The 71,146-nt window shown below is 47.6% G+C and overlaps 4 protein-coding genes, 2 long non-coding RNA genes and 1 pseudogene across 7 annotated transcripts; 3 read left to right on the forward strand and 4 right to left on the reverse strand.

The window, feature by feature from the left end:
* Positions 1-13,299: 13,299 nt before the first annotated feature.
* LOC100832924 (subtilisin-like protease SBT3.9) lies at positions 13,300-17,065 on the forward strand. Its single transcript, XM_003581069.3, has 10 exons — positions 13,300-13,597; positions 13,700-13,791; positions 13,892-13,989; positions 14,082-14,249; positions 14,366-14,991; positions 15,413-15,480; positions 15,597-15,863; positions 15,949-16,066; positions 16,147-16,318; positions 16,402-17,065. Exons 1-10 carry the CDS (start codon positions 13,517-13,519, stop codon positions 16,938-16,940), a joined length of 2,229 nt encoding a protein of 742 aa, XP_003581117.1. The 5' UTR covers positions 13,300-13,516; the 3' UTR covers positions 16,941-17,065.
* A 4,743-nt stretch (positions 17,066-21,808) lies between these two features.
* On the forward strand, positions 21,809-25,882 carry LOC104585282. 2 transcript variants are annotated; one of them, XR_002960952.1, is made up of 6 exons: positions 21,809-22,292; positions 22,429-22,498; positions 22,913-23,022; positions 24,433-24,510; positions 24,603-24,991; positions 25,325-25,882. It is a non-coding gene; the product is annotated as an uncharacterized LOC104585282 (long non-coding RNA). The 2 variants fall into 2 exon arrangements; XR_001404855.2 differs by having other exon boundaries at positions 21,819-22,498.
* On the reverse strand, positions 25,798-30,641 carry LOC100830795 (annotated as a pseudogene).
* Positions 30,642-36,607: 5,966 nt separating this feature from the next.
* On the reverse strand, positions 36,608-37,327 carry LOC100831101 (glycine-rich protein 5-like). The gene has a single exon (XM_003580987.1). The coding sequence runs from the start codon at positions 37,325-37,327 to the stop codon at positions 36,608-36,610; it is 720 nt and encodes a 239-aa protein (XP_003581035.1).
* A 1,320-nt stretch (positions 37,328-38,647) lies between these two features.
* Positions 38,648-40,577, reverse strand: LOC100835496 (ubiquitin-fold modifier-conjugating enzyme 1). Its single transcript, XM_003581073.4, has 3 exons — positions 40,419-40,577; positions 39,245-39,605; positions 38,648-39,140 (listed from the first exon to the last, which is right to left on the reverse strand). The coding sequence occupies exons 2-3, from the start codon at positions 39,575-39,577 to the stop codon at positions 38,922-38,924; spliced, it is 552 nt and encodes a 183-aa protein (XP_003581121.1). The 5' UTR covers positions 39,578-39,605; positions 40,419-40,577; the 3' UTR covers positions 38,648-38,921.
* Positions 40,578-52,422: 11,845 nt separating this feature from the next.
* LOC100831402 (5-epiaristolochene 1,3-dihydroxylase) lies at positions 52,423-54,278 on the forward strand. The gene is made up of 2 exons (XM_003580988.1): positions 52,423-53,325; positions 53,655-54,278. Exons 1-2 carry the CDS (start codon positions 52,423-52,425, stop codon positions 54,276-54,278), a joined length of 1,527 nt encoding a protein of 508 aa, XP_003581036.1.
* An 11,923-nt stretch (positions 54,279-66,201) lies between these two features.
* LOC112269521 lies at positions 66,202-68,290 on the reverse strand. Its single transcript, XR_002961391.1, has 4 exons — positions 68,180-68,290; positions 67,745-68,093; positions 67,237-67,304; positions 66,202-66,321 (listed from the first exon to the last, which is right to left on the reverse strand). It is a non-coding gene; the product is annotated as an uncharacterized LOC112269521 (long non-coding RNA).
* Positions 68,291-71,146: the final 2,856 nt, after the last annotated feature.

Consider the following 71,146-nt stretch of genomic DNA (forward strand, 5'->3'; position numbering starts at 1 on the left):
AGGGCGAGGCGATTGCTCCGGCGATCGCCGGCATGACGAAAGGCACAAAGTGTCGACGCATGAGTTTACCCAGGTTCAGGCCACCCGGAGGTGTAACACCCTACGTCCTGCTCTGTGTTGTATTCAAGAAAATGTGTGTGTTTACAGGTTGCCCCGAGGCGTTCTCGGGGGAGCTACTTGTTCTCCTAAGAGAGTTTTCTGTGTACAGGAGCAACACTCCTTGCTACTATTGACTATGACTCCAACTGGAACTAGAACCCTTTGACGGTGGCATTGGTCCTCCTTTTATAGACAAGGGGATACCACAGGTGCTGATGCATGCAGCGCGACACGTTTCCTACGAGCGTGTTATCGCCACAGGAATTACATTGCTGTTGATCCACACTGGGCACCATGCAACGCCCAGGCCACTATACACGGTAGAAAAAGGTGTATTATAGGGTAGACGCCCTAGCCTTGCTGAGCAAGACTAGCCCTGTCAACGTGACTCCTGTTGGTGCATTAAATGCACCGCGTCTGCTGTCTCGTGCTGTCTTCACTGTTCTGCGGGCCCCGCCTGCACACCCGAGCGCGGGTTGCTGGGGAGCCCCTTCCCGACTAGCGCACCCGGCCAGTCGCCGGTGCAGCGTTCCTTCCACTTCTTGGGACCAGAGTTCCCGGGTACCCACCGAAGCGGGCACTTCTCCTGTTCCGGCCCTTGGCTTTCTCTTTGCCAACGACCGTCTCCTTGGGGCGGGCTTCCCGGGCCTACCGTCCCCGGGAGGCCAACCTGACGGGGCTTTGTCACTCGCGACCCACGCGTCCCGTATCAGTGGGACCCCGTGGGCCACTGGTACGACAATAGCCCCGGGCGTGGGCCGGCAGCCTTGAGGCCCCGGTGAGTGCTATCCTTGGTCGGTTGCTGGGCTACGCCCTATCCGATGCGTGGGTCCCGAGGGGAGTATCCCAGCACCCGGCCTTGTGGGCCGCATTTACAGTTTCACTCTCCCGAGCGAAACGGTCGGGCGCACGATTTCGTGCCTTATCCCCCATAATCACCAGAGAGTTAAGGCCACGCGCGCCCCCATCTTAATTCCCGATTCTTTAGGGCACTTTTATTGCCGATCATGAGGGTGTCCGTTGCAGCCCGCTAGCCCCGATAAATACCCGAGGCTGGCGGCGGGCACTCCCCACTGCTTCCTGCTTCCGCCATTGCCTCCCAAGCTCTCCGCGCCCCAACTCCAGCCAAATCACTCCCCCACTCCCGCCGATGTCTTCCAAGGGCCAGAACCGATCCAAGGGGAGAACCAGCAAGGGAGAGAAGCGTGAGAAGGCTAGCAAGAAGGAGCTGTCAGACCGAGCTCGGAAGGATGAAGAGATGCAGGCCAAGTTCGCCTTCTTCTCCCCCGGGTACAACGGCGAGGGGGTGGAGAAGCTAGTCTTGGCGCTCACCACCAAGCATAACGAGCTCGGGCCGACGCGGGTTCTCCCCGTCGGCGCAGAGCGTGACCCGTAGTACTTCCGGATTTTCGGGAGGTTCATCCTAGCCGGGTTCGTGTCGCCACATTCTTTTTTCCTTTCTGCCATCATGGAGACCTACGGGCTCATCATGGCTCAAATTCACCCCACGTCGTTCTTCACATTGTCTGTCTTCCAACACCTCTGTGAAGCATTCGTGGGGGTGATGCTGTCGATGGCTCTGTTTCGCCACTACTACTACCCGAGGACGGAGGCGAAGGCTCCCCTATCCTCGGGTGTGGTGTTCTGGTTTCGCAACAGGCTCAAGTCGGAGTTCATCCAGCTGGGGAAGAAGAAGATCGAGCACGAGTGGCGCCGCGACTGGTGCTGGGTGCGCACCGACGAGCTCCAGGAATTCCACGAGGAGCCCCTTGGACCCCCAAAGGGCTCTGACGACTGAACACTCCGCGACCAGAAGGACGAGGAGCTAGCCCCGATCTGTGCCAAGATCAAGGCGCTCCGCGAGGCTAGGCTCACGAACACGGACGTGGTGCGCTGACGCATGGCTCCCCTGCAGCGGCGCTCGCATCCAGCATGGATGTACACTGGGCCGGACGAGGTGCAGTTCTGGGTGAAGGGCATCACCGGCGAGGATGAAGCCTTCCGGTTGCTGCCGCTCGAACCGCACCTGCTCCACGCCGGGATCCCAAACCAGGGAGCCCGGGATCTCCCACTCTATGACGTGTGGGGGATCGTGGAAGACCCCTCGACGCCGCCCTCCCCCCCCCCCCCCCCCCCCGCGCAACCCAAGCCCCGCAAGGGCAAGGAGCTGGCTGCCGATTCGGGGAAGGGGGCCAGGACCAAGGCTCCGCCAGGCCGAAGGACTCGGACTCCGACGACTCCTCACTGGGCGTCGGAGAAGACTCCGACGACGACGACGGCGCTCCCCCGGAAGACAGCAGGGTCGCGTCGGAGGAGGAAGACGATGTCCCCCTGGTGAGACGGCCTGCGGCAGAGCGGGCGAGCAGGCAGGAGGCCAGCCCGCAGCCTCAGGAGCGTCACACTGATGCGGGGACTGTGGCCTCCGCCGGTAGCGGTGCGGTTGTGGTAGCCGCCCCGGCTACCCCGGCGGCTCCGCCAGCTCCCCCCGCATGAAGCGGCCCCCCGGCGAGGAGCATCCTGGCGGACAGGGTGCTCAAGCTCAATCCGTCGGGGTGAGTTTGACTTTGCTCTAAACATTTTGGTTTTCATGAATTTTACATATCTTGTTAGCTTACTTTACATTTCCCAAGTCTTCGAGGAAGAGGGGGCAGGCCAGCACTTCGCTGGCGGCCCCGACCAAGAAGCCCCGCCCGGCGTCGGGCGGCTTCAACAAGGACGCCGCTGATGCGGCTGTTACTGCGGCGGCAGCTGCCGCTGGGGACACAAGGGTCCCCGATTCGAGCTTGCAGGGGACCGGCCCGGCAGCAGGTACGTACAAGCTCAAACACTTCTTTCATTCTTCTGCGCCATCTCCTACATTGACGCAAGTGCTCTTCGTGCAGTTGCCGGGGATGCTCCAGCTGCGCCCGCGCCTGCCAAGTGCGGGTAATCGACCTCTCCGGCGAGGTCGACAAGGATGCTCCAAAGGAGGTTGCCTCCGTCGGAGCCCTTCAACAACCTGCCCCGGCGCCTACCGAGGTCGCGACTGCTGCCGCGGGTGACGCCACGCAGACAGCGCCACCTGCGGCAAGTGACATGGGGCAGCCTCTGCCAGCCGAGGCAAGCAGCGACACCCTGGAGAATCCCCCACGCCCCCAGCCCGCCCCTTTGGATGGGCAAGGAGCGGCGGGGCTCGGCCAAGCCAGAGGCGCGTCAACGAACCCTGACGCGGCTTCAGGGTCGCAGACGGTTGCGGCGGGGTCCTCCTCCGCCGCCGGAGCCGCCTTCAGGTTGAGAGCAGGGGAGCTCGCCGGGCGGTCATGGGGTCGGATCACCTTCGACCCCAGCGTGTTCCAATAGGGGCAACAGCGGATGTTCGTCGATTTCTTTAATGACGCGAAGCAGCACCATGCTCGCGTGGTGGCGGAACTGGGCGCCGCACAACGGGAGACGGAGGAGCAACGCACTGAGCTGCAACGGCTCCGAGGGGAGCTCCAGCAGGTGCAACAAGCTAGGGCGGCGCCCGCCGTGCAAGCAATGTCAGAGGCCGAAGTCCTCCGGCAACCGTGGGACCTTCAGCAAGAGCACCAGCGGGAGCTCAAACTGGTGAAGGCCGCGCACGCCAAGAGCGAGGAAGATCACCAGGCGGCCCTGGACTCATTCCAGGGGCATCTCCAGGAGATCCAGCGCCTCCGCCGCGAGGTCGGAGAGCTGGAGACGGCGACTGCGACGGCAGCTGAAGCCTCGGCGCACCAGGAGAAGGAGTTGCAAAACCAGGCTCGCTCCTGGGAGCGCAAGTTTGTGGGGCAGCTCAAGGCCGCCCAGGATGCCAGCTCGTCCCTTCAGGGTGAGCTTGACATGGCACGGCAGGAGCTCCAGTTCGTCGATGAGGACAACACCAAGACGGCGTCCGAGATCGGCAAGCTGAAGTCCGAATGCCGTGAGCACAAGCTGCAGGTCCAGGAGGCGTGCGCGCGTGCATCGAGCTGCGGGCCCGCAGGACGGGGGAGGTAGCCAGGCTGAAGAAGCTGGCGGACTCGGCGGTGGAGGCGCTGCAGGGGTTCGACATCCCGATGACCTCCTTCAACGGGGCGAACATGGGCAGCTTCACCTCCTTTTTTGCAGACTTCGTTGGCCGGTTGCACGGCCTGCAGAACTGCGTCACGGCTTTCAGGGACCGGCAGGTCGGCCTCGCAGCCGAGCAGGTCGCCGGGCAAATTCTTACCCGGGTCCACTCCGCCCATCCCGACTTCCCATTCGAGTCGGTCTTCGACGCTTGGTTAGACGAGGAAGAGGCCAAGACCCACCGGGAAGCGGTGCAAGGCGTGGTGGACGAGATGGTGGCGCGGATGCAGGGCAAGGTCGATGAAGCTGAAGCTGTCAACGAGGAGGCCGCCAGAGAAGCCCCCGGCGTCGAGGAGGCACCTGACGCCGACGCAGCTGCCCCGGGAGCACCTCCCGCATAGTTATCTGCGTATTCTTTGTTTTTACTTTCCTGCAAGTGGTGCAAGGCGCCTTAGAACTCCTTTGTGTTAGCCTTTTTTGTCATTCTGAATGCTATTTGCGAACTCGTTCGTTTGAATTTTATTATATCCAATGCTATTTTACTTGCTTTTCCGCCTAAGACTAGCTTGCCGAGGAGGGGCTCTGTCTTTCTCATGTTTTAGCCTTGTGTAGCCGGGGACTCGCCAACCTCATGCTTGGCCAGACTAGGGACCCGGGATGGACCCGCGGTGCCGACCTAGGACCAAACAGTAGCGGCTAGTCACTCCGCTTGCGGGATAACTACCCCAGCGCGCACGCCTCCGGGACGGACCCGTGAGCAACGTGTGGGGGGCGTCCTCCCCCCGCAAGCGTCCTTCATACACTCCGGCTACACGGGGACTGAGCTTACCTCGGCAAACCAGTGTTACTAAAGGAAGAACCAAGGACTCAAAACAAAGTACTTAGCCTTCCGTTCTCTTTGCTCTTCGAGCACCTTGTTGAGAGCCGTGGCAAGGACACGGTGGCAGTGCACCCTCCAGCGGCATATACGGAGGCATGCACCCCCACCGCGTCTTCGCGACACCTCTCACTTCTTGCATGGCCATTTCTGGTGTCCTTTCATAAGAGGTGTGGCAGAGCCGCGATGGTGGGAACACCCTCAGCGACAAGCGCAGAGGGATGCACCACCATCGCCTCTCTGCGACATCTCTTGCCTTCTTGCCCATTGTTGGTGTTGCGCTTGCTCCAGTCTTTAAATAGCCGAAGCGCTGCCCTTACCGCCACGCACGCGGTACCACCAGCGGACGCGTGGAGGCACTGGCCCTGTCTCAGTTTCCTACATCAAGCCTCGAAGTAATTGCCATGTATGTACAACTTACTCGCAAGACGACGACACCCATGACCGCCCCACGAGCATCACAGTGTGCCCTCGTCCCCATATTTACCCTGCATGTCAGATTCTTGCAGTGCCAAAGGTGCATAGCAAAAAAAAGTCAAAATGCACAAAAAACAACACAAACTGGATAACCTCCTGCCTCCCAGCCCCCGGGCACAGAAGAGTCAACCTCAGACTTGGGTGTGAGCATTTTCATATTTCCATGGTGCCTTGCTGGCGTGTAGCACATTGCGGATGGGTCCGTCAACTACTAGGCCTCGTTCGGGGGCATCCCGGCAACGAGCTTGGTTTTCGGGGTTCCGACAGCCCCCTGCTCACAACAAAGGATGAGGAGGCAATTATGTGCACCTAGGGCAGGAGACAGAAGCAAACATTAACAGGGCACATTAACAGGAGACAGAAGCAATTCTTCGATTTCCAGCCAGACAGCCCCCGGTCTAGTCACCTACACTACCTGGAAAGGGCCATCCCAGTTTGGAGTCAACTTGTTCCCGGCCTTCGTTCCTTGTATCCGGCGCAGGACAAGGTCTCCAACCTCGAGCCCCCGGGGACTGACTCTCCTGTCGTGATAACGACAGAGTCCCTGCTGGTAGCCTGCAGCTCGCACAGCAGCCCGGCATCGAATCTCCTCGATGAAGGTAAGATCATCAATCCTCTGCGCGTGTTGGCTCTTGTCGCCGTACACGTGTACATGAGGTGACCCATGCTTGAGCTCGATGGGCAGCACGGCTTCTGCCTCATAGACGAGGGCAAACAAAGTTTGACCCGTCGCCCGACTTGGTGTGGTCCGTAGCGACCATAGCACAGGCTGAAGTTCTTCAACCCAGTATTTCCCGTGGCCCTTGAGCTTTTCAAAGGTACTCGTCTTGAGGCCCCGCAGCACTTCCGCGTTGGCTCGTTCCACTTGCACGTTGCTCCTCCAATGAGCGACGGAGGCAAAGTGAATCTTAGTGCCCATGTCCTCGCAGTAAGCTTGGAACACCGCACTAGTGAATTGTGTACCATTATCGGTGATGATGTCGTTAGGCACACCAAACCGGCACACAATGCTCTTGAAAAACTTGATGGCCGCCTGCGCCGTGACGGCTCGGACAGGCTCCACCTCGATCCACTTCGAGAACTTGTCGATGGCCTCGAGCAAGTACTCATAGCCGCCAACTGCTCTCGGCAATTTCCCGACGATGTCCAGCCCCCAGACCGCGAACGGCCACGAGGACGGGGTGACTTGCAGGGCTTGCGCTGGCTAGTTGCTCTTCTTGGCGTGAAACTGGCATGCTTCACAGGTCTTGACTAGTTGTTCGGTATTGGCTAATGCTGTTGGCTAGTAGTAACCGTGCCGGAATGCTTTCCCAGCTAGCGCCCTGGAGGCCACATGGTGCGAGCATGTGCCTCGATGTATATCCTCCAGTAGCGTGCGCCCTTCTTCCTGGGGCACGCAGAGGAGCATAACTCCGTTAGGACGCCTCCGGTAGAGTTCCCCGTCCACCAGAGCCTACAATTTAGCTTGCCGTGCTACTCGCTCCGCGGCAACGTCTTTCTCCGGGAGGGTCCCGTCCCTAAGGTAGCAAATAATATCCATCCCCAAGAGTGGCGGTTCCCTGCTCGTGCATGCCACAAGCTTGGTGGCATGGTGCCCCGCAGCTGCGGGGTCTCCTTGAGTTGCCGGAGAGGCTTCCCCGGCAACCGTCTTGGGATCGACACAGGGCTTTGACTGCCTCTGTACGAACACCCCAGGAGGCACCTTGCTGTGTTCCGCTGCCCACTTGGACAGTTCATCCGCAACAAAGTTGTCCTTGCGCTTCACGTGCTCAAACCGAAGTCTCTTGAACTTGGACTCCAGTTTTCCCACTTCCTCCACGTACGCTACCATTTGGGGGCAGTCGTACTCTTTGTTTACCTGGTTTATCACGAGTTGTGAGTCCCCGCGAACAACCAGGCGCTTGATGTCGAGGGCGATCGCCGCGCGTAGCCCGGCCAGCAGCCCCTCGTATTCTGCTGTGTTGTTGGTGGAGTTGGCGAAGTCGAGCTGTATCACGAACTTGAGTTGATCTCCAGTGGACGACTCGATCACCACTCCGGCACCAGCGCCCTGTAGGCAGAAGGCGCCGTCGAAGTACATGACCCAATACCCTTCATCCAATCTGTCGGGAAGGCTTGCTTCCGGCTCTTCTTCCTCTATTCCTGTCGATGTCCACTCCGCGACAAAGTCGGCGAGAGCAGCGCTCTTGATGCTTTTGGTATTCGCGAAACGCAGCCCGAACTCCGCCAGCTCCATTCTCCACTCGGCCACCCTCCCGGTGGCTTCACGGTCGATGAGGGCCCGCTCTAGGCAGAACCCCGACACTACCGTGATGCTGTGTGCCTGAAAGTAATGGCACAACTTTCGTGAAGCAAGCAGGATCCCAAGCAGAAGCTTCTGGACCTGCGGCTACCGTACCCGGGTATCGCACAACACCGTGCTGAGGAAGTACACTGGATGCTGCACTAGCCGCTTGCGGGGGGCAGCCTGCGTGGGCTGTCCCTCGGGTCCAGGGCAGAGGTGGTAGCCGGGGGTTCCTCCGGTTCGCCGGGAGCCCCCGGCCCTCCTGTCTCAGCCCCCGGGACTTGTTCTTCCCTCTCGGCAAAGAGCACGGAGCTCACTACCTGGTCCATCGCTGCCAAGTATAGCAGCAACGGCTCGCCCGGCTTGGGGGCGACGAGGACTGTCGGTGACTTCAGGTACTGCTTCAAGTCCTGGAACGCCGCTTCTGCCTCGGGGGTCTAATTGATTGGGCCCTTCATCTTCATCATCTTGAAGAAAGGCAGGGCTCGCTCGCCCAGCCTTGAGATGAAACGCCCGAGTGCCGCAACGCACCCGTTGAGGCGTTGGACGTCTCTAATCTTGCGGGGTGCCTCCATCTTCTCGATCGCCTTGATCTTCTGTGGGTTGGCTTCGATTCCCGGTGGGACACCAGGAAGCCTAGCAAGTGCCCCGAGTCCACGCCGAACGTGCACTTCTCAGGGTTAAGCTTGAGCTTGATCCTGCAGAGGTTGTTGAACGTCTCCTGCAGGTCGCCAACGAGCAAGTCCCTACGCCGCGACTTGATGACGATATCGTCCATGTAGGTCTCAATATTCCGGCCTAGCTGGGGTCCCAGACATTCGCGCAAAGCACGCTGAAATGTCGATCCCGTGTTCTTCAACCCGAAGGGCATGCATGTATAATAGTAGCAGCCAACCGGGGTGATAAACGTTGTTTTCTCCTCGTCTTCGACCGCCATCTTAATCTGATGGTAGCCGGAGAAGGTGTAACATACCGGTTTTCGGACTTCCAAAATGGTTCTCCTTTGTCGCCTCTGCTGGCCGTGCCCCGGCCTGCTCCGTTGAGCGGGTTGTTCGGGCAATCTCGGGAGAGGTTCCCAATATCCCCGTAGTTGAAGCAGGCCTCGGCAGCACGGCGCTCCTCGTGGCGCTGCTCGCGCTTCTCCTTGATGGTCTGGAGAGTGCGGCAGTCCTGCGCGTCGTGGGTGGCGTTGGTGTGGATAGGGCAGTGCGTGGCCGCCGCCGGCTTGCTACCCGATGCTCCCGCCGACGCCGCCTTCTTGGTGGGCCTCTGGGAGCCCCCGGTTCCGCGGCAACCACTTGCTTCCCACCGCGCTTCCGGGAGCCCTTCTTCTCGGAGCCCTCAGGTGGGTTTTCTGCCGCCTTGGCGACAACCTCAGGCGCTAGGCGCCCTTCCTCGGCCATCATGCACTTGTGCGCGAGAGCGTAGAGACCCCTCGTGGTCCGGATCCGGTGCATGTTCAACTTCTCACGCATCTTCGGGTCACGGACGTTGATGGCGTAAGTGTGGATGATGGCGGCCACTTCCGCCTCTGGGATGGAGTAGGAGATGTTGGAGAACCTGTTGGTGAAGTCCCGCAACGTCTGCCCCGGCTTCTGCACTACCGTGTGCAGCTCTGCCATGGTTCCCGAGCGCTTGTAGCCACCCAGGAACGCGTTCACAAATTGCTCGTGCAGGTCGGCCCAAGAGGCAATGGACCAGGCGGGCAGGTTGAGCAATCAGGTTCTCGCTGATTCTTTCAGGAACATCGGGAACCAGTTGGCCCTGACCTTGTCATCGGCACCGATAGCGTGCATGCCCAACGTTTAGGTCAGGAGGAAGTCCTTGGGATTCATTGTCCCATCGTACGTTCCGAGCGCTGGTGCTCGGAACTTGTGGTGCCATGTCACCCGGCGCAGCCGTCGTCGGCGCCCATGGGAGCGTCTTATTGCTCCTATGGACCCTGGCGCTCCACCTCACGCCGGCACCGGCGCTGCAAGCGCTGGCGGAGATCTTCTTGCTGGCGAGCGTTCAGGACGCCCCGCGCGTCACCTGGTGTGACGGTCGGCGACGAGTCCGAGTAGTCCTCGGGATCCTCATCACCTTGCCCTCCCGAAGGTGGAGGATGCTCTCCATGCCCCGAGACGCGGGGCGCGTCTCCACGTCCCGGGCCGTCAGGGCCGCCCTCACCTTCCGGTTGTTGGGCAGCGAGCGCGAGGAGCGTGTCCCGCTCCGCCCTCCACACGTCGTGCGCTGGCGTGCCTTGCGGTCGCTCGTAGCGCACCGATGATGGCTTCCGCCGGGGTTTGAGTGGGGGGCTACCGGTTCTCCGACCGGCCGCCAGTTCTCGGATATGAGGGCCAAGACTCCGTTGTCGTCGAACGCGACGTGCTGTGGTCGTGACGCAGCTGTCGCTGCGCATCCTCAGCCCGCGAGTGAGCTGGCTGGCTGGCAAGTGCGATGTTGAGGTCACCCGTGCGGCTGGCTCCGGCGCTAGGCGCCGCAAGCCCCCTCAGACGGTTGTCCATCGACACCCGAGGAGGTGGCGGTGGCAGCTGCGGTTGCCGCTGTTGTTGTCGTTGAGGGGACCCTGGTCCCCATGACCTTGCGACGCACGCGCGGCATCGTGGGATCGAGTGCACATGGCCAGCGTGTCGTGCAAATCGACCCGGGGCTCGTCTGCCTTCTTGGGTGGCATGGCGAGCTAGCGTAGATGATGTCGCTAATGAAGAAGCCGATGACGCCGGCGGTCACCTGAAGTTCTTTTCATGCCCCCTACCTGGCGCGCCAGATGTCAGAGCATGGGTCTTCGGCACCGGGGATGCTGGGCACCCCCTTGTTGTTCGGTGAGGGGCGACGAGCGCTCCGGCGATCGCCGGCGTGACGTAAGACACGAAGTGTCGACACTCGGATTTACCCAGGTTCGGGCCACCCGGAGGTGTAACACCCTACATCCCGCTTAATTAGAGTTGTATTAACGAAATGTGTGTGTTCTTACAGATTTCCCCGGGAGTTCCCGGGTGAGCTACTTGTTCTTCTAAGGGATTCTACTATGAACGGGAGCTCCACTGTTTGCTACTGATTGGGATTCGAACCCCTTGACCGATGGCATTGGTCCTCCTTTTATAGTCAAGGAGATACCACAGGTGCCGATGCATGCAGCGTGACACGTTTTCTACACTCGTGTCATTGCCACAAAACTCACCCTACTGTAGATCCACGCTGGGCTTCATGCAGTGCCCAGGCCACTGTGCAATGTAAACAAAACAGCCCTTAGGGTAGCCGCTCTAGACTTGTTGGGCAAGACTAGCCCTGCCGATGTGACTCCTGTTGGTGCATTTAATGCACTGCGCCCGCTGTGTGGTCTTGTCTCAACTGTTCCGTCGGCCCCACCTGCGACCCCCGAAGCCCCGGTACCGGGAAGCGCCCGGTACCGTTGCCCGGCAAGTTGCGGGGGAGCGAACTGGTAACTTCCCGGGTCCGCCCTTCCCGGGAAGCCGGCCTAGCGGGATCTCATCCGTCGCGACCCACGCATCACGTGGGCCCTGTGGGCCACTGGTACGACAAGAAGGAGTGTGCAAGAACAATCCTCCCAGCCCTGGTGAAATGCGCACCTTTCCAACCCGCAAGGCGCGAGCCAATCTTGTCGATGAGAGGCTGGAAGGCGGCGCCCTTCAGTCTTGTCGGGTTAAGCAGGAGTCCAAGGTAAGAGCAAGGAAAGGAACCCCTTCTTGCCAGGAAAGCGGCGAGCGCAGCCGTGGCAGCCTCTTCATCACACCCGATCGTGAACAGTTCCGATTTCTCCAAATTCATCCGCAGTCCAGAGGCATTGCCGAAGATCTCTAGCAGCTTGCCGATCTTCTCCAAATCGGCCGGGAGGGAACTCGTGAAGATGCCGGTGTCGTCCTCGTAGAGGGAGACCCGCACCCGAATGGCCGAGACCCTAAATTGGTGGAGCACTCCCCTCTCGGCCGCACATCGAAGCAGATGATGAAGTGGGTCGATGGCAATGATGAATAACATGGGGGAGAGCGGGTCTCCCTGCCGAAGCCCCCTTGCATGGGAGATTTTGGGTCCCGGCACGCCATTGAGAAGCACCCTAGAGGACTCCGAGGCCAGGATGGAGCAGATCCATTGCCTCCAACGAGGCCCAAAGCCAAGCACAGACAGGACCTCTAGGAGATATGGCCAAGAGATTGAGTCAAAAGCTTTCGAGATGTCGAGCTTCAGAAAGCAACCCTTCTCCTTCTTCCTATGCATGTCACGGACGATGCCTTGGACCAGAACAAAGTTGTCATGTATGCAGCGCTTCTTGACGAAGGCGGATTGGTTGGTCGAGACGATGTCAGGAAGAACAGGGGCCAACCGCAGCGAGAGAAGCTTGGAGAAGATCTTCGCGAGACTGTGGATGAGGCTAATGGGGCGTGGAGCCTGGGCTTTATGAGATTTTAGGAGGAGTTGGAAAGATCCCTCTAAAGATTTTAGGTACTGGATTTTCATCTTTCTTCTCATTTCTACACCCTGCCCATTTTCAGTTTTTTCTTAAGCTGAATCACATAAATAGAGATACATGATGTTATATTCATTGTCATATACATGTTTGTACATGCAAAGTTGAAATTGAGTGGCATGTAAGAGATGGCTGCAAACTATGCTCCGTTTTTATATCTGGGTAATTTCTATACAGAACTGGCTTCTGATGGGAATCGATTCAAAGTTGAATTGGGTGGGATATGATACAGGAAATTGGCTGCGAGGCTTTCCCTATGTTCCAAAAAATAGCATTACTTTCGGATAGTGTATTTTAATATTAAACGATTAATGTGTTTCTATGTATAAAAGGAGAGCTATAACTCTTGCCCGCTATGCTAGTTTCAGTATAATTTTAAGTTTAGCCAATTATAAATTCACATTTACCCTTTCAATTAGGTGGAGTTAATTTATGCAAGGTGAAGTACAATACGGTCCGAGTGATAAATTCACATTTAGCCTTTCAATTAGGTGGAGTACTGAAAGGTTGTCTCAGCACTACTGATATGTTCTTCTTGGCCAAACAGCCACGTCACACTAAGTTCTGACGGCCATTTGGTCATCCCTTACAACAACTTGAAACGACACGCTTTAATTAATTATTTAATTGAGTGTTACCGTCCTTATAAATGATTAGAGAGGTGACCACACAACACTACGTCGGCTCAAATTAATCGAGCGTTACCGTACGTCCTGAAATTATTTGCAACTGGAGAAAAGGATCGGGCCACCGAAAAGGATCAGCCCAAGCAATAGTTGCCAGTGGAATGTTTCAATGTGCGAAAAGTCCACCAAATTCCTATGAAAAATCCCCTTCTCGTTTTCAACTTTGTTAATCAGTACGTACGTACAGTACCACCTACCGGACCCGTTTATACCCATTTCGCAGCAGATCGATCGAGGCCTCTTTTGAAGCCGACCAGGCACACATCAGAAACCCGAATACTTATATCCGGTTTGGTATGGGGTGAGCTAGTTGTTTAATCGTGGCGGACCTGATCAACTCATCGAAGGCTGCTGCTGCTGTTTTCTGCTTTCTGCTTTGCATACAGACATGATCTAGTCTTTCTTTCGCACGTGTGTTACCAAAAAAACAAAACAAAACACGCAGACAAGTTCTTCTAAACTGCTCTTGCATGCACCCTCCCCAGCTGGCTGCTATATAAACATACACGCCAGAGAGCACAGGGACACAGCAAACATAACACTCTTCCCAGAAATCAGACATGGTTTTGAGAACAGCCTTCTCTTGTGCTCTGCTACTGGCGACAGTACTGTTTCCTCTTTCAGCTCACGCGTCCAGCAAAGTAAGAACGATGCTAGCTTCTTGTAATTCGGAAGACCTCTCTTTACTTTGTTTTTGCCAAACTCGGCTTTGTTCTGATACTGCCTCTTGGCAACTTCATCAGCTCTACATTGTGTATATGGGGGACAAGAAACACGATGATCCAACCGTGGTTACCGCCTCCCACCATGACGTGCTAACCTCTGTTCTTGGGAGGTAATTACTATAGCTAGTATAGTTCATGTTGCATATGATTACCAACACGTATAGAAACACCAATTAATTGTTAGTAGCATTTTGTTTTTATTTGCAACAGCAAGGATGAAGCCTTGCAGTCGATAGTGTGCAGCTACAAGCACGGATTCTCTGGGTTTGCGGCGATGCTCACCAAATCACAAGCTGAAACCATTGCAAGTTCGTGCTGATTAATCATCCTGTATTTTCATATTTCTACTTGCATGATGATGGACGTCAGAAACTAACAAGCTTATGTTCTGAGTGTGTAGAATTCCCTGAAGTTATCAGCGTGAAGCCTAACACCTATCATGAAGCACACACAACCCGGAGCTGGGACTTCCTCAATCTTGACTACAACCAAGAACCACAGCAACCGGTCGCCCTCCTCCAGAAAGCAAACTACGGTGAAAATATCATCATCGGGGTCATCGATTCAGGTTCGCGGTTGCATTACTAGCTCTAGCCAGGAACATGCATGACAAGATCAAGATGGGGGCATAACTTCCCAAAAAAAAGATGGGGGCATAACCAATTTGATGCAATTTTGCTGCAGGCATTTGGCCTGAATCGCGGAGCTTTGACGACGCCGGGTACAGCCCCGTACCGGCACGGTGGAGAGGCACATGCCAGATCGGCCAAGAATTCAACGCCACGGGTTGCAACAGAAAGATCATCGGCGCTCGGTGGTTCACCGGCGGCTTGAGTGACGAGGCGCTAAAGGGCGACTACATGTCGCCAAGAGACTTCGGTGGCCACGGCACGCACGTCGCCTCGACGATCGCCGGCAGCCCGGTGCGTGGCGCCAGCTACGGCGGAGTCCTGGCCGCCGGCATGGCGCGTGGTGGGGCACCCTCCGCAAGGCTTGCCATCTACAAGGTGTTGTGGGGCCAGAATGGACGAGGCAGCGACGCCGCGATCCTTGCCGCCATCGACCATGCCATCAACGACGGCGTGGACGTCCTGTCCTTGTCGTTGGGGGAAGCCGGTAGCGAGAACGTCGGGTTCGGGTCGCTGCATGCTGTTCAGAGAGGCATCTCCGTCGTGTTCGCCGGCGGGAACGATGGCCCCGTGCCGCAGACGGTGATGAATGCCGTGCCGTGGGTCACCACGGTGGCCGCCAGCACCGTTGACCGGGCTTTCCCGACCTTGATGACACTGGGGAACAATGAAAAGCTGGTGGTATGTATAATTAAACTTTATCGTAATTATTTATGTTATGATGTGTGACATTTTACTTGCATGCAGTATTCTCGATTTATAGGGGTTTGTCTATTTGTCATCTGGGATGTTTTCAAAACTTTGGCACATTACGAGTTCTTGGGATAAACACTCAACCATTATATTCTGTAAAACAATCTACATATAACCTACAAAGTAGAAATTGAACCAAAGTTTTTACTCAAGTTGCACAATTTGCAAAAATGCAGTTTTAAGCTTAGTGGTGCTTGATACCCTCTAAAGCTTTCCATAGTTCTTTGAGCTCTATATATGAGGCATACTTCTGTAACGATGCATATATTAGACTATCTTTTATCTTTCTCTAATTTGTTCCCCACGGGAGAAAGAGCTTTCTTTAATTTGTGATTGATTCCAAACACAGGGGCAATCTCTTCACCATACTGCATCTTCGATTAGCAACGACTTTAAGGCCTTTGCTTATGCAGGGAGGTAATGAAATAAAACACTCACTTAACACATTTGATATGTAGTGCTACACTTCGTCGGATCATGAATTCATGGCATGTTGATTCTGAAGGATATTGATTTTTAATAATTATATGCAGCTGCGATGCGCTGTCACTGTCATCAAGCAACGTCACCGGTAAAATCGTCCTGTGCTATGCACCAGCGGAGGCGGCCATAGTACCACCTCGGCTAGCACTTTCTCGAGCCATTAACCGTACTGTAGAGGCTGGCGCGAAGGGCCTTATCATCGCACGGTATGCTGCGGATGACCTCGACACCCTGGCTGAGTGCAATGGCATTATGCCCTGCGTGCTGGTGGATTTCGAAATCGCACAGAGAATTCTCTCCTATGGGGACATCACAGAGTAAGAACATGTTGCATTATTTGAAACAAGGTGAAAGTTGCATCTTTTATCCTCCGAGAATTCATCTCTTTTATGTTTCGTGCAGTAATCCGGTGGTCAAGGTGTCGCGTACCGTGAGTGTTGTTGGAAACGGGGTGTTGTCGCCGAGGGTCGCCTCGTTTTCTTCAAGAGGACCAAGCCCCACATTCCCTGACATACTCAAGGTATGTATCATCAGTTTTACACGAAACAACCATAGCATGCATGTATATTCAAAAAACTAAACGTCTCTATATTTGAACAGCCTGATATAGCTGCCCCAGGGGTCAGCATCTTGGCAGCTGAGCGCAGCTCGTACGTGTTCAAATCCGGGACATCAATGGCGTGCCCACATGTCTCGGCGGTGACCGCACTTCTCAAGTCAGTTCATCGTGATTGGTCACCTGCCATGATCAAATCTGCCATCATAACCACAGGTACACACAAAGGGTACACCCAAAACACTTCTAAATGAATCACAATTTTATATCACTAACTCATTTATTGGTATTGGTTGTAGCATCAGTGACGGATCGGTTTGGTATGCCAATCCAAGCAGAGGGGGTCCCGAGGAAATTAGCCGACCCTTTTGACTTTGGAGGTGGTCACATGGACCCAGTTAGGGCAGTCGATCCTGGATTGGTTTACGATGTTGATGCAAAGGAGTACAACAAGTTCTTGAACTGCACCCTAGGATTGTTGGAAGGTTGTCAGTCTTACACCCGCAATCTCAACCTCCCCTCAATCGCCATACCGAACCTCAAGGAGAAGGTCATGGTTCGGCGCACTGTCACAAATGTCGGGCCGTCGGAAGCAACGTACCAAGCCACACTTGAGGCTCCAGCAGGGGTTGTTGTGTTGGTGGAGCCATCTGTTATCAGATTCACAAGAGGTGGAAGCAGGAGTGCGACATTTACGGTGACATTCACGGCGAAGCATAGAGTGCAAGGTGGGTACACCTTTGGAGGCTTGACATGGTCCGACGGAAATACCCACTCCGTAAGAATTCCGGTCGCAGTACGTACTGTGATACAAGACTTTGTGGCAGATACATCTTAAAAACATCGTTGGGATGGTGTATACCTCTTCATGCACTTATGTATTTCTCTTTTATTCTTTTATTTTTTTGCAAGATTATCTTAGGAAATGTTGGTGAATTCAGAAATTCTATTTTGTACAATGTATTACTGAAAATAAAAAAAGGTGACACTGCAACAACACAATGTCAAGAAAGAAGAGAGACATTGAAGATGCATACAACCAAAAAAGAAAGAAACGAAAGAAGGAAAAGTCTAAAGCAAACGACAACACACAACAGGAACCCTTAACCATAACCACCACCGAGGCAGTCCCTAGACTACAAAAGAGATTCTTCAAAGAGGACACCTCAAGAAGGAAAATGACGTCCGATCATCATTCGTCGTTGGATCCAACCACTAGGGTCCGATCAAGGGTTTTTCACCCAAAAGAGAAAGTCCGAGCAATACCTTCAACAAGGGAAGGTGCGTAAACACCACCATTGTCAGGTGCAACCAGAAGGTCCGACCATGTGTAGCTATTCGCCTTGGAGCTGGTGACTGCTACTCGGAGAGTACACCAAATCAAAGTCCATTTGTGTAGCTACCAACCACTTGCCAATCCCGTGCCGCCATACTACCAACCTTTGATAGCGTCGAACATGAACCGAACAACCACACTCATTTAAGCATTTTCTTCCGGAAACAACTCGGCAACAGTCCGTGCATGAAGTTCATGGGACACATGGGATTACTTGGGATATCCGAAGTTCGAAGATCTGTCCTTCAAGCCAAGTTATCGCCAAATCGTCAAAGCCATACAAGCATCCAAATAGTTACTTCTACAAAAACCAAGCGCCAGAACAGGCACACAAATGCCATGAACACATGATCCAGAAAATCCGACACCATCTATAGCATAAATCCCATCGCATGCAGCTCGTGGAGGCCGCCAGAACCACCTAAAGAACGTAGTTACATATCCTAAAACATTTTCTGTTGGCCCAAAGGATATATACTCATTTGGGTGCTTGTATGGCCTTCTGATTCATGCACACTGCTCCAGAAAACCCCACCAGTGGTGGTCAAAAAATGGGGTTGGTGGCCGTGATCATGCCCGCCACTGGTGGTTTTAGCACCGGTGGCGGATAAAATACCCGCCACTGCTGCCCCGAGGTCACCAATGGCGGGTACCGAAGACCTCTAGACCGCCATTGTAAATTCCTTCGGCACCTTCCGAAAAGGGTGTGGAGTAAACCAGTGGCGGGCACAATATCCGCCACTAGTGATTTCTAGTGGCGGTCACTGGCCACCGCCACTGGACCCTTTCCAGTGGCGGTGGTTTATGTTGGGGAACGCGGTAGGCTACGCTAGCACAAAATAAAAATTCTACCGATTCCGCACGAATCAATGCTGTAGATAATGGATTACGAGATTACCACCAGACGCGCAGACCCGTAGTGGAAGTAGAGTCGATGATGCGTGTCGATGCCGAGTAGTCGTTCGGCCTGCTCCTCCTCGCCGATCCCACGAGCAGTTCATCCAAGCACCGCAGGTGCAGCACCTCCGAGGTATCCACACGTACAGGAAGGAACTCCGTGCGGCGGACTGCTAGATCCGATCACAAGGTTTTGGGCGTGGAGGTGTGACGGCCGAGTATAACTCGCGTCTGGACTGGTGTAACCCTAGCCGGATTGGTCTCCTCCACTTATATAGACGTCCCTAGTGGGCTCAACACTTGAGGCCCGTTAGGAGTCTAAGCCCGATACGAGTTGGATCCGATCCAACTCGGTCCCCACCCCTTAAGCGTGTGACCCTTCAGGTTCGCGGTCAGTCGGACACGACTACGAGCTCGGACTGCGGGCCTGAGTAACACCTTACTCGTCCACTGGCACCGATTCAAGTCGATAGTTGTAGCGGCGCCTAGCAGCACGTGCCAACTCCCGAGTGACTGCAAGGTATATTGACGAACCATACAATGTGTCATATGCAACATTCCTTTTGCCTCACGATATGTGTGTCGAGCTCAAGGCGAGTGCTTGTCATCCTTGTGCATAGCTCGACTCTCTTCTCGTTCCTGTGATACAGATTCCCGAACGGGTTAACACTTAACCCAAGTCGCATGGCCATGCTTTCCGAATTTGATCACTCGAGAGGGCCCAGAGATATCTCTCCGAATAGGAGGGGCAAATCCCATCTTGATCAACCATGACTCGTAGCATGCTTCTCAGCAAACCCAAAAGCTACATTTATAACCACCCAGTTACGGAGTAGCGTTTGGCAACCCCTAAGTAGGCCGATTCACATCCCAAGCTCATGCGATGACCTCAGGTCTAGGACTGGCATATACATCGTACTTGAGACTAACAAATGACAATCATCCCGTTGTGTCTTAGTGCGGGTCTGTCCGACTCAACAATCTCATTGTCGATTCCATGCTGTCAGTCGGCAACACCTTGCCCTATGACTTGTGAAACATAGTCATCATACTGATTCACACTGCTAGTCTAGGTTATGTGTCCGCATAACCTCAATGACCAGGGACCATTAGAACAACATCATAGAATACATAGTTTTACAAACAAATCACGTATTTATTGATACATATCAGTGATGATGTTCAAGGACAATAACAATAACTCATGAATACATAGGAAATAACATCATCACATGATTGCCTCTAGGGCATATCTCCAACAGTTTATAACCGCCACTGGTATTGTTTTCTCCTGAAAAGAATAAATGAATTATGTAATTATTTAAATATTCCTGTAGCACAGAGTAGCAGCAATACAACACAGAAATAGCAGCAATACAGCATAACAGTATACAGCACCAAAGAAACATAATAGCAGCAATATATTACAAAGTTCCACATGAGGTAAACATTTAAGTCACATGCATATATACAAAGTGTTTGGAAGAATTAGCCACAATTAAAAGTGTTCCACACAAATTAACCACTTTTTGCGACAATCCAGCCGCCGTAGTAATCCCCGCTTGTTTTGAGGACCTCTTTGTTGAGGATTTCACTGGTGTCCTTCTGGATCTCGTACACTAGAATTTCTGAGTTTTGTCCTAATTTGGCGTTGGCTACAAAGAAATTTCTCACTTCTTCGAAGGTCTTCTTCCCCTTCGGCTTGAAGTCGTTGATGAACTGTTGAATAGTGTGCGCGCAGTAGTAACCACAGTAGACGGATCCAACAGCCTGTTGCTCTTGCGGTATGCAATTTTGATGTTTAATCCTACATCCGTTCTTTACGTACGATCTTCCCAGCATAAAAAGGCTTCAGCCGCACCTCTTATCGATCGTTGCTACCGAGTCGTCAGTGTCTTCCCATTCCGTTAGAGCTGCAGCAGTTGACGGAATATACTGACGACTAGGTATTGCAATCACCTATGGTGCAATGCCTGTGGTGGTTCTTTTGGACGCCCGCCATTGGTAGCTGTTAGGGTTTCCATCGGCAGCGCCATCACTGCCACTGATGATGGACCACCAGTGGCGGTGACTTTTTTCGGGACAAGATTCACCGCCACTGGTGGTGCTCGTGGATGCCCTAAGAGGCCTCCAGTGGCGGTGTGTTTTTGGTCCGTTTTAACCGCCACTGGAGGGGGGTCACGGAAGGGGTTTTCTGTAGTATTGGCAGGTCTGTAAAATCTATTATATATTAAAAGTACATGATAGAGCAACCACAAAAAAGACATGAATCTATTGGGATAGGCTGCGGGTCAGTCGACTGAGAAAACCGTTTCTCAGTTGACGAGCCTGTACAACGTCTCCTCGATCTATCGATTAAGCCATCCATCCTCTCGATTCCTTGCTCGATCCATCTATCTTCCCGATCCCATTGTCGTCTAGATGGCCCATGGGCTTCTTTTTGAATGAGCCGGCCTAATTGTAGCTAGTATTTGGGTCTTGGCCCCATATAAAAGACAGAAAAACATATAAAAGACAAAAAATAACTTTAGTTTCACATTAGTAATATTTAACCTGAATGTGCAACTTTCAAAAAATAACATCTCATTTGATGTGCAATTTCAATTTTAAGAACTGCAAGTGAAACTTAATATGCAATTTTAAAATTGCATGCGCCTAAAACTTTACGTGCAATTAGTTGCGCCTGAAATTTTATGTGCATTTTTAGAAAATGCACCTGAAATTATATGCACTTTATTAGGCTGAAACTTTTCATCACACATTTAAAAAAAACAGAGTCGTCCCTTGACATCCTTCTAAAACTGGCCTCTCATTAGTGGCAGCAGGTTTCAAATCACCGCACAATGGTCCTTGGACTCAAATCTTTCTTATATGGTTGCAAGACTAATACATAACAAACAAAAAGAAATTCTACACAAATCTTTTCGGATATTATCAAATTAAAAAGATTAACGTTGAAAAAATTATAGTTGCACCCATTTTGCAGCTGAAATTTTTTTAAAGTTAGTTGCAACCTTGTGCATGGGGAAATTACAGTTGAAACCCCATACAACAGCAAAAATTATGGATGTGACTTAAAAAATTTCAGTTGCAACCTCCGTACAACTGAAAAATTACAATTGCAATGATTAGCCAACTAGAAAAATAATAGTCACAACCATTGTGCAACCAAAAAATTAAAGATGCAACGTCCACCCCACTCGAAAAATTACAGTTGCAAGCCGGATGCAATTAGTCTTCGGAATACAAAACCGAAGGCACAATGAAAACAAAGGAACCTCAAAGGGAAACAAAAAAAAAGCAAAGGAAAAAAAGGAAAAAAAAATATTTTTAAATGTAGAGTTGTATATAAAAACAAGGGATAATGAAAACAAGAAAATCAAGAGATAAAAAAAACAAATTACAAATAAGAAAACGGAAATAATAAAGAAGAAGCAAACCAAAGAAAGAAAAAACTAAAACATGGCTGTGGAATCCGAACTTGCAGCCTCTCCTACCAACCCAGCGCATAAAGCCACTGCCCCACTCTTCCCACCCAGACACCCAAAAATCGAACCCCGCAATAGCGCGTGCGTGCGGTTCGGGTGGCATTGCGGCCGGCGGCGAGCTGCTGCTGTCAAACTGCGGCGCGCGGCGCCGTCGCCGGCGTCTTGAGGAACAGTCGTCAGCGGCGGGCTGCGCGGCGGGCCGGCTCGAGACTAGGCGGCACCGGCGGCTAGGGCGGCTGCCGCGACGACGACGACTTGGGCCTGAGGAGGAGTAGCTCGACAAGCTCGAGTGGGACGCCTACCGCGAGCTCGTCGAGCGCCAGGCTCCCTCCTCCACCGCCTCCACCTCTCCCGCGACCTCGCCGCTGCGCAATCCCACCTTCTATACGGCAAGACCAGGGTCTGAGCGGCGGCAGCGACTGCTTTGAGGACGACGACCGAGGCCTGAGCAAGGAGCAGCCCGACAATGGTGCCTTGCATAATTCTTCTTCTCCTTGGTCTATTTCAATACTCGTGCAGTGTGTTCTCTACTCACCTCTGTGGTTGATGGTGGCGGCCATTGGACTTGTTGCTGGCCGGCGGTTTTGTACCTTGTAACCTGCAAGGTGGTGGTGACGGATATTCTTCCTCATGTGTTTCTTGTCTTGCTTGATCCGAGGCTGGTAATCCTGCGAGGTAAATTCCTTGCTCTCAGACCTTACTCTTCGCTTGCCATGTGTTTGTGTTAATGCCCTGGAGAATATGCAGTTATGCTGTCCTTGATGTTGCTAGGATTAAAACTAAGAGTTGCTTACATATGGGTAAGGTTGGAGGCGTGAATATAATTGCTTACTAATGAATCAATCGAGTCTGTATCTTTAGCAATTGCACATATTGTGAACATTCAGCCATTTGCTTCGATAATTTGCTGCTCCCCTCTCTACCTGATCCTGTGTTTGACGAGACGCCAAAGCAACATAGACATGGCACTGTAAACCTGGCATATCAGCAGGAGAGCCTCCAATTGATGTTTAACCCAGCCGAGGTAGTTTTATCTTCTGCTGAATCAATTTTCAGTTATTTATCTTCTGCAATTTTACACACTCGCAGACCTGAGGGCGTTGACTGGACGCAGAGGAAAGTCGCTTCCTGCTGCTACTACGAGCCAACTCCTAGTGCAGAGGAAGCCACAAGGAAACTTCCGCTGAATCAATTTTCTGGTACATTCTGTTCTGAAGATAGATGGCATCCAGTAGTGTTTTAACTGATTTACTGATCTTGTGAGAGATTGCAAGTTAGATGGTTCAAATTTCAGTCTGGAAAGCAAGATAATGTTTTTCACACTGCTGAAATGATTAAGATGCTTGATTCTATCTTTTGGAAAGAACCATCTAAGTATCTAACCTTTGAACTATCACTAAATCTTGGAACTTTTGGTTGTGTGGTTAAAGAGGACTGGGTTTTGTTATCTCAAACATAAATTTGAGATGCTGTAGTTGACATTTCCTTTTTGAGCCATCAGCAAGCATTTTAGTTTTCTTGCTTACTTTGTTACATTGTGAATCAGAATTCTATGCCATGGAAGCATTGTTAAGGACAACTTGTTGTTCTTGTTATCTTCTTTTTTTCCGTTTCCTCCATATTTCTGCAAGATGGTAAATTTGGGAATAAGCTAATGTTTCTGACCCAAGGAAGCAAGGACGCATACATCTTTAAATACGAGATAAATCTTGATGCTGGTATAGCTAATAATTTGTTTGAACTCTACACAACAACTTCAATGGCTTTTTGGGCAATACTGGTGAATGTAGCATACTATACACAAAGTTCTTTTATACCACAAACTCTGATTTGGCACCTGTTCAGACTTTTATATATTGTAGTTTTGGTATTGTAGAGATGATTTGGGGCTCTAGAACTTCTGCTTGGCATTGTACTCTGCTCAGGCTTTTCATAAAGGGATATCGTATTCCTTATACATATAGCATGGCGGAACGTGTATTTAAAAATTGTTATTTGTTAAATTGCATTGAAAGTGCTTATTTATAGCCAACATAACCTTTCGGTGGTGAGGTCTCATGTGTAAATTGGGTACATTTCATGATAGTTCACTTTTGACTGTTATGATTTGTTTATTCATAGGACAAAAACATACACTGTTTGCAAATTTTGATTGAAATTCAAGTACAAGCTAGTTTCTTCCTACGTCTAATAAGCAATGTCTTATAGGAGTCTTCATTTTTGGTCTTAACCTGCACAAGCTAGGTTCTAAGCATTTGATTTTCGTAGGATAGGATGGATCCATAAATCTGTCCTGAATTATTCTCACACTCGGTATACTTTTGATTTAACTGTAGGATCATATGAATCCGGTACTTCTGATGATTATTTTGCTTACTAGTTACACTGTAAGATTGATCATAATCATCTCATCTAGAATCCTGAAAACGCAATGCAGCTGTACATTTCAGATGTAGCACTGGCATCTGAGCATGGGTTTGTTCAGTTATTGTTCTTATTTAGTTTCTTGGCTCTCACAAATAGCTATTGATAATATTTCTGTATTACTAATGCATGAATTAGTATGACTGACTGAGTGAGCGATTGATAAAATTGTAACAATAATGCAGAGCATCATGGATGGGGCGATGCTGCACCACCACCATCAGCTCCCAGCAATTCTGCAGCATCACCTGGTTGAGAAATAGGTAAATAACAGAACCGGACCTTTTGTCCCATGCACTGCATGATCGGCACAAGCAAGACTTTATTGTTACAATTTTACCTATTTCTCAACCAGGTGATGTATATATAGCTAAGCGGAGAAGGACCACGTCCGACCACGTCTAATCACCAAGCTAGCCGCATGATGTTCCCTCGTTTCCTCCTAAGCGCCGTCGTAGCAGCCGGCCGCTGGCGCCACAAGGATTTTCGTCGCCACCCTTGCATGCGCCTGAGTTATTCCTGCTTTTTCCAGCAACGCACATCAAAGCTTGCAGGCCTAGGCCCTATCGTCGCCTCCTTCCCAGCCACTGCCGTTCTGGGTATAGATTCCATGCCAAACGCTCTCTCTCCATCACGAAGCTCCTGCCATTGCCATGATCCCTCCTTCTCCATGGCTCTTTCTTGGTTAGGTCCATCACTGCACAGATGCATGTGGCTTGCTCTGTTGAACATGGTGGTATACAGGTACCGATACATGACTACGTGAGTTATGTTCTTGGTTGGGTGGTTGGGTTTACACATATGCAGTCCATTAGTTGGTAGAAGTACACCATGCTAATTGTTGCAACTATTACTATATACATATGTTACGATGTGTTACCTTCATGCATGTTAGCTATGGAAAATCATTATTAGCAATTTAGCATAAGAAATTTTATGTTGTTAAGATCATTGAGGATTCCCATCGTCATCTGATCCATATACATTGATCACATTTTAGTAACTTAATTTGACCAACACTTGCCTATTTTTTTTTCCTTCCAAAACTGAGATATGAAAATTAACTTTATATGCCAGATCTTACACATCGACATATATTTTGACCATAGAACTATAGCTCAGGTAACATACATGCCTCTCTACCCAGTCAGCTCATTTTTAATCATTCAAAATAATTGAAACATATCTATTTGGCTAGATTCTTAAGGAAAACTATAAGAGAAGCCTCGACAGTATCAACAAGAATCCAAATTTGTGCCCATGAGTACTCAAATATAGCCATATAGGTGGCAGGACTATATATCCACTCTCCCAACCAAATGAGTTAGGCTTAAAAAATTTTTAGTCGCATTTGGGCTTTAGAACATTTGTTTTGTTCATAATCAATTAATCTGAAATACACGAGACAACTAATATCTTGCCCACACAAGTGTGCGGACCATGTGGCTAGTTGTTTATAACTTGACAATAAAAATATATTTGAAACAATCAATGTATTTCTCAAGCACTCATAGTACATGCCCTCACATTTGCGAGGGCCACCATGCTAGTTCATTATAAAACTATTATACCATTGAAAAGTCTTAACGGATACAAATTCAGGAACTGTTTATGGTAAAAGTCCCTGGGTCAAAATCGGAAGGTACAAATCCCACGCATGGTTAGTGGGGAGCTGAGGACTCTGAAAAATAAAATAAAAGCCACTAGTCATGCCTAGCGTAGCGAGGATGGGGCAGCCGAATGGATCAGGGCGCAGCCACGGGGTGAGAGGCCGTGGTCGCCGCCGCCGGCTTCCGTATTGACATCTTGCTCTCAGATCCATCCGGCACCACAATTTCAGCCATAGGGGGATGCAGCGTCGATCGGCCGGAGCCGGAGCCGGAAGACCGGCGGTGCAGAGGCTGTGTGCAGCATTGAAGCGACTACATAGCAACCGCAGCACCAGCTGTGGCAGGAGCAACGTCCATCGGCATTAGAGCATGCTGGTGTTGAAGATACGAAGACCATCCGTTTTGTCACGATGGAGCTCCTCGAGGGCGTCGGGCAGCTCTGTGACAGTAAAACCAAAAAGGGCTTCTTCAAGTTAATCACGCCGTTGTGCGGCAAGAAGCGACAATTAGGGAACTGCAAGGCGAAATTAACAGAAAGACAATTGATATAGCCAGATCAAAGGAAGAGATCAACAGGACGACGGTTCAATTAGCAGAGGGCGTGACTCAAACCTGGTGCCAATGGATTGTGCTTGCAGACGATTGTTGTGCTCTTGCACACTCAAACGATCCTGTCAACTTGCAGCCGACGAGATCGTTTCAGTATCAGAATGCGCTCTGCAACATCAGTCATCGACGGTCTTTGATCAACATCAAGTTTAAGACATTCCACAGCAATCCCTGCCAAATTGTGAAGAACCTCCAGATCATCTGTTACAGAAATTTCTTTGTCAAACAACTCAGTTGCTTTCTCCCCTTTGTTGTGCACGCGAAGAAATCTCTTCACTAAGCTGTTATCGTCAGAATGAGAGGCCCTCTTCCTGCTAATGAGTTCTAAGATCACAATTTCAAAACTGTAGACATCACTCTTTTCAGTCACTAAGCCTGTTTCGAGGTATACTGGATCTATAAATGTAATATCTCCACTAATTCTAAGGGTGTATTGCTCTTCACTCGTGATCAACCTCGATAAGCCAAAGTCTGAGATCTTTGGCACGAAGTTACCATCCAAGAGTATATTTGCCGGTTTAACATCACCATGCAAGATTTTGGTATGGGTTTGTGAATGCATATAAGCTAGACCCAGTGCTGATTCTACAGCAGTTCTCAGGCGCACATCCAAGTTGAGAGGCACCTTGTTGTCTTTGTGAAGAATGTCGTCGAGGCTTCCGTTGGAGAGGTACTCATAAACTATCATGGGGGTATCCATTTCTACGCAGCGACCTGTGAGCCTAACGATGTTCTTGTGGATGATTTCGGATTGGATGACGACTTCATCTTCTGATTGTCGATGCTCCATCCAACTGCCAATAATTGGCTTCTTAACGACAACTGGTTTTTTAATCAAGAATACCCTTGTAAACTTCATTGAAAGCACCTTTGCCAATAAGATTTCTGCTCTGTAGTATTGGCCTGAGCTCTGCCTTCTTGAAGGTCTTTATAGCATGTGACTTCAGCAATGCGCGCATGGCATTCATATGGAAATTCCTGTTGAAAATTGCCCAATTGTTCAGCTTGTGCAACATAGTAGAGATGGAGCTAGAAATGCTTGCGCCACCACGGTTGACCTTTTGCTCTGTGTTTTCTTGCCAATAAACATCTCTTTCCAGACTTTCTGACATATCTTGCTTTCCACTTGTTTCTCCCGACTGTTGTTCAACTGATGAACTAGTGCGGTTGGCCATTTGCTCTGTGTTTTCTTCCATGATATGGTCAATCGCGACGCTCTCAGCTGTGGCTTTTCCAATTGTTTCTTCAGACTGTTGTTCAACTACTAGTGATGAACTTACCTCCAGTTCAACTGATGAAATAGTGCTGCTGCTGGCGTGGGCGATGTCGTCATCTGAACCGTGAGTACTTGCCATTTGTTCAAGCCTATCGATAATGCTCCGTGCCGTCGGTCTCTTCTTTGGGTCAGCCTCCAAACACTGTATCACTAACTCAATGCATACTTTTACTTGTTCCAACTGCGTGTCTCCCTCTGACGCCTCCAATCGATTCATCCAACTTTGAACTACCTATACAGAGTTGCAATCATGAGTTAATTACTACCTCCAATCCAAAATAAGTGTCACAGTTTTGAACTAACTAGGCTTAGTTCAAAACTAGGACACTTATTTTATTTTGGATCGGAGAGTGTAGTATTTATCTAATTTGTTCAAATTCTATACTTCAACTTGGAGCAAAAGATTAAGTTGTTCATACATTCTCATATTCCGGATACCGCTTCACTCCTGCCAGTACCTCCATGATTATAACGCCAAGACTATATATATCGGATGCAAATGTGATTTTTCCAGTATAGAGTTCTGGAGCCAAATATCCCCTGTCAAAATATTTATATGCAAATTAAAATGTAAAGTAAGCCATCCCTAACAAAGCGAAAGCAGAGCTTTTAAGAGTGGCTTACGGTGTTCCACGAATGTGTTTAGTGGTAGCCGGGGTTTGTCCTTCATCGAGACACCTCGAGAGACCAAAATCAGAAATTTTTGGAACCAAGTGACGATCTAGCAATATATTAGCAGGCTTAAGATCTAAGTGAAGAATGTAGTTCTCGTGAAGATAATGCAAACCCTTGCAAATTCCTTTGATTATTCGATAGCGCCTTTTCCAATCAAGTCCACTGGAGGCACCTTTATCAAAGGGATGATTACATAATCAGATAGACACAGTCCAAATGTAAACATACAAATGCAACATTTTGAGCTTACCGATAATATAGTTTTCAAGACTCCCGTTGGGTACGTACTCAAGACAGAGCAACCAATTCCGTCGACCTGCCATGACTGGCTTTCCCTGGTAGTTTTCCATTATTCCTTGTGTGTCATCACAATAACTTAGAATACGCACTACATTCTTATGCTTAGCCTTCATCAGGCACTCAATCTCTTTGTGGAATTCACTCTCAGGCATATCATACGTTTTGGTAAGTTTCTTGACAGCTACCAACCCTTTTCCGACAATTCCCTGCGATCACGACATTACAATTTTGGCAGCATCAAACCCTTTTTTTATTTTAAAAAGGAGCATCAAACTTTTGATATGTTGTTTAGCGTATTAGAGCTATTTGCTATTGCTGCATATCAGCATATGGTGTACTAGTACGTACCTTATAGACCACCGCAAAGCCACCGGTACCAATTTTGTGATCAATGGAGAAACCCTTGGTGATGTTTTCCAAGAGTGACAACGGCAGGTGCATGGGCTCCGCGCTTTCATCGCCCAGCACATGCTCTAGCAGCTCCAGGGCGCCGCCATGTCTACTGTTGTCTTCGCCATCCATTTGCAATTTTTTTTTCTAGAATGCAACCAAGCGGTTACATCATCGTTTAAAAAAGGGGCGGCCAAGAAGCCGATACAACACCATCTAACGGTAGCAACGCCAACTGGCTAGATTACAAAGGGGCTCACTACCTCCCAACAAGCAACCCACTCACCCTAAGGGTCGAAAAAAGCTATCCCTAATCAGTCGAGCACGTTCCCAGCAGACCGCCTCCTCAACGATAAAGCGTAGAATGTGGATGTGAGAAGGCGAGGCTCCATTGAAGACCACGTCATTCCGATGCTTTGAGATGGACCAAAACACCAGTGCCGTCGCAGTCCGAAAGTCCCGTCTAGCGCCCTGCGGAACAGCAGCTGTGGTCCACCACTTCCGGATGTCGGAATCACCCTCCGGCCGCCAATCAAGGTGGCCCCAAAGCGCAAGAATGGGCTCCCACACCTGCCGTGCGATGACGCATCCTAGCAACAGGTGAGAGACCGTTTCCGACTCCTGATCACAAAGGGGACACCTTGCCGGGTGTGGCAATCCACGCTGTTGCAACCGGTCACCGGTCCAGCACCGGTTCCGAACCGCCAACCAAGCGAAGAATCGGCACCGCATCGGCGCCCTTGAGCTCCACACCGTCCCGGCCAGGGGTTTGATCAATCTGCCCACAAAAAGGTTGGAGTAGGCCGACTTCGCCGTGTACACCCCCTGGTTGGTCCAGTCTACTGTTGTCTTCGCCATCCATTTGCAATCAGTGGACACATGCAGCATATGCATCGCAATGAGTACAGCCAGTTTATCGGAAAAAAGAAAGTACAGCCGGTGGTATATGCTGAACAAGAGCAGCTATTTCCCCTCTATAATTAGAAGCTTTATTGGCCTCGGCGGCACATCAAACAATACAATTACCGTAACTAGCTAGCTAATGTACCCAATTTCAAAAGTAATCAACTACAGGCCGGATGAAGATCCAACACCAAATTAACAGCGGCATGGAATCAGGTTCGCTGCAGGCAGTATACGTGTGCGTTTCAAAATAAATATGTAATGAATTAAGCAGGTGCATGCTTGTTGGGTTCTCAGTTCTCTGATACTGATAGGTCTATACTGACACATCGAGATGAATATTTGGTGATGAGACCAAGGAAATTAACTATCTAATCATGCATGCCAAGGGAGAACCGATTCCCTTAAAAACAAGTAAAAACATGATAGTGCTAATAATATGGCGTGGTTAATTCACTAAAGCTACAAATACTTACATACCCCCACCGGCCGGCAAGATGCTGGATCGGTTGACGGATCGCCAAAACAGTTTTCAGATCTTAGGGAGGCGACGGACCTTAGCTCAGCGTCAAGGCCTGCCTAATTCTTTCTATCGGGAGGGATACTACGGAAATGGTTTTTGAGGTGCCGAGCTACTCACCTCTCCTTATCCTGGACGCGGGAGTCTCGTCGAGATGGGGAATATTCAGGCCACACACGCTTGTATTCTGCCGGCCCATATAGTATTCCCTGCGTATACTTTCCTCACCAAACGGAAAACATGGCCCATCCCCCCTCATGTTTGGGCCCATCACGGTGATCATATCGGGAAATCTTTCTTCTCACATTACAGCTTTCTTCTCCTGACAGGATTTCCTATCAACCTTTGTTTGCTTTCTTCTCACATTACAATGGGCCCAAACATGAGGGGGGATGGGAACATCAGAGCATGAATTCATGTCCATTGTTTGCTTTGATCCGGAACATCAGAACATGAATTCATCGGGTAGAGACACTTGATTTTCTATCAACCTATGAACACAACAGAAGCAGGAGGAACATGAACACAGCAACAGGAAAGAAATTGCATAAGTTGAACGGAAAGATAAAGAATCGCTGAACAGACCGCCGGCGTCTGACGAGGATTCAAGAGTTCCAACAACACACGTTTGGAAATTTCGGCCTTCAGAGCATCTTCAGTAGCTCCTAAATCAGGCTCCCTATATGTTGTTTAGGGATTCCTCTCTAAATTTTTCAGCCCCTACTTTATCTCGAGTTTCAACAGTAACCCCTATATCTCAGCCCATATTTTAGTTTGCTGTTACACTGTCAGATAAGACCCACTTGTCAGTGATTCATGTTTTTTCCTTTTATTTTTTTCCTCTAAATTCATCTTCTTCCCGACGGAGGCAGCACCTGAGAATCGACCGGTTCTCCCCCATCGCCAACAATGGCAGGTGAGAAGAAAGCGGCGAGGCCATGGCCGCCCCCTCCGCAGCCTCGTCCAGTTGCTTGGCCGCCTCGCCGGGGAAGTCACAGTGGCGGGCGAGGGCATCGACGTAGGCCGACGAGAGGAGAGGAGGGCGGCGTGCACAGAGCGGAATCAGGGCGGAGAGCAACGAGGCGGCCGTGGTTGCGAGACGGGGGTGGATCGGGGCACAGGAGGGGGAGGGGCAGCGTCGTCGAGGGGCGCGGCGGTGGTCGGGGTGGAGGCAGGGGAGGGGCACGACGTCGTCGAGGGTGGCGACTGTGGCGGGGGCGGAGGCAGGGGTGGGGCGGGGCGGCGCCGAGGGAGGCGGAGGCAGAGGGTGCGGCGGACTGTCGGCGAGGCACGTCGGCGGCGACTCGGGCCGAGGGTCGCGTGCGGCCAGAGAGGGGAGAAGGTGACGTGGACAGAGGAAAAAGAGGAAGAGGGGCTCCCTTGGGGTCCTTAGGAATGGGGGCTCGAGGGGTAATCTGAGGGCCTCCCTAGAACAAGAACACGGAACCTGTTGAAAACGTTTTTTTTTTTGCCTCCTGCCTTTAAAACGAGATAGAGAACCTGTTTATGGTGCCAGCTGAAGATGTTCTTAGTTGAGAGAAACGAAAACAAAGACTTGGTTGGCTGCCTGGAGGCCTAGCGTCCATTTCTTCGTGCGGCTCAGAGTCAGAGGCGCAGGAGAGTTGGAGAAGACACTCGTTGCATGCTTTGGTGGGAGAAGACGACGCGCGGCGCGAGTTGGAGAAGATGCTCTGTGGGAAGGCGACGCGAGAGGTTCAATGGATCTGTGTGGGGCAAGCGGCGGGCGCGGTGGTGACTGGTGAGCGCGGGGGACGGCGGCGGTAGTAAAGGGGGGGATCGGGGAAGAAAGAAGGGAGGAGAAGTGGCATTAATTAAAAAATAAATAAATTTCACATAACCACAAGTTTTGAGGTTAGATTTACACGGGTGTAGGAGTTTGCAACACTTTGCCACAAGTTCTGAAATAATTATTTTCAAAAAACAAAAAACACCCGGCTTAGCGAGTTTGACAACGAAACCGATAGGCTGAGCCAACATGTAATGTGTGATGTCGTCGCACCTTTTGTTTTATTTGCGAATCCATTTTTCTATCCAGCCCCCTAACTTCCTCTGTATTCGCACACACAATACGACCCGTGGTCGTTTTCTTCCCCAACCCTGGCGACCTCCACCCCGTACGACCGCGCCTGGGCGACCTCCAACCCCGGCGACCTCCTCACCGGCGACAAGCCGACCCCTCTGCTGTTGTCCCCACGAAAGGACCCGGTAGCCCAGTGCCCAGCGCTGCGGCTCGTCGGAGTTCAACTCCCCTGCCCTGAACGCCCATAGCCGCCGCCAGCCATCCCCGTCGGCCATGGCTTCCGCCCATGGCGGCGGCATCGAGCGTCGCGACCGGACCCATCCCTGGGAGGCGGCGGTGGCGGGCGGTGTGACCAGCGCCAGCTCGGGGCGGCGGGCGGCGGGCGGCGCGCGGCGCAAACAGCTCCGCGATGGGCGGCGCGACCATTGACACTTGGGGAAGAAGGGGCAGCGGACAAAGGTCGAAGGAGATGGGGAGTGGTTTGTGAATATAGGGAAGCCCAAGGGGCTAAATGGATAAATAGGCTGATAAAAAATTGCACCTTACATGTGGGCCGGTCTTGTCGGATATATTCGCTGTTAAATGCTCTAATCTGGTTAGTTTGGGTCAAGTGAAATGAATTATCCAGGAGTTGTGATAAACTGATGCGAACCCATCCACTTGTATATTTTTGAAAACTTAGCACCGAAACTTGTGGTTCCGTTAAATTTACACAAATTAAAATTGTAATGGGCTGCGACTTGCGAACTGATCAGAGAAGGAGATGGGCAGAGTGCGAGTTTTGGGCTCGCTAAGCCTGGGCTCCGAACGAATGCTGACGCTCGCTCCTTTAATTTAGCGAGCTCGCCTGAGTTTTTATTTTAGATGAACCTGAGTGTTATCAAATGGAGAAACAACAAAGCAGCTGGTGCACAAAACAAAACAAAAATAAGCGCGGGGGCTAGCAGGAGTCGACATCGGTTTTAATTAAGTAGAGCGAGGTTCAAACCCAAGATAGAGCTAGTCCACCACTAGTCCTTGGGTGACTTCTCTCAAAGCAGACTTTTGGTACTCTCTCCTTCCCAGTTTATTTGTCGTCTTAGAAAAAACGGGAGTATCAAGGCGCATTTTTTTTCGAAAAGGAGGAAAACCTCCGGCCTCTGCATCGATCGATGCACACAGCAATAGATTATTAAAATCATTCAAAGTACAAGTTGCCGGGTACAAAAGGAATATTACATAGAGTGAAAGGAAAATATTAAAATCCTTCCAGCCTAAGACCTGCACGCCATCCAAACCGGCCGAATAACTCCCGTGCTACAGTCTCCAAACGGTTGCACCCAGATTCCATACATTCCTGAGCCTCCATCCGAAGAAGTAGGGACCATGTACGGAGCCAATGGGACGCCCAAAGAACGACCTGCAAGAAGTTAGCCACTCTCTTGTTATGAAAAATCAAATCATTTCTGCAATTCCATATAGACCAACATATCGCACAAATCCCTACAAGGATGAGCGAGGCAAATTTTTCTCAACACCTCTAAGCCACCGCTCAAACATATTAGAAACACAAGATGGCGGTGGTAAATTAAATGTCACAAAGATGGTTCGCCACACCAAACACGCCATCGGACACAGAAAAAAAAGATGTTGAATGGTCTCATTTTGATCACAGAAAACACACTTCTTGCTACCACCCCAATTTCTTTTCACCAAATTATCCTTAGTAAACACCACCCCACGACATAAGTACCAAGCAAAAAAAATTATTTTAAGAGGAACTTTAAGTTTCCAAATAACTTTGTGTCGAAATTGACAATCATTATCAATAAGCGTGTTATACAACGACTTCACCGAATATGACCCATAAGAATTCAGTTTCCAGGTAAAGAAATCCTCTTGATCCACAAGATTTACTGACTCAAGTTTATGACACAACTCCAACCAAATCACCAGACGATCCCCAACATTGCTCTACGAAACACATTATTAGGAGGATCCGTCCGTCCCAACACATCAGCAACCGAAACCTTATGGTTAAGAACAATCCTATAAAGAGATGGGAACTACCGTCTAAGAGGAGAGTCACCAATCCACGTGTCTTCCAAAAACAAACATCAGCTCCACGATTAACTAAGTCGCACTTAATTCCATCGCTAGCAACGCCTCGGTCCGATAAATCAGCCTCCCCCCTGTAACCGTCAGCGTCCGTCCTCGCGCACAATCTCTGCTTTCTCCGTGCGCGCTTCCCTACATGCATGCAAAGCCAGCCCAGCCCGCTGCATGCAGGAACCAACCAACTAGCGCTGCATGCAAAGTCAAGGAAGAGAGGAAGAGGCGTGGAGCAGTTACAGGGCTTGTTTAATGCGTTGCGGAACCGAAGCGTTTTTTTCCATCGATTACCTAAGGCGACACTTAATCTGGGAAACGGTAAAAAAGCTAAGACGACGAATAAACTGGGAAGGAGAGAGTACTCAGTAATGTTCTTGTAGAATTTTATCAATGAAGTTGCGAAATCATCAAAACATGCATCATGAGTTTAAAACATGCATTTTGTAAAGTGGATATCAGACGAATAAACCATCGCGTGATCGCCGTGTGACCAAAAAGTAGTAGTGCGGATAAAATTCAAAATTTTAAATCCATAATTAGGCGGATATCAGGTGAAAATGTGAAAACTTTCAATCCTATCCATTAGATCGCAAATAAACAGATGGGATGAAAGCCCCATGTATTTTATGTTAACCCCACTTAGACGTTTTCACATCGAGGTTTTTCCATAAAATATGTTTAATTGAGTAGAAGTTCCACTTTTCATCTCATCCATTTATTTGGGTCTAATGGTTAGCATTAAAGGACAAACAATGGGTCTAAACATCTGAAGCTTATCTGTCCTAGCCCTTGGGTAAAAGAGTTAGCATAACATAATTGATTTTGACTAATCAATTTTTGTTTATGTGGGCATGTGTATTAATTCCTTTTTTTTTAGAACCAAGCATAACTTGGGTGGTCAGCCAGCCATGTGTGCTGGCAGCCCACCAGAGTTCGATCCTCGAAGGTCGCAATGCGGTGTCTCACTTTGTAAAAATTATATATATCTATATACTGTCAGATTGCAATCGCACAGCTCTTACAGTTTAAGTCAAAAAAAATTCTTTTTTTTTACTTAATAGTTTAGATTTCTAATTTCTGGCTCAGTCCCTGCTTCGAGCTTGAATAGTTTATTTTGATGGTTTTATATCCAACAACATAGTCTCATACTAAGTCACTGTGATTATTTGGATAATAGGAGAATGTTTCCCATGTCAAATGAGGTTGTTAATACTAGGCCTGCCGTGAGAAGAGTTTTTTTCTTCTAGCTTGAACACAGAAATTGTAAAATTGGACGCGTGTTGGGCAAATGAAAAGCGGTAGATCCAAGGCATCGATCCCTTCGCGTGCACTTCTCGCTTCCCGGATGTCCTGGGGATCGGTTCTGAGGTTAATTAAAGAGTCAACATAACTAGTATAGCGTTGGCGATCTCCAGAGCAACTTAACATAGTATGCTAACTTGGAGAGGAATCTGCATCCATGCATGTACATGTAGCAAGTACATTAACTAATGTTTTTATTCATCAACGCTTAAACACACATAGCTACGTACTCAGCTTTGATAGCTAGATAACTCTCCTGCGGCTCTACCCACTGTTCCCTCCGTTCCTTAAATTAGGTTTTTATCGAGCATTTGACCAAAAATTATTTCATCGACACGTGACTTATTTGATACAAATCATAACTATAAACAAGTATTTTTGAATACGAATACAATGATATCAATTTTATTTCACGAAAAATATATATTAATAGACTAATTCTTGTCAAATGCTTTGTCAAAGGAAACAATACAGGCCTTACTGCAATTGCTGATCCACACGTTAACACGTTACACACGGCCGATACAGGCTTACACACAACAGAGTAGAGATCCCATGATGATCGAACTAAGTCCCCGCGCGCGTAAATCTAATTAACATGCATGCAGCATGACAAATGGACAACTAATTAAACACATAATCCTCAGGGGTGGCCGCCGCCACCGCCGCCGCCGCCACCGCCACCAGAAGCTCCTGGTCCGGAGCCGGATCCACCCCCACCGCCAGTCCCCACGCCACCGCCGGCCGTCCCAGAACCTTGGCCGCTCCCCACAGCGTCGCCTGCATGTCCAACGCCAACCCCGCTACCTCCTCCAGCACTTCCTCCGCTGTGCGAGAACGTGACACCACCCCGTGGGCTCACATGGATGCCTACGCCTTCTCCACCACCAACACTCACGCTGCCGCCGCCGCCATCGGGTGCACACGCGGCAGCCTCGGCGGCGGAGGCGCCACCGCCGACGCCGATGGCCACGTCGAGCCCTCCCTTCTTGCTGAACACGATGCCGACACCGAGGCCGAGTCCACCGCCAGCAGAAGAAGCAGCACCAGTAGTAATAGTTCTTCCTGCGCCGCCGCCGATACCGCCGCCGAGCCCGACGGTCGTGGTCGTGTCATTGTGCGACACGGCCCAGCCGAACCCGTGGCCGCTGCCGGAGCCATGGCCGCCGCCGCTGCCGGTGTTCCTTGAGAAAAACGGCCAGGAGAATTTAATGGTGCCGCGGCTGGTGGTGGCATGTTCCTCACGAGGGAAAGGGAAATGCCGTGCGTCGACGACAGATGATGAGAACATCGTGGCGAAACATGCGAGGAAGAAGAAGAATGCACTGGCACTGGCACTGCTTCTTGTAGTAGAGACAGCCATTTGCGTGAATGCGTTTGTCGTCGTGAAGAGGTCTCGCTGATGGGGTTTATATAACAGCTGTAGTAGGCTTGGAGTTGGACCAGCTTGCGTGCGGTGCGTGAAATCAGGATGGTACAGGTTGCATCTTGCATGTGCAGCTAGCGTACGTTGAGCCGTTGACCATTCGTTTGGAATTACCGGTGGAATGTAGTGTGCATTTCTAAATGTCAAGCGGTGCAATATTATTTGTGGTTTAGTTTATACGATATGATCACGGCAAATGCTCACGCGTAAGCGCGGCCGAGATCAAATTTTCTTAGCAACGCCGTCCATTAATCACTCATCACTCAAAGGATGCAAGTAGCAGTACTGGTCGCATGATTATAGTGGCTAGATAGAAGAAGCAAGCAAGGGAGCTGTGGAGAGTGCTCAAGGTCCGCCACCGTTTTGTTCTGAATCTCTTTGACACTCTGCTCGTTGCCTCCCTCTGTTTTCTTGCAGTGAGCTGGGCTGAGCCCATGAACGATGGCCCACCATTGACCAAATGCCCAGGGTCCCCTAGCTTGTGCCATGGTCATTATCGGCCCATCGTCATGGTGGTTGTGAATGTCCCGCTGTTGTCCTAGTCTATTTGGCCACCTTTACTTTCCGGCGAGGGTGTGAATTTTCTTGACCAGCGCGTTCAGCCGGTGCAAGAATCCAGTGACCGTTGCCCCAGCTTGCATGACAAGGCACTCGAATCGCCTCATCGTAGACTGGATCCGCGCCGCGTCGGCAAGTAGATCTTTGCTGGTCCGAGACGTGCGGATGTAGTCCCACGCCTCGCGAGCGGTGTTGAATTCCATGATGGACATCATCACCCGTCGGGCGCGGACTGGGAGATAGTGGTAATCGGCACCTTGGTGCATCTCCTCGTCCACGAAGCTGCTGTCATCGATCGCCGGCCAAACGCCGGGATGTTGCAGCACGATCTTCATCTTACCCGCCTAAAGTTGGTTGTTTCTCCCCTTCAGTTGCGGGTAAGGCCCCCCCTTCGCGGCTTCGCCCATTACCAGATCCTTCACCATTATTGCAACAACTAGTGCTGCAAAATGGTTGCTCCGGCAAAAATGAACTACAGACAATTGTACTCCCCAGAATTAATTTTCCATTTGACCCAGATCTGGGGGGCTGACAACAGGGAATTGCTTGATGGTTCAACCGAGGCTTGGCTATTACTTAAGAAGTTTTAATCTACCCATACTCATAATGCCTAACGGATATCATGAATGCATGCTTAACCTTAATTAAAATTATGGTCATTTCACAAAACCGACATGCTTAAACATGTACACTTGCAGATGTGTCAAGGGACAGGGTTACTACATATATGACCGAAACAATATGTGAAGATTAGCAAAGCAAGAACATACGAAAAAGGCAAAAAGTCTAGAAATTAACTGGTGAAGCCAAACCTGACCGAGCACGGTTTAATTGTGAAGCCAAACCTGACTGAGCACAGTTGAATTGCAGATGTACCTACTGCTAAGTATTGCTCTTATTAGTCCACAACCAAGTGGATTTTCATTTGCTATTTCCTTCTCCAATCCCCTCAACCATACAGTAACTATTACAGCTAAGAAGCAACAGCAGCAGAGCCAGATGCAACGTCTGCCGGGGCAGACTCATCGTCCTTGTGCTTCACCATACCCGAATCAACCAGAATCGGCACCTCTGCCGCGAGCCATGGCGCCAGGCCAAGGCACAGAGCATGGGCGAGCCCGAACCTCGGGCAGTTCTTCGCCCACAGCGGCTTGAAGTGCACGGTGAGGCAGATCTTCCCTCCCCTGTACATCTGTACACCACACCAACATTAACAACAATCAGGATTCTGCATGCAACAAATTCAAAGTGTAGCAATGGACAAACAATAAGAATGCAACTGTGGAATGTGCTCACCTTGTGGGTCTTGCCGTCGAGGGTGGGGAGCTCAATCTCAGGGGCGACCTGAGGATAGGCGACGGGGATGTCGAACTGGAGGGGAAACTCGTAGCGGCGGAGGTTGTGGACGTACCAGCAGGTGCCCTCCCAGCGGGTGCCTTCCGGGTTGGCAGCGGAGATGCGGAACCAGTCGTTATCCTTGGACTTGTTCACGGAGGTGTAGGCGATGAGGGCGCGGTACTCCTCCTTGAGCCGCTGCCGCCATGCGTCACCGTCACGAGGCCCCGCCCGCGTTGACAGCAGTGGGATCTCGCCCACCACGCTCTTCGTCCCCTTGTCCCATCCCTCCATCCCTCTGCTCCCGCTCCGGGCGCTGCGCCTAGATAGAAGAACTAGCATTTCAGTTAAAGCAGTAACAGCAAAAGCACGATTCAGTTCTATCCCACTACACAATTGTCGCTGGTGCGGAATCCTGGCATATCAATTCAGGTATCTCGGAGATGAAACAGACGTCAATTTCCACAGGAATACATGGCGGGCTGCAGGAGCGATCCCCAGAATTCTCATATACAAACACCTATGCGACAAATAAGCGAATGACTCTAACCTAGATTAAGAAGAGTTCAGCACACAAACATATCCATGCTTCAGTTAAAGCAGTAACAGCGAAAGCCCTGCTTAAAATCACTATCCCACTACACAATTGTCAATCCCGGCATCAATTCAGGCATGTCGGAGCTGATATAAATCTCACTCATCACCGGAATACATGACAGGCTGCAGGAGCGATCCCCACAATTCTCAGATAAAACCCCTATGCAACGAAAAAGCGAATAACTCAAATCTATGAGTGTTTCCAAATGACTTTATATACACATCGCCGAGAACCGAGAACCGAGAACGTTAAGAACCCTAACGGCCTTGCAACAACGAACCAAGCAACCCCAACCACGGCTCGCGAGAGATCGAACACATCGATTCAAAGTCACCCGACGGGCCGCGCACCAAATCGAGCCCCCTGCGCACAAAACCCATTGAATCGCAAGCATACCATGCGCCGCCGCCTCAGCGCGCGGCAGATCGAACCGCAGATCTGCCGGAGGCAACCGCGTCTTACCCAATCAGAACGAAAAAATCAATCAGCACAAAAGGTCCTTAGAAGTTACAGCGTCGATGCGAATCGGGAGCTTACCCGCGCCGATCTGAAGCGGGGCAAGGAAAACCACGCGGAAAAAGCTAGAGGATGAAGGCGAGCGAGAGCCTGAGGTTGGGGACGGCGAGAGAGAGGACAGACAGAGAGGGAGGGAGAGCGAGAGAGACGGCGTGAGTCGTGAGCATAGGTGCCCAGCAGAACGGCCCAGTCCCGGCACAGACCGTTCTAGCGAATCCCAGGCACGGCCCAGTAGCCCGGCCCGGCCGGGTCCGTTTAGCCTGCCGCTCAGTAAAACCTGAATAATCCGGTTAGTTCAAATTAGTCACAAGAGATTTGGACAAGATGTGATCGACGCAGTTAAAAGAAATTGGTTTCAAAGATTTTTGATGTAAATTTCGGTTTATCCGAAATCTTTATTGTTGCTTTAGTTTTTTTATCAGTTGTACTACGTTCATTGAATAAATAAAATCAGATCTTTGTTCTAAAAAAATAAAGAAAAAATGTAATATGGATTAGAGGGAATAAAAGATGAATGCTAAACGGCTCGCGGGATTCTCGAAAATGCCTAGCCTGTTGGGCAAGTAAACTCATGAGATGAGTTTCATAGGTCACTAAGGGCATAAATTTAAAAAAAAAACATCATATTTGAGTCAACTGTCTAAACAAGTCACTAAGGGTGTGTTTGGGACAACTCCAACTTCACAGATTTGCTGGAGCTGGACATTCATAGGTCCACTATTTCGCCGACCTAGAGTTATGAATACTTGTGAGATGTTTTGCAGTCTTATCTTACTTTATTTTTTATTTAATCGCAACTCTAGCCCCCAAAAAAATGAAGCTATGAATGACCCGTTTCACCAACTTCATGGAGTTGGTTTTCTAAAACTCATTGGTTTTAGGCTGAGATGTTGCTTGAACACTCGCATTGTAGTTGTGCTTGGATTGACGACAAAGCTGACAATGTGACCCACCCATCAGGGTCAGGCGTGACGAGGGGAAATGCGTGTGTGGCCATGAAGGGGCATCGTTTTGTATCTTTTCTACAACCATGTTGAGTCTAGCATTTGGGCACCGGCAACCACATTCTGCGCTGCAGGGTTTTATAGGACTTCTAAGATTTCAGTTGAAACTTAAGATGCAGCGATGAGTCTAACAATGGGTCTTTTCGCTTTGACCATTCATTTGAGAGAGAATTCCATATTTGCTATTGAGAATTTGCCCGTATGCCCCAATGCCACCGAGAATTTCCCTGTTCCAAATATGCCACTCAAATTTTGCACGGGGTACAAATATGCCACTACCGTTAGTTGACCGCTAGTTGACCATTAAGTAGAAGATGAAAAAACAATTTTGCCCGTATGTAGTATGTTGATGTTCCGTTAACAATAAATTATTCATTTTAGAAAACTTAGCTTTTCAAGGTTTTAAAATAACCGTAATACCATTTCTGAGTAAATTTCAACAATAATGATTTTAGCATGAAAATTGAAAATTTTCAACAACACTTCTCTTGATTTTAATTAACATCACAAAAATCATAATTGATTCAGCAAATTAATAGACTAAAACTCATCATAATTTGTGAAGAGAGAGAGGGATAGAAAGACCGAGAGGATGTTTTAGTTTTCTTGTTTCTTTTTGTTTTTTTCTGACCTGTGGACCAAGGGTATTTCGGTCAATATTAAATTGACTTAATAGTCAACTAGCGGTCAACTAACGGTAGTGGCATATTGTATCCAATGTAAAATTTGAGTGGCATATTTGGAATAGGTAAATTCTCAGTGGCATTTGGACATATGAGCAAATTCTCAGTGGCAAATATGTAATTCTCTCTTCATTTGGAATTACCTACATTTCTAAATGTCAAGCATAATGCATCAGTTGCAACAAACTATTTGTGGTTTAGTTTATACTTTAAGTTCGATCACAACTTATGCATATGCACGCGTTAGCGCTGCGCTGCATGGTCGTCTCTCTTCTACATTCGGGTTGGGATGCAAAGAAGATCCCCTATTTATCCTGTTTCTGTACTAATTTCCAAATCTTAAAGTCAAATTCTGAGAATTTTCAAATTATTTAGTCCACAAGGAGTAAGATGAATGGGATACCGCTGTCCGCTGGCATGCCAACATTCGGGTGTGTTTTTTCATTCCCACCTCCCTCCGTCTCCCTCCTCTTTTGTCTAACATTCTTTTTGAGTAAAATGCACCCAAGGTCCCTATTTTTTCGCGAAGGTGTCAAATAGGTCCCTAATTTTTGAAAATGCACGTTTATGTCCTCATTGTTTGTTAAGTGGTTCATCCCAGGTCCCTTGTCTGTATGCATAGCTCCGGCCGCATGACGTGGCTGCCACCTAGCTTTTGGGCCCACATGTCAGGCGACGACGTGGTGTTGCAATCTTACAGAACCCCCCCCCCACCCCCCCCCCACCCCCCCCCCCACCTATTCTCCTCTCATTTCGCGGCCCTCTCTCCTTCTCCTAACCTAACAGTCGTTCGACGAGTCGACGCGCGCGCTAGGCAGCGAAGGGGGTTGGCAGCTCCGGCGCGATTGCTTGGTGGCAGACAGAATTCGCGGCCGGCGAGATGGAACCAGTCCGCCGGCTGCCAGGGGCACCGCTCCGCGAAATGAGAGGAGAATAGGTGGGAGGGGGGGGGGGGGTTCTGTAAGATTGCAACACCACGTCACCGCGTACCGTGTGGACCCAAAGGCTAGGTGGCAGCCACGTCATGCGGCCGGAGCTGTGCATACAGGCGAGCGACCTGTGATGAACCACTTAACAAACAATGAGGACCCAAACGTGCATTTTCAAAGATTAGGGACCTGCTTGACACCTTCGCGAAAGAATATGGACATCGGGTGCATTTTACTCTTTTTTTTTCTTGAGCTCCTTTGTCTAACATTTTCCTTTCACCATGGACAAAGATTTTTGAGTTTCATGAAATTTGAAAAAATTGGGGTGTTTTGAATATATGTTAGATTTAGCCCAATGAACGCACACAACAAGCAGAGATCAATTTTCTTAACATCCTCCTCCATTAATCACTAACAGAATGCAGGTAGCACTAGTTGACTAGAGTGGGTAGATAGGAGAAGCATCACAACAAAAAAAAGGTTAGACAGAAGAAACATCTCACAAAAGAAGGCCAGATAGAAGAAAGCAAGAAAGAGATGAGATATAGAGGTGGGAAGGTCCGCCACCACTTTTTTTTTTACGAAAAGGTCCGCCACCATTTTGCTGTAATACTTTTGTATACTCTGTTTTTTTTGAGCGATTCTGTATACTCTGCTCTCGTTTTTTTAGAAGAACGACCGAAGCTTTATTAGATCAAAATGTTAACAGGGATACAAATATTTTCTGGCGGATCATCCAGCCAAATGTACCGACCAGCTCTAAGAGAAGAAGCCAGCCGTGCAAGTCTATGCGCTTCCCCATTTGTTTCGCGTCGCTTGTGACCAAATACGGTCTCTTGCAGCTGCAAAGGCCTTGTTGAGATACCTCGAAGGACCATACCATACGGGCTAAGAGTGTTTCCACCATTGATCCCTTGGACCACGGTGAGGCAACCGGAAGCGACCATAATACGCTGGGCATTCACATCAGCTGCAAGTGCTAAAGCCTCATCACACGCACGTGCTTCTAGAGTTGCAGGATCAGACATGCCATCGACAACCACTGGCACTAGCGCCCAAGAACTTTCCTTGCGGATCACGGCAGACAGCTGCAAAAGCTCCCTTCAGCGCCCCCTTAGAGACAGCAGCATCAACGTTTCTTTTTATCAGCCCCGCTGGCGGAGGGATCCACTTCCGCATAGCCAGCCTCGAGCCCACCGGCATCACCTGCTTCTTGCCGCAACTAAAGCCCAGATCCGATAAATACCTGGTGATGAACATGTGAGTCGACACCCTCATGAATAGCTTTCCTTCTCGCCCACCAAATAGCCCACAAAGTAACCAACACTTCAATGAAATCCTGCTGATTAAGAGTCTTGCACAGTGATAAGAGCCAAAGCTTCGGATCAAGAGTTTCATCACCAAATAAAGGAAGAGCCACATCAGCCTCCCGGAGAGCCCAAACACTTTTCGCCATATTGCAGTCAAGAAGTGAATGTCTCCAAGAATCCAAGGAAGCATTACAGATGGTGCAAACTGGAGTTGTTGCCATTTTTCTTCGTGCTCTTTCTTGACCCGTTGGCAGAGAAGATCTCGCCAACCTCCAAGCAAAAACCCGGAGTTTAGAAGGAACACGAACCTTCCAGAGCTTCTTCCACTCCCGTTCACGCTCCTCCCCATGCGAACCTTCCGAACATCCTTCAAGCCAGTCAACCCGGTGCCTCTTAGTCTCAACCATCATCTTGTATGCCGAACGGACAGTGAACACCCCTCTTTTCTCATAATGCCAAGCCCAACAATCTGGCTGCCTGAATTGACAAATAGGAATTTGACAAACAGCTTCAACATCCATTGGCAGCAGGTGTGCCTTCAGTGCACTAATGTTCCGGGATCTCGTAGCTGAGCAGATCAACTCAGAAACCAATTGCGGAGGATGCGGCGAGATAGAACACGTCGGCCTCAGCTTGAAATCCCGTGGTAACCAATTGTCCTGCCAGATATTAGTTGATGAACCATCTTCGATCCTGCGGATAAGCCCAAGCTTGAGCATCTCCTTACCATCACACAGCGCACGCCAAACCTGTGAAGGTTTATTACCAACCTCCGCCTCCAGCAGCGACCCATCAGGGAATAGCATGCCTTCAAAATTCTTGCACATAGAAGATCCATCCTGCATAAGGCGCCACACTTGTCTTGCGAGTAGAGCTAGGTTGAAAATCTCAATCTCCTGAAAACAGGTTTCAACCTTATACTTTGGCATCGTCATTGCATCCCACGCAACCCAGACTGTCTTGCGTTCGCCCTTTTTGCTCCCCTACCAAAACTTCCTGATTAGAGAAGTGATATGCTGACACAGCCCATGCGGCAATCTGAAGACCGCCATCGAATATGTCGGGATAGCTTGCACCACCGATTTGATTAAAATTTCCTTCCCTCCAGCCAGACAAAGATTTCTCCATCCACCCTTGTAGCCGCTTCCACACTCGATCCTTTAAATACCCAAAAGCGCCATTCTTTGATCGGTCCACGTCAAACGGCAACCCAAAGAGTTTCAGTCTCAACATGTAAAATTCCCTTCACAGCCATACAAATACCTTCTGGGCACTTCTTTCCAAAAAACACCGAGGACTTGTCCGTATTAATCCGCTGGCCAGATGCATTGCAATAACTCTCGAGAAGAGCATGCAACTTAGTAGCTTCGATGGTTGTAGCATTGCCAAGTAACAAACAATCATCAGCAAAAAGAAGGTGATTCACCTGAGGCCCAGATTCAACAATCCTAATGCCACCGAGATCACTAGTATACCGAGCATCTTTCAACATACACGACAGACCCTCAGCTGCCAGAAGAAAAAAGTACGGCGAAATGGGATCGCCCTGTCAGATACCACGGGATGGCCGGAAATCTCTAGTGATCCCTCCATTGAAATGAACAGAGAAGGAGACCGATCGAGCGGACTCCCCTCATGACAGTATCAACAAATCTAGGAGAGATCCCCAGCCGGTGCATCATAGCTTCAAGATAGTTCCACTCCACTCTATCATAAGCTTTAATCATGTCTAATTTCAGAGCAAAATGAGCCTTAGTCTTGCTTTTGTGTTCCCCTTCATGAAGTGCAAGCATTCATAAGCAGTAATAACATTATCCGTTATAAGTCGACCCGGCACAAAAGCCGATTGTTCTTCCGAGATAATCATAAGGAGGATCTGCTTTAGCCGGTTAGCAAGTACTTTGAATGCAATTTTAAACACCACATTGCACAAACTAATGGGACGGAACTGAGAAAGAGATGTAGAGTTCGGTACCTTGGGAATAATAACTATGAACATTTTGTTTATCTCCTCAGATGAGTCCTCGCCATTGAGAATACGGATGACAATATTTGTAATCTCCTCGCCACAGAGATGCCAATGCTTCTGAAAGAAATGGGCTGGGAAACCATCCGGCCCCGGTGCTTTAGTAGGAAACATTTGGAACAAAGCCGTCTTCACTTCATCCATTGAGTACGGGGCATTTAGAGCTACATACATTTCACCCGTGACCTTACAAGGGACATGGGATAGCACCTCCTCCATACCTATTACTCCTTCTGCCTCGTATAAATTTTCATAAAAAGCCATCGTCATCTCCTCAAGCTCTGCCACATCTTCACAGAACGAGCCATCTGCACGAGCCAGTTTATCAATGCGATTCTTCTTCAAGCGGCTACTCGCTTTTTGGTGCAAAAAACGAGTATTTCGATCTCCTTCCATCAGCCACTGAACTCTAGATCGTTGGCGCCACATGACCTCCTCCTGAAAACTCAATTCAACAATCTTCTGCTCGACTTTCAGCTCTTCATAGCTCGGACCCACACGATCCGGTTTCTCCCTAAGCTCCTGCAGCTGCTTTCTCAACTCTCGCAGTTCAGTACGTACTGCACCAAAAGAGCGAGATCCCCATTGCAACATCGCACCTGCCGCACCCTTCAGCTTCTCTGCTAGCTCTTTTACTGTGCCAGCTTTTCCTATCCCCCAAGCATCCTTGATCACCTGTCCAAAATCATCATGGCTCTCCCACATCATCTCATATCGAAACGGCCTCTCCCTTCCAATTCTCCTATTATGTGCCTCCATCTCATTTAACAACAATATTGGTGAATGGTCAGATTTTGCAGCAACCAAATGTCGAACTGAAGCAAAAGGAAAAAGATGGCACCAATCACCAGAGGCCAAGGCTCTATCCAGCCGCACCCGAGTATATACATTATTCTGAACTCGTCTTTCAAAGGTCCAGTCTAAACCAATATATCCCAAATCACAAAGCTCACAAGCATCCACCGCTTCACGGAACAGATTAATTTGCACCATATCTCTTTCATTCGGCCCAAACTGCTCCTCCCTCCTAAGCACCTCATTAAAGTCACCAATACACAGCCAAGGCAGCGAGCTATCAGCTTTTAAAATATTAGTTGGTGCGATCCCGGGACATGTCCGGGACGCCTGTCTGAAGGATGATGTTCTGTTCGGTATATCCAGATAATGATGTTTTTTTTGCTAAAAAAAAGCTTTTAAAATCTCATCATATCCCACGTCTTAAACCTTAAACTTCTGTTCGCCTCACCGTACCAGCACGTGATTCTCCAGATATCTTTCCCCGGTTCGTGCACCTCCATATCAATATGATACTTGGAATAATTCCTCAAAATAAGGTTAACTTGATTCTTCCAAAAAATACATAAACCTCCACTACGACCAGAGCTACTAACACCAAAAGCACTATGAAAGCCTAAAGTACCCGCCAAGCCTTCCACCCCATACTTTGCGATTTGCGTCTCCACCACACAAAGAATCAACGGTGCACTCTCCTGCGCAAGATTGCGCAGTTCATGAACTGTCGCGGGATCGCCAAGCCCGCGACAGTTCCAGCACAAAGTACTCATTGGAAGCGGCGATCCTCCTCGAAGGAGATCACCGATGCAGATTTTTCATCAGAAAAAGTATCTTTCTTCATCTTCTTCTGCTCCTTTCGCCAATAGGAACCAACAGGAGGAGAGAAAACCAGTCTGAACTGAAGTATAACTGTAGATTAACCAGAGCATGACGCAAGATCGGAGGTGGACTCACTGTCAGGGATCGACGGGAGGAAAAAGACTCACTGTCGGAGTTCGACGGGAGTAGATGGCCGCGCCGGAGGCGGCCGTCTCAGATCGCCATGACGGCGAGGACGCTCCTCCCGATCTCTGCGCTCTTTGTATACTCTGCTTGTTGCCTCTTGCTGTCTTGCAGTGAGCTGGGCTGAGCCCATGGATAATCGCCAGGGTCCCTAACTAACACAGCGTGAGCCCTTTTAGCTTTAAGATCTACTCCCTCCTTTTTCACAAAGGTTGCCATTTTTTTTCCGTTAAGACAAGCCTTTGACAAAAAATTACTCTATCAATATGTAAGTTATATGATACGAAACCATGATCATTGGAAAGAATTTTTAAATACAAATCCATTGATATAAATTTCATGCATGAAAAGACACACATCAATAAAGTTTTCATCGGTCAAAGTCTTGTCTTAACGAAACAAAATACGTCAACCTTTGTGAAATGGAGGGAGTATGTGTTAATGGTCTTCTAGCTTCTTCTTTTTTGACAGCTTGATGGTCTTTTAGTTTTCTTTTTTTTTTTGACATTTGAGGAAGCCAATCTGACTTAATACGTTTACTTGCATATAACCCTGGCCCTATCTAGCAAATTGAGGCCCTGAAACAAAATGCAAAGGGGAAATCTAATGGCCGTTGGATTTGGGAGCCAGATATGCTCTGTCGAACGCGGCTGTTTTACGGAAAGGCGCCCCCTCCCAGGGCCGTCGATTAGCAGGGGCAGGATGGGCGACCGCACGGGCCCCCCAAATTCCAGGGGCCCCAAATTTTTTTAATTAGATCACAGATGAAAGATTATGAGGTTCTCGTTAGGTCGACTGTGTAGTTGTACATGGTGGGCCTGGTATGGGCTTCGGCCTCCCAAAAGCCAGAATCGTAATGTTGAATGTAGTCATAACTTGCAATTCTCCGGTACGGCCCTGCCCCCTCCTATGGATATCTCTTTCTCTCTCTTTTTCCGAACCGAAGTCTGAACGCCTCGATCCACTAATTAATTAAAAAAATAGAGTTGTCCAGTTAATTTAACGAAAACCGGCTAAAAATCATCACCAAGTTAATTTAATGAAAACCGGCCGCACCAAGGAACACACTCGCCGACCTGGCCACCCACACTCACTCAACGCACGTGGCTGAGAAGATAGGCGAGAAAATAGCCGTCGAGGTTGTTCGCAGAAGTCGTCGTTGTCACACAAACACTCCTGCTAAGCTGTCGACTTCGACTTCCCCCACCAACTCTCAAGAACGGATCGGAGTCACTGCCTCTGCTGGCACGCAAGCTAGTGTTGGCCCACGGCAAATAGTCGGCCACCCACGCTAGTGACTAAGAGGCGCCGATTCTAATGCCGAGCTTCAAAGGGATAATATGCGAGGCTTGGGCCGAAAAGGAACCCTGCAGACCGGTCCGTCCACCGTCACCAAGTAATCGTCATCACACATCACCCTTCTAAGAGCGACTCCGACATCTCAGCGACAAAACAAAACAAACCTTGGAGAGCCATCTGTTATGAACGCGACAAGCAAGAACGAAAAACGAAGAAGAAATCACAGCACAGGGACACACGGATTTAACGTGGAAAACCCTCTCAAACAACGAGAGGGAAAACCACGGGCGCCAGTCAGCGAAACTTCACTATATGGGAAGTGTTTACACAACGTCGGGGAGATTCTACAAAAGCAACTCGTCTCCAAAACGGCAGCCACAAGGGGTATATATAACAGGAAGATTAGGTCAAAACAGATCCGTATCGGGGACCTCGGAAGTTCCGGGTTTGCGCCGGAAGTTTCGGACTCCCGAAAGTTCCGGGCTTGTTCCGGAACAAACTCCGCAGTCTTCATGCGAAATTCCAGTAGCGTCACGGAGGACAGGCAGAGGTTGGGCGGTAGTTCCGCCCAACCGAAAATACACAGGAAGTTCCGGCCCTGAGAAATACCTCTTTGAAAATTTGGATCACAACTTCAACACCATCAAACATGCCGGAATGACCGACTACCAAGAACCATCGCCGAAGTCCAACCTGAGACGCGAACAATCTCCACAAGCGATGCTTCCACTCCACACGGCCAGGCGCTCACAAACCACTGGTGCCATGTGGTCGATGCAACCTCCACAAGCGATGCTTCCGCTGGTAAGTTTTGCTAGGACGGCCATAGAATAAATTCCGACGATGCTATACGTACGACGGAACTCGTACGACGCTTCTGTACGATTAGACTCAAGCCAAGGCATGGTCAGCACGTGGGGCCGTGAGGGACACGTCACAACAAATTGAATTTGAGTAGTCATGCAAAGATCGGATAGGGTGTTAATCGTACGCAAGTCAGTTTGAAAAAATATTCTGATGACAGTTCCTAGGATGGCTCAGCAAAATGGCTGCTAATAAGACGCATTGACTAGACTAAATTAATTGCGACGACATGGGGCTGCTAGGACTAGGATGGCCCCTTAATTTATCCCCTTGAACAAAATTTAATCAATGTTTCTAAATATATGCAAATCGACTCGCTGGTGTTCTGTTCATATAAGTATGCATGCTAGGCCATATAGTTAAGCTAAAATTTTAATTAGTTTCCTCCTATGCCATAGATTCTATGGGCCTGGCTAGAGCCGTTGTACTCTCGTGGGCCTACTAGTACTCGTTAGACGACACTTAACGTATGTTTATCAAGGGGTAACTATTCCGAGTTGTTGTGGACATATCGCGACGAACAAACTGTCTTGACAGGCCTACGGGCTATATAAAGCTTGAGCCGGCATCACAATGGGCCAGCTCTGTCCTCCTTGATTTTAACAGTATCATCGTCAAGATTTCGATCTACCACAGTGGTCTTTTTTTTTAGATGACAATTGTCTCTTTTTGTGTAACAGTAAGTTCCAGTAATGTATAAACGCTGCACAATGGCTCCAATGTTTGTAAACATAAAAGTATGTCATGGCTGTGAGAGTGCGTGGGGCCCCCATATAAATCAATAGAGAATGTGACGAGGTCAGAGTTGCGAAGACGGCAGTAGAAAAAGAGCTCTTTTACAGTACCCCTAAGTAAATTTAGACCATCCATTTTGTTCAATCCAACGGATTAGCATGGCTCGTACTCCGATCTGATTGAAAGGAGTACCGTCTAGGAAAACAAGGGAGTACCAAGCTTATGGGGTAAAATCGTAAATCCAGATGACAATACTTGTACCTATACGGGCAGCTGCCAGCTGGAGAAGCAAGGACAGCAAGCCGGCAACCATGAAGACGAGCCACGTTCTGATTATCTGATCTCATGGTGGCCGATGGCTTCAGACTTCAGGGACGGCCGGCATAGGTTCCCGTGATGGAGATTTATTGGAGATGGTGTCTGCGAGGACTCTGTTCCCTGGATCCTACTGCTATGCCGGCACACCACCAGCGCCCCTGTCTCCTCCTGACGGCCATCTAGCCTTCTTATCTCCACCAATATTCCACGTCCACGCAAGTGAATCTAATTTTACTTTTGGTTTCAGTTCTAGGTATTGGAACATAGATAAATTTCAATTGTTGTGATTTTTAGACCAGACATCTCCTATCTGTCCTTGTGTAATCAATCGGTGGAGAAACTGTGAGCCTGTGAGGACGATAATCAACTAGTAACTTGCATTCCCCTTGGAACAAGACATCGTAGAAAAATTGCTCCAACGGGCTGCGCCAATGGCGCTCCGGACAGGACGACGAAGATGTGATGCAAATAAAAGGACTAAGCGGGGTGTATGGCCGGAGATGCAGCGCGACATGGACGCGGTGGCACGATGTGGGAGGAAGAGGCCATGGCTGCAGGTGCCCGACGATCTGGGAGGTGACGGCGGAATCATCACCGGAGTAGGGCGCGACGACGGTCCTTCGTTAGATCCAAAATAAAAGTTAGTTGTATCCTCATTAGACGAGACCAGAAAAGTCTAAATTACCCTCCTAGACGGGGCGGTCTGATTTGCCTGGTACTCCGTCGGTTCATAATGGAGTACTGGGGTACCGTAAAAACTCTCGTAGAAAAAACTGTGATGACGTTTCCTATGATGGCTCAACAAAAATGGCTGCTAGGATATATGCATCAAGTAAATTAGTTAGTGACGACATGGGGCTGCTAGGAGGCTAGGATGGCTCCTTGATGTATTAATATCCCTTAAAATAAATTTAACGAATGTTTCAAAATATATGTAGACTCACTGGTTTTCTGTTCTTATAAGTATGTATGCTAGCTATAGTGGACCATATGGTTAAGCTAACAGCTAATTAGTTTGTTAAGGTAGTAGTAGTACTCCACTTGCCAACCTGCGTGTGTCATGGAGGTTTTAAGCTTTTGTTTCATCTCCCTAGCCACGGCAGTCCTCCTTTGGTTTGTCAAGCTGAAAGCCAGTCCCGGCGACGAAAAGAAACTCAAGAAGCAGCATCCCCCTGGGCCATGGACCCTTCCGATTATCGGCAGCCTCCACCACCTCATCGGTGGTCTCCCGCACCACAAGATTACGGAACTGTCTCGCCGGCATGGCCCGGTGATGTTCCTCAAGTTGGGGGAGGTCCCAAACGTGGTGGTCTCGAGCGCCGAGGCGGCGGAGCTGGTGATGAAGACAAAGGACCTGACGTTCGCGACTCGGCCAAGCAGCATGACGCTCGACATCGTCGGCTGCGGCGGCAAGGGGATCGTCCTTGCCCCCTACGGCGACCACTGGCGCCAGATGCGCAAGCTGTGCATCGTTGAGCTCCTCAACGCCCGGCAGGTCAAGCGCGTGGCGTCCATCAGGGCGGAGGAGGTGGCTCGCCTCCTCCGCTCCGTCGCCGCCGCCGCTTCCGCCGCCATGGTCTTCAACCTCAGTAAGGAGATGGCGGTGCTGTCCAATGACATCGTGATGCGAGCGGTGTTCGGTGGCAAGTGCACGCAGCAGAGCGAGTACCTCCACCAGCTAGAGGAAATGATCCGGCTCCTCGGAGGTTTCGTCCCGGCCGATCTTTTCCCGTCGTCGCGCCTGGTCCGGTGGCTGACCTCGGACGAGCGAGACCTGAAGAGTTACTACGGCGGCATGCAGTGCATCATCGGCGACATCATTGAGGAGCGAAAGGCTAAGCGCGGTGCCGACCGTGCCTGCGGCATTGACGATGAGGACTTTCTCGACGTGCTTCTCAGGCTGCAGGAGGAGGACTCGCTGGCATTCCCTCTAACTTCGGAGACTATGGGCGTCGTCATGACAGTGAGTATATATTGTCATGTAAAACATTTTTTTAGAGTAAAATGCATTCACGGTCATTAAACTTGTTTTCGAATCTCAATTTAGTCACTGTATTTTCAAAATCAAAAATTACGGTCCGTGAACTTGATGAAATATCCCACATACTGTCATGACCGTATTTGTACTTATATCCATATCCTTTGCTAGCTCAGCTCGGATTTTCCTTGTTCCAAATTTGTCACTCAAATTTTGTATGGGGTACGAATATGCCACTACCCATCAGTTGACCGTTATATTAATTCTACATTATATATTTCTCTTTTCTAACTAATATACGATAATCTTTCCAGGACATGTTTGGAGCCGGCAGCGAGACCACTTCTAACACTTTGGCTTGGGCTATGTCAGAGCTCTTGAGAAGCCCTAAATCAATGGTGAAGGCACAGCTAGAGGTTCGGAAAGCGCTAGGACAAGAACGGGCTATCATCACTAACACTGACCTTGGTGAACTCCAATACTTGCGGATGGTCATCAAGGAGGTCTTAAGGTTGCATCCCTCTAGTCCTCTACTCATCCCCCGAGAGGCTAGAGAAGATTGTGAAATCATGGGTTACAACATTTCAAAAGGTACCAAAATACATGTTAACGTCTTTGCAATTGCTAGGGATCCTAAATACTGGGACAATCCCGAAGCTTTCAAACCAGAGAGATTTGAGAACAACGATGTGGATTATAAGGGAACAAACTTTGAGTTCACTCCCTTCGGTGCTGGGCGACGACTATGTCCTGGGATGTTGTTTGGCACGTCAACCTTGGAGATCGCATTAGCAAACCTTTTGTACCATTTCGATTGGGTGCTCCCTGACGGGGCCAGCCCGAAGTCCATAGATATGTCTGAGAAGTTTGGGTTGGCCGTGGGTAGAAAGCATGACTTGAAGGTCATAGCTATTCCAAGGACGTGCGCTGTCTTCTAAAGTCACTGAATACGGTTAAATTTGTGCATTTCATACATGTTTGGACCTTTCTTACTCGACCCATCATGTTTGTATACTTCTAATATTACTGTATTAAATTCCCATGTGTGTTATGAAAGAAAAAGGTTGTGTTTGTATTATACTCAGACAATTTATTGGAGGTACAAAGTTATTATGGCTATATTTATGGTTTCGATTTTCCAATTTTTCGTGTAATGCTTTTCACGTTCAGCCAGGGAAAAAAAATACAACTTGGTCTATTTATAGATCAAGTTCAACCCAACTGAGAAGATGACACATGTCTCGCACCGTCCTAGATGACTTTCTTCTTTAAAGTTGAGATTAATTGTCAATGTTTTGAACACGTGTATCTTCTTTGCTACTTATAAAATGTGGACTTCGTGGTCCTATGTTTATTCCTTCTCATTCCTTCTCTTTTCAATACTGATCCCTCCGATTCATAATAAGTGTGAGAAATTTTGTACAAAGTTAGAGTAATATACCATGCAAAACCAAATTTAGCACATATAAACCAAATTCTGACTTGGTTAAAAAAAAACAAATTTGGAGTAACTCCTAGATCTTCCTCTCCTCTTCATAAGACAGAGCAACAAAACATGATTTCACAACTATAGACAGAGGAAAAAAGAAGTCCTAGAGCAGTAATTCTTTGCCCCCGAGAGTGAAGGTTAACTTCACTGCTGCAACTTCATCTAATCGAAGAACCTAAACGACAGAATTAAGAACAATGAAACGAAACTACCTTCAATGTCTCGAAACAGATGTAGGCGCGGCCGGAATGTGAGGACTGACGAGGGCTTCGTGGTTGCTGATTCCGAGACCCAAGGATAGAAATGGAGGCAGTTTGCTGCCGATCCAGAAGACGCACGAAAAGATGCACGATTTTTCCCTCATCTGTCACAACGACGTGTCATTGTGTCAATCAGCTTCTGTATCATGGACCGATCACCAAAATGCATTTGGCAATTCTGGATGTTCAAACCCAGGGCTTGATTTTGAAAATAACGGTCCCGAAATGCATGTAGCTAGCATCCTGTGTTCCCGCGTGCAAAGGAAGAAATCAGCAGATACTTCGAAATAATGTCGAACCTCACGCTATCACAGTCGTCAATCACTTGCGCAAGAAAATTGTTCAGCAAATCTCATTTTGCTTCAGACCTTTTAAACCCATGTGGTTACTGAAAGTACCAATCTGTGAAATGACCGGCACACAACCGTTACCTTATTTGTTCGCAGGCCAACCTAACCTCCACTCGTAGTAGCACCCAGTGATCTCCTTTATCGTTGTTGAAGTTGTTCAATAACTCAAACAAACGCAGTGAGTAGTACAGTCCGGATTCAGTTAGAGCGACAACGTCAAACAGGACGAATGCACAAGTACTCACTCCGTTCCTTAAAGATCGGCATATTAGATTTCATTAAGACAAGGTTTTGATCACAAATTACTATGTTAAAGTGTGGTTTATATGACATGAAACCACAAGTATCATGAAATACTTTTGATAACTAATCTAACGATACTAATTTCAAGTCATATAAACCACACCTTTGACATAATAATTTGTGGTCAAAAACTTGTCTTAATGAAAACTAATATGTCAATTTTTAAGGAACGGAAGGAGTACATCAAGACTTGATCGATTTGGGAACTGTCTCTGCCTAGTAACCTAGATGGATAATGCCCGGACCCTCCCCATGTTGTATGGGTAAGAAAAAATCTGCCCCATACCCGACCCGTTCATATGGGTATGGACAAGGGAACGGGTATTGGATACCCACCGGCAACCTGACATCAAGTAAATTCAGAGAGGACTTCTTTCTCTTTATTTCTCATGTGTATAACACAATGATTGGTCACCTATATACATAGTCCGTCTCAATTAGAACAATACAACTGAAGCTACAAGTGCCAGAAGACCAGTCTGACTCAGCCTGCCTTCGGTGGGTGCTGACCGGAGAGACACCGGCTGAACGACTTGTACTTTGGCCCTTTGGGGTTTGATGCTCGCATTCTTCTATCAAGGGATGATACACCAGCTTTGGTGTATTCTAAAAAAGAAAATTAAGTTAGACTAGTTTTTTTCTGAGACATGGCTGCTCGCCTGCTCCAGACGAATTATTCGCTTTATGTGAAGTGTGATAAAACATCATCCCTCCAACAAAGGCAATGCTGGCAAACAAAGCTTGCATGCTATCCCTGTATAAGCCACCATCAATAAATAGATTGATTAGAAATAGGGAAATCAATATGACCAAAAGAATATAATGAAAGCAAGTTGAAAACCTCTCCCAAATCCCAATTCAAATAAGAGCTCAAATCTCACAAGTCCAAAAATAAATTTGAACATAAGAGCACATACATAAGTAAACAGAAACATATTCACAGATAACTCTGTGTATATTCTCTAAAGTTCGCAAACAGCTGTGTATGCCAATATCAAAATGTTTTTCCGCCAAGAATCACACAAAACCACCTCAGTTGTCAGCTAATGAATGAGTATCGACAATTTCATGGGCCGGCTCGTATAACACAGAAACACTGCCTCACGTTTCATAGAAAAGGAGGATGATCACGTACCAGGTAAATTTTTCATACTTCAATCCATGAACTCTATCAGTGAAAAACGTCCGCTGCAAATCAAATCAAATCAAATAAATTATCAAAATTGTTCACTGAATACCACAGAGAAAAGATCTGCTGGAAAACACGTCATGGTGAAAAACTTAACACTAGAAAGGTAAAAACTATGATCAGTAGTTCCAAAAATTCTAGGAAAAACATACTTCCTCCGATCCATAAAAAGTGTCGCCTATTTTGTACTAAGTTGGTACAAATATTGTACTAAGTAGGCGACACTTTTTATGGATCGGAGTAGTGTGTTGAGAGGGTGATTTTCTATAGACATGCAAGATCGAGTTCAAACTCATAATCATTTGGGAGGTACATAAAAAACAATATCAGCATATAGTGAGGATTTAACTGTTTGCCATCCATTGTTTAATTTGTTTCTTTTGCATATATCCCACATGAATTTAACTTTAACTTGGGACTATAGTTTACATGTTAGCATAACCTCACCTTCCCAACATACATTATTTTTCTAGGAACTTTTTGAAACTTCTAAACATTGTTTCCACCTGGTTTTCACTGTTAGGTCGTTTGTACATACATTTTCATGTGACCAGAAGCCTTAGGAGTGAGGACACTCAGAACTTTTGCACTCGGTACAAAATGAAGAATTTTTTCTTCAATTATTAAAGTAAGCATAAAGACAAAGTTAAACAACAATTTAAATTGTATGAACCTAATAGAAACAAGCCTAACGAACAGCTTATCTTGTAAATTCAGCCAGAGAAAATAATCAACAACCCCAACAAGGTAAGATGGCAGAGAAATTGATGCATAACAAAGGCACACTCAAGTCATGTGATAGTTGAAGACAAAAAAAGAAGAAGAGATGAGGTCTATCTGTCTATGGATCAATATACACATGTTACTGTTAACCAAATTGAAGTTTCTTACAGGGGAAGGGGATTAACAACTACACTTTTTTTTTAGATACTAGATTGTTTTTTCTTGAAATATTTGAAAGTAGGTACACCTATATGTTTCTGAAGTCGCTAATAAAGGAGAGGCTGGGGGACTGAGTTGCCATAGTGATTCGACCTAATTGGCTAATACCGTGCCGATACGGCAAATACCAAATAAAATCATGTAATCCCAAGCTTTTTTTTTTTCGCGGGGAACCCTAAGCTAACAACCCGATCATAAAAGAAATCAAATTAAATCCTCGTAGAGTATGGAAGGGCGCCTACCGTGGTGGTGACGTTGGATGCGGGGTTGCTGCGGCGGGCGGCGTTGCTGATGAGGCGAGAGGCCGGTGCCGACTGCCGGAGAGCGAGTCCAATAGCAGATCGGAGCATCGCCATGGCGGGGGTTGTCACCAGCGCAGACTGGTGGAAGATGCGGCGGCGGCGGGGGCGACCGACGATCTCAGGTCACGATGACGGCGGCCTCTCCCTTTTTTTTTTTACAGCAACTGCGAACTCTCCCTTTTTGTTTACAGCAACTGCTGCCTCTCAATCTCGACCTCTCGACTCAATCGTCTGGGCTGTTGTGGCCGCGCGCTCTCTCATTACATGGGCCTGATTATGGCCAGACGTGTAACCGAGTCCGACTCCAACTCGGACTCCACGTAAGATAGCTAGGTAGCCGTGCGTTGCAATGGAGACATAAATTTTTCAATGATTTACGTTTCAAATATAGACTACGCATGTCCATCGACCGATCGAATTTTTTTCTTTCCAAAACGTAATTGACAAACGCAGAACTTACCTTAATTTGTGGAACTTATCTTCCACATTGGCTTAATTTTCTCATATATAGATTACGCATGGTTTCCTTAATTTGTGAAACTTACCTTGCTATGGGCTTAATTTGTGGAACTTACCCTGCGGCGGGATTTTGGGCGGTGGCATACTGATGTAATTTCTGTGAATTTGGGGCGACGGACCGACGACCAACGTACCAAACTGTAAATTAAGTAGTAGTAAAGATAAGAAACGGACTCTGGCTTGAAAAATCCCGTTTCGTTTACAAAACGGACGCCCTGCCAGGCCCGGCCCTGGGCCAGGGCAAGAAGGGCGACGGCCCGGGACCCGTCCAATCTAGGGGCCCAAACCATGTGTGTATATAGTACTAGTGTCTAGCGGAGATACGTTGATAAAGAACTGAATGGGTAAAAGAAAAGCTGCAGGCACCTCAAGATGGCAATGGATAGTCAAAATGTGGATATCGATGGATATCCAGCCCATGGATCCGGTTTTCGATTCATAGATATCCACGAATGGATACCTGCCAAACTCATGGAGCGGGAACGGATATCATATTTGATCCATGGATATCCATGAATACCCGGTATTTATTAAAATAAATAAATTACTGATATGTGGATCCACTACTCGATAGATGTATCTTCCGTTGCTGCAATAAAGTACTCCCTCCGTCCCGAAATAAGTGACGTTTCCACGTATACAAATCCACGTCACTTATTTCGGGACGGAGGGAGTATTTATATGGTCTTTTGGTTAATATAGATTATAAATCGGTGATCGGTCATCCACGCAAGTGTCATCTATTAAGGTATTTTGAGCAGCAATATCTTATTTGTTATTCTAGAAAAAAACAGAAATATCTTATTTTTGGATTATTATTATGTTTGTTGAACACAAAGTAATATAAGTATATATCTAGTAATCCAATGAGCTTTCGCATAGTTATGATATGATTTTTTGCCGTGTAAACTCCGCCACAGTACCTTAAAATTTATCCTGGGTCCACCACAAATTTGACTCACTTAATATTGGACGGAGGGAGCATATTGCATTGATATGGATAATCTATGGATATCCGGATACCTGGTGGATATGGATGTGAATATTGTTTTGCATCCACGAATATTTTCATGGATGGATAATTGGTCTGGTGATGGATATAGATATGAATTTGATCGAACCGCCCAGTTGCCATCCTGAAAGGCACCTCCGCTGCTGGCCAGCCCAACACTTCCCGAGCTCCCGTTCGCTCCTGGCCGCAAAAGTCTCACGTGCTACGCTTCTGTGACGTTCCTGATTCACTCGAGCTAATCGCTCGCAAGCGGCAGGAGCTCATCGCTCTATTTTTTCCGAAAGGAAAAAAGAGAAAGCGTTTAGCTATCCCAAATGTCTTATTTGAGGGATATGGACATTTTGTTCCCTAAATCATCTTCCAATGGCATCCTCTAAACGGACAAAATGTCATATTTGTTCGTACACATCCCCCAAACTTGCCCAAAATTTGGAAAGGTTTGGGGTGTCCGGACATTGTCCATTGCTCTCTTTTGTCCGCCCCGGCCCCACAACAAGAGATGGAAAAAGAGAAGAAAAAGTGAAAAGGAGAGGAGAAAGGATAAAGAGAAGAAAAAGTTAATTTGAGAGAGGAATTTGAGGGATGTGGTTGGGTGATGTGGACGGACATGAGGAGGATATATGTCCAATTGCTCCCCGAAGTGACAAAAAAAAAAGGACATTTTAGGACAAAATTAAGGGGATCCCATTGGAGTTGCTCTTACGTTCCGATCGCCCCAATCAGAGCAGAATCAAATCTCTCGTTTTGCTGATGAAAATTTATCAATGCTTACATCATTATTGATTTTGTTTATTATTGATATACTATATGTGGAATCGATTTTTTTTTCGCACCATTCTCATTAGGCCCATTCATAGGATTTGCCTTGGGGCTGACGGGATGTAAATGGGCGCCCATTTAGCCCTGCCCCACATCAGACTTAGACAGCAAAAGAAAAAAAAAATCTAAAACTAACCTCTGTGGGAAGATAGAACGGGGCTCGGCGGCGCCGTTTAGGGCGCCGTTGACATCCTGACCCTGGGGCCTCTGAAAGTCCAGGACCGGCGCTGCGCCCTGCGACGACCCATCTCCACGCATATGTTCCTGCTCGACACATTTCGTCTGCAGAGGGGACAACTCTTGGCGGTGCACTTGCTGCAGCGACATTTGGACTGCACCGGAGGATGTGGGCACCTCATGTTGTTTACATGTGAGCCCGATATGTAAGGAAAACCGTCAACTCGCTAAAACACGTCATTTTGAGCTTGTAGTCACATCGTGAATAGAAAACTGTGATTTTTCTGGCAAATTAGCAAAGTGGTGCTTGTGTGAGAAAACTGCCCCGAAATGTGTGGTTTGTAAAATTTACTCTGCAAAAAATAATGAGTAAATATCACAAAACTCCTAGTTTCTGACGAACTGTATCACAGAACTACACCTTTTGGTTTTTTTATCACTTAACCCGTATTCTTGGACTAAACCGTATCGCAAAACCCTAAATCTCGCTGTCAACGACGCTAACAAGGAAACTGATGGGCAGTGACGGCCTCGCCTCCGACCAGGACGACGAGCGGGCGACGCGGTGGGGCAGCAGGGCGGCCGGGCGGGGCAGGGGGGCTGCAGGTGCTGCTGGGCTGCGGGCCTGGTTTGGGCTGGGATTCTCCCACCATGGACGGCGCAGGGGAGCAGAACGCTCATGGGAGAAACTCACCGGCGGCGTCCAATATGGCAGAGCTCTACGGGGGTGGATACGAGGGGGGAAATAGGGGGAAAGAAGGAGAAGCTCATCACGAACTCGTAGGCGGGGGCGGTCGAGGAAGAGGAAGCCGGTTGAGGCGAGTCGACCGGCGGAGGAGGAGCTCGGTGCGGGGGCGCTCGGGGCAGCCGGGGATGAGGGCGAGTGTGCCAGAGGGATCTTGGAGACGTCACACCGCTTTTGCTGGCGTCGTCTTGGCGCGGGAGGTTGCAAGAAGGTGGATTGGCGCGGGCGGCCATCCGCCGGTCTCCGGGAAGAAGACCCGCGGGAGGGGGCTTGGGGCTCCCACGGCTTCCATGCCATGCAGGCGCAGGAACAGGTCATCTCAGAGGGGTCGGGGTGGCGCGTGCGGGGCCGGAGAGCAGCAGGAGGAGGGGGAAGCAGGGCAGGTGTTACTAAGGTGAGTAAGATTTCGCTCCAGAGGCCGGCAGGTGGGCAGGGCAGGTGTTACTAAGGTAAGTAAGATTTCGCTTCTGAGGCTGACAGGTGGGCGCCCCATGGCAGTTTCCCTATTAGCAGCGTTGACAGCGAGATTACAGGTTTTGCGATACGGTTAGCCCAAAAATACGGGTTAAGTGAAAAAAAAGGGTGTACTTTTGTGATACAGTTCGTCAAAAATCAGGTGTTTTGTGATATTTACTCAAAAATAATCATCACGAGCTAGCTACGGTGCTTTCAAACAAAACACACAGATAAATGTCGATATTCATAAAATATTGTAATATTGTTATAGCAACGCAAATATTTAGCATAACTGAATTTATGCATGAGTGGCTAATATTGTAACAATACAAACTTGTTCTTACATTGTAGCCATTGCATTTTTTGGACGGGGCCAATAATTTTGATTCCAACTTAAGAAAAAGCCAGTGTTCGATAAAGAAGATATTAGTGATTTTAATATAAGGCGACTTGCTCGAAGTTTGCCTTTTCAAATAGATTGGAGATTTACTCCTCTGTTGTTAAATATAAGATTTTTTATCTTTATTCTAAGTCAAATTTCTTAAAATCTGACCAAATCTATTATATGATGCAAAATGAGAAGCATCGGAGAAGCACGACATTAAGCCACATCATCTGAATTATTTCAACCATCGGTTCTTATATTTAACAATCAAGATTTAAAGAGCGAAATATGTTAGCTAGACTAACATCAAACATCAAATTGGTTTACCTAAGCCCAATATGCAAGGGTTAGTGTTATGCCGGACGTCTAGCATTTAACATCAAACTGGCTTAACGCTCACCTAGACCCAATATGATACTAACATCAATATTTTTTAAGGTGTAACATACTCCTTTGATCGAAATGCCCCAAATTTTAACTATGAATACTAATTAACATCATGCATGAGCTACTAATTGGCTAGCGAATCAAACATTTACTAATCAAATACTGCTAAAGAGACAATAATAAGATTAGCTCGTGATTTAAACTTTAACCTGGGTATCGATACAAGCCACGTAAATAAAAATCATAATCACATTATGTTTATTATCGTCAAATTCTACCTACTAATATAGCTTGGCGCAAACATGACACCATCATGTAAATTTTAATTTTGTGTACAAACTGATGCATATCACGTATATATGGTCAACCATCTTAGGTAGAGATCAACAACTGGCCGGTGATCTGAAGTTTCCAAACTTTAGTTGTGAATTACTATCTAAAACCGCATGCAAGATACAATATGCTTTCGAACAGGGACGGATCCAAGGGGGGGGGCGCCGGGGGGCAAAGCCCCCCCTAACAAAATTTCATTTTACTTAATACTTGCTAATCAGCTCATTAAGATCACTTAAAAATAGTTGAAGTCTCTAATTTCACCCCCACCCCCTAATCCCAACTCGCCCCCCTCATGTTGAATTTCTGGCTCCGTCCCTGCTTTCGAACTTCTAGGTGTAGTGAGATTGGTAGTTCTACTTTTATAAGGGTATTGGGGGTTGATTGATCTTGCCTTCCTACCGACCAATCGTGCTCATGATCTGAACTTCATATGAGTTTATTACTCTAAATAACATCATACACACGTGTCGTCTCTCTTATAAATGTTCCATCTACCTACTATGACCTAAGCTATAATTTCTTATACTGATATAATATCACATACAAATGATACACACATACACAAATTATCATGACCGTTGTAATGTCGTTATAATTTACAATTATGATTGTTTTGCATACTAGAAGTTGGAAAGAAAAGATACATGAAGATGTTTTGCGCGGGACACATTTATGATAAACCAAATACAATTAAACCTTCCATACATGATGTATATAAGATTTATATAAACATTTCAGGATACGAAAGATCATCCCTCGCATTTGTGAGGGCCACAGAACTAGTTATGAAGAATGTGGATAAGTTTCTCAACTATGAAAACTTACCCTGGGTTAAGCTCATCTGGGAAATGCACTACCTGCATGGTTATACAACCAGGCACCCTCCCAATGCATCTTTCTGGTGGAGAGATTCATTTAAGATTATGGACACATTCAAAGAACATGCTAGGTGCACAATTAAGTGTGGAAAGACTGCCAGCTTCTGGAATGACAGATGGGCTGATGATCTTCTGAAGTTACAATGGCCTCATCTCTTCACCTTTGCACAGGATAAAAATATTTCAGTCCATGATATTATTATGTGCAATGATAGATCCACCATGTTTGCACTTCCTCTATTTATTGATGCATATGAGCAATACCTGGAGTTGAATGCAGTAGCTGATCAACTTCAAGCGAGCAACCAGAAGGATGCATGGACACTCCATGGAGCTCAGAATGGCTTCAACACATCAAAGGCCTATGACTTAATGATCGGCCATATTGATATTCCCAATTCCTTCCTTCACTTGGCTTTGGAACTCATGATCAGTTGAAACATAAGGTGTTCTTTTGGTTCATGCTCATCAATAGGCTTAATACCATAGACATGCTGCAGAAGAAAAACTTCTATCTGCCTGACTATACTTGTGTGCTCTGTCAGGGCATTCACCTGGAAACTAGAGATCATCTTTTTTTTTCACTGTCCTTTCTCGCTTAACTGCTGGAGATATATATGCCCTCAGTTCATCCCATATGCCAACGTTCATGCTAACATTAAGAACTTGAAGGATCAGCTCAGAGTTCCTTTCCATATGGAGATCACAACACTTATTTGTTAGAGCATCTGGAAAATACATAATGACTGTGTTTTCAACAATGTCAGACCTTCACTCTACATATGTTTTCAACAATGCAGGCAGATATTTAAAGGTGAACTCAACCTGGTCTTTCACAGAGCCAAGAGAAAGAGATACTCACAGTTTCAGAACTGGATTGATAGATTTAGATAATTCGTTGATAACACTTGGTTATCAACTCTGTACATAACATTTCTCATTTAATATAATTTGCTATAGGTCTTATGACCTAAAGCTTTCCCTCGAAAAAACCTTATTAGCACTAATCAATAAAGAGGGCTTTTTGCTGTTAAAAAAAATGCTAGCACCATCACCTGAAAAAACAAATCGTGCCCCTCCGGCGAAGCCTCCAAAGAACCACAGCAGCATTGCCAGCCTCGTCATCACTCTCATCGCTGGCGAGGTCCGACAGAAGCACCCTGGTCTCCGTCAAACCCGCCCATCCTGTGTCATCCTTTTTTATGAGTTTTTTTTCTCTTAGAAAGAATCCTTTTTTATGAGTTAGTAACAAGAAAGTGTGATCTCTAAACCTTTTTATGGTGGCCGTCCAGCTTCGATCATATGTGTATGTCTCATGCATGTCTCTGGTTGTCCAATGGACGTAATTCTATCCAAATTCGAGAATCACGTATTTATTCGTGATTTTAATTTATTTTATTTATTACTTTTTTGTCTGAATAACCTATTTCCTGCGGTCCGAGAAGTTCGGTTACTAGAACTGCTATGTGTACGATGAAAAATGTACGATCTGTGTACGAGAGTTTATGTGCACCGTTGATGGCAAGAGCTGTGTGGTGTCGATGCACTTCGTACGCAAATCATACGTGTTTCGTCGTACACAAAGCCTTTCCGGTTTAGTTACAGGACGGTAACTGAAAATACCACCCCAGACCCAGTAACCAAAAACCTTGGACCCAACTCAATCTCAAAGAACAATCAATAAACAAAATTTTTGCCTTGGTGCTATGTCAATTGCAACTTCAGGTATGGAAGCTGGGGAAGCCGGGGGGAGGGGAAAAGGAGATGGTTGCCTCGTCCCTGAGAGATTTGATGGAGAGAGCAGAGAGGAGATCCAGGTGCTTATTTTTACAGTTTTGTTATTTTTATCCGAATTATGAAGCAGGGAGTACGATGAGATAACTCAAGGGTGTAGTACGGTGTACATGACGAGCGGACTTGATTTTTTTTTCACAAATAAATGCCTCTGATACTCTAAAAAATGGCAATGAGCTCCATGCGAAGAACATTTCTAGCAGAACCAGGATCTTAATCATGCCAACCATAGAACGAACACTCGTGCAGATTTATAGCATGAATATATACAATGCAGATAATTGCATGTAAAACTCAGAAGGGATATCTTGCCGGTCATAGTAATTCCTAACATCATTTCTAAAATTCTGTACATACATGACCCCTGAAGAAATGACACGATCCCTAACAATCTCAGATTCATTATTCTACTTAGTGATGTATTCGAGGTGTAAGTGTAACAACAACCTACCAAGGAGTTTGTAAAACCACTGACAATACCAACTCTCAAATTTGGCCAATGTCACTGTTGCGGAGATTGGGGGACACACTAGAACAGAAGAAGGCTTGTTCAGTATGTACATTTCTAATACTGCGCAGTTGGTCACTTCGGTGAAATCTCCTCTGCCGTTCGAGCACAGTCAAGACCTACTTTCAACCTGCCAAGCATCACATTGGCAAAACAACATCAGGCTAGCACTGTTGCAACTCTATTAACCAGCATTTATTATCTCGACAACGCATCGATCCAAAGCACAGATCAGTAATGTAATATGAAGTACATATTAGTGTCTTTCGGTAACTCAGTTTAACAGCAACACAATTTACCAACATAACTATCAAACTAAATTTAGCAACAAAACCACCTATTTTACAGCCGTTCTCTCAGGTAACAGGTAAGATTGCAAATAACGAAAGAAACACGTGATGTAAAGCAAAACTCCCATTTATTATCTCCACAACGCATCAATCCAAAGCACAGATCAGTAATGTAACACATATTAGCGTCTTTAGGTAACTCAGTTTAACAGCAACACAATTTACCAACACAACCATCAAACTAAATTTAGCAACAAAATAACCTATTTTACAGCCCTTCTCTTAGGTAACAGGTAAGATTGCAAATAACGAAAGAAACACGTGATGTAAAGCAAAACTCCAATTTCAACGAAGGCCAAGTGGCCAACACAGTTACTGATAGATTGTGGCTGGAATTCACAAAATGAGTTTACACTTGGACTGTACAGGGGGTATATCTGATTGAATCAATATTGACACTCTGACAGAGTTTGAAGTAAGAATTTTAAGGAGTATATATGAAAGTTGCAACTTGCAATCATATGCGAAAAAAAGTAAACGATACACCAAACTCAGTACATTTTAATGTTCACATACTAATTACCAGATAATAACCCAAAAAAGAAAATGTCAATCTTGGACATGAACTTTCTTAACCCGTATCCCTAGTTTGAGTCAAAGCAATATTAAAGTAGTACAAACAATAGAAACATATCAATTTGCCATTGGACAACACCGAAACAAATCAATTTGGCCGTATGACATTCTAAACATACCGTTGAGTACCATCATTCTTGGCATGATTATTGTCAGGTAGTTGGACAGTCCATGATTCTAAAGACTCCTGGAAGTTCCAAATAGTAGAAGCACATGTAAGTTGCAAGACATAAAGTGTGCTGGGGCATAAGCTTTTCCAATTGGCAGATAACTGGAAAAAGATTTAGTGAGAACTATTAAGCTGGCAAAGCTATATAAACAATTTGACGTATTAAGTCAGGCCATACTGCAGAAGAGTATTGTGATTATGCGCCGGTAGGGTCAAAACAAAAACCGAGGTAACATGTGAATTGCACAGGAACATTATTTTTTATGTTGAACAATTAATCTTGGATATTTCCTTGCGAAATAGAATTTATTGCCCCACTTACAATTTGCAGCCTTTTTTTTGCAGAAAAACGACTAGTAGTTGCGAGACAACTTTTTTGTTCCACCTTTCAATACTATATACTAGTTAAATGCAGATATTAGCCTATGAAAAAGTAGCAGAAAGAGAGAGAACATTACAGCTGGATATTTCTGTAGGTTTGCAAGAGCAGCCACTAATGTCATCAAGTCGGGTTCCTCTTCAGTACCATCTTGCAAACAAAGGTATGCCCCTTTCATCAATTTAACCAGATCAATGCTAGACACTTGGCTTTCCAAACTAGAATGATATGACCTGCAATCATTCTAAATATCTAGAACACAGAAACGTCAAGAACAAAACTGAAAACACACAACGGGATAGTTGCTCTGCAATGGTGCCCCTTGGCATAAACCCAGCAACAAGTAGTTGTTCACCGTTCTCACAGCAGCATCCAAATAGCTTTGATTGCCCATCAGTCCCCAACAACTCAACAGTTCTGGCCTCCTCCTACACACAGAAAAGAAGGAGCCAATTTCAACAATGAAAAGCTGAACAATATCGACAATTCTGTAACTGAAACAAGACAAACTAACCATGAACTGGGCGTTGGGCAAGGTGGGGTGGCGGAAGCGCTTGATGGCAACGCTGCATCCGGAGCTCAGCCTGCCGCGGTACACAATGTCTTCTCCCAGCTGTGAGATGATGCAGGATTCGGAGAAGCCATCAGTAGCCACCTGGAGGTCCTCGAGTGTGTATAGCATGAAACCAGGCTTTGTATTGGCCCGCAGATGCACGTTTCCTTGCTCCAATCAGCCGTTGCCACCGCCCCTCACAAAGAAACCGAGGCCGCTGCCGCTGTCCTGTTGTTCTGCAGGTCCACGGTAGGGTTTGATGCTTTTCGCCAAGAACCATATCACACCTGTCGCGGCCAACACCAGGGCCAGGTATCCATAGAAGGTCACGTCCATATGACTGATGAAGTTCCTCGCCCGAGCGATTTCCCCTGAAATCCACAGGAGCGGCGTCGGAGAGACGGGTGGTGGCGGTGGCGGTGGAGGAGCTGGTACATCGGCATCAGGGCCTTGCAATATAGGTCCCAAGACGGGCTCCCGGACTACGTCCAGCGGCACCAATGGCGGTGGGGCTGCGGCTGGGCGTCGGGAGAAGGGCGGTCGTACCGATGCCTACGCCGGTGGTAGGCATCGTACACTTCCTTCCCATATCTCAGGACATCTAGATATCGATTTCCCGTGCTCGGTATGCGGTTGGGGAAGCCGATTTGAGACGACGAACCCGCCGCCATTGATGCGGGCGGGGAGATGAAGAGGAGAATAGGGGGGAAAAGGAGGGAAAAGAACGCGAAGCGAAAATGGGGAGAGAGGCGCGTCGGTGGGGCCTTCCTGTCCAGCCTGGAAGGTGGAACCGACGAGTCTTGTAGAGTAGTTGTCTCCCTATTTCTCGTGCTGGACTAAAATTCTGATGGCAATCTATCTATATTAAAAATACATGACAGAGCAACCATAAAAAAAGTAGACCGCTAGAAAATCTAAAAAAAACAAAACATCTGGATTTTGATTTAATGCGTTATTTGCTGTTGAAATTATGAGAAATTACCCACCAATGCCATGCAAAAACATGCCAAAACAACAAGCCTCGCTGACCTAAAATAACTCCTTGCGCATAGAATCTCGCTCTCGCCTTTGGCTGCCCAAGGCTTCCTCCGCGAGGTTCCCCTGCTCCGTCTGACCGGCGCTACAAGAATACCCCAAAATCTAGTTACGAGAAGCAGCGCGCCGGCCATTGGGACGAATCAATGAATCGATCAGGCAAATAACCCATCAATAAGGCTGGCTGAGCCCTGGAACAGCGTCATACTCAGCCTCTCAGCGAGCTCCAGGTTTGCCGCCTGCTCACCTGACGTTCTCGAACCCACTGATTACCTTGCAGTTCCGGTGAAGTTTGCTAGCATTGGATTGCAAATAATGCTAACTTCAGATTTATATGAATCGCTCTAGAAAAGCAATTTCAGTTTCAATTGCACATGTCCAATTGTTTTGGTGTCTGTACACTGTAGATCATGTGATTAGATGACACGGTAGCTTCCCGTTTGTTCAAATCACGCGGACTCTAAATTAGCTCGAAATTTTTAAGCATATTAGATGACAAACCATGGTCTTCGGATGGTTTGCGAAAAAATAAATCAGAAGTTTTTGCTAATTGCAGATGTACGATTCAAGCGGGAGATCCGGCAGCTGCACATGCATGCCAAATCGATCTATTATCTATTATTACCTCCGTTTCTAAATATAAGATCTCCTAAATTTCTCTAAAATCAAACTTCTTCTTTATCAAGTTTATGCAAAAATATACTACTTCATCCGTCCCATGTCAAGTGTGGCTGATATTTAGAAACTAATTTACTGTAATATTTAGAATATCAAATAAATATGCGATGAATATATTTTACTAGGTGATTTCTCGCGCGTTGCCGCGGAAAATTCTATATGCACGTTCTAAATATGATTTTAGAGACAAACGATAATAATACGATTTAATGTAAAATAAATATGTATATTGTAGCAAAAACGATTTTATCATTCATAACACCTATGCAACAAAACAATATGTGTAATTTTGATGTGCATGAACGTTAACAATTCGAAGAAACCAAAAAGTGGAGTTTCGTCAACCTGAATATTTGCAGATCTTAGAAAAATTGACATACATATCATGAAAATATATGTGCTTAGTGAAATATTTATATGCAACGTGAAGATGAAAAATCTTAGGTATCAAACTATTAAATTCGAATAGACCACCAAAATGAATTCCTAGTGTACAACAACACATGATGTGGATGGTGACATGGAACCTTTGAATGTCCATGATGTGGACGATGATGTGGACACCTTACATGTCAAGCTTGCAAACATTATTGCACTTAGTGGGGATCAAATTTATAGGTTATATAGATATAGATATGATGGTGGATTTAACAAAACTAATTTGGAGTTACAGATGTTGGTAGAGTTTTCTATAAGGTTGGTCAAACTTTAAAATTTGACTTAGGACAAAGATAGAACATCTTATATTTGTGAACAGATGGACTAGAGAGTATATTATACTAAAAAGCCTGATGAAGCATTTCTTCAATTAGAGATACCATCACTTGAATTATTTTAAATGTGGGATCCCCTGTAATTAGGATTTAACCATGTGAAGTTAAGAATGTAGATGCTTGGTACGTATAAACTATAACACGACAGAGCACACCCGTACGCTTACCATGAAACTGAAAGCAAGGAAACTAAATAATTTTCATACACAAGAGGCCTCTCATATATGCATCCTAAAATTTAACTGATAATATATTAAATTTTGTGTTGAACTTGGACATGGGTCGGTCCCAAGGCCTAATTCGTATAACTACACCGTACATGTGTTGATTTGCATGTCTTATTGTTATCAGAGAAATGATAGAAAATTTAAAAGTAATAATACTCCCTCCGTCCTGAAATAAGTGACATGAATTTGCATAAGGATCTATACAAATCCACGTC

This window comes from Brachypodium distachyon, chromosome 5 (genome assembly GCF_000005505.3).
Source record: "Brachypodium distachyon strain Bd21 chromosome 5, Brachypodium_distachyon_v3.0, whole genome shotgun sequence".
Taxonomy (NCBI): Eukaryota; Viridiplantae; Streptophyta; class Magnoliopsida; order Poales; family Poaceae; genus Brachypodium; species Brachypodium distachyon.

Excerpts from the sequence above, each read along its gene's own strand:
- LOC100835496 (XM_003581073.4), bottom strand. The coding sequence starts at position 39,577 with ATGGAGGGATGGGACAAGGGGACGAAGAGCGTGGTGGGCGAGATCCCA. Across the intron at positions 39,141-39,244 it reads TCGACGGCAAGACCCACAAG|ATGTACAGGGGAGGGAAGAT; the intron begins GTGAGCACATTC and ends TGTGGTGTACAG.
- LOC100832924 (XM_003581069.3), top strand. The coding sequence starts at position 13,517 with ATGGTTTTGAGAACAGCCTTCTCTTGTGCTCTGCTACTGGCGACAGTA. Across the intron at positions 13,598-13,699 it reads CAGCTCACGCGTCCAGCAAA|CTCTACATTGTGTATATGGG; the intron begins GTAAGAACGATG and ends CAACTTCATCAG. Across the intron at positions 14,992-15,412 it reads GGAACAATGAAAAGCTGGTG|GGGCAATCTCTTCACCATAC; the intron begins GTATGTATAATT and ends TTCCAAACACAG.
- LOC100831402 (XM_003580988.1), top strand. The coding sequence starts at position 52,423 with ATGGAGGTTTTAAGCTTTTGTTTCATCTCCCTAGCCACGGCAGTCCTC. Across the intron at positions 53,326-53,654 it reads CTATGGGCGTCGTCATGACA|GACATGTTTGGAGCCGGCAG; the intron begins GTGAGTATATAT and ends TAATCTTTCCAG.
- LOC100831101 (XM_003580987.1), bottom strand. The coding sequence starts at position 37,327 with ATGGCTGTCTCTACTACAAGAAGCAGTGCCAGTGCCAGTGCATTCTTC.